The 71,827-nt window shown below is 44.8% G+C and overlaps 3 protein-coding genes and 1 long non-coding RNA gene across 6 annotated transcripts; 3 read left to right on the forward strand and 1 right to left on the reverse strand.

Moving 5' to 3' along the window:
• The first annotated feature begins 4,557 nt into the window (after positions 1 to 4,557).
• On the forward strand, positions 4,558 to 9,147 carry LOC124700124 (protein FLOURY ENDOSPERM 6, chloroplastic-like). Its single transcript, XM_047232304.1, has 9 exons — positions 4,558 to 5,078; positions 5,190 to 5,240; positions 5,330 to 5,448; positions 6,051 to 6,245; positions 6,351 to 6,589; positions 7,201 to 7,346; positions 7,432 to 7,579; positions 8,553 to 8,621; positions 8,693 to 9,147. The coding sequence occupies exons 1-9, from the start codon at positions 4,573 to 4,575 to the stop codon at positions 8,786 to 8,788; spliced, it is 1,569 nt and encodes a 522-aa protein (XP_047088260.1). The 5' UTR covers positions 4,558 to 4,572; the 3' UTR covers positions 8,789 to 9,147.
• A 10,455-nt stretch (positions 9,148 to 19,602) lies between these two features.
• On the forward strand, positions 19,603 to 23,713 carry LOC124703923. Of its 3 annotated transcripts, XR_007003403.1 has the most exons (5): positions 19,603 to 20,127; positions 20,276 to 20,918; positions 21,752 to 21,822; positions 23,020 to 23,104; positions 23,276 to 23,713. It is a non-coding gene; the product is annotated as an uncharacterized LOC124703923 (long non-coding RNA). The 3 variants fall into 3 exon arrangements; XR_007003404.1 differs by having other exon boundaries at positions 19,603 to 20,053; positions 23,020 to 23,713; XR_007003402.1 differs by having other exon boundaries at positions 19,604 to 20,127; positions 23,020 to 23,713.
• A 4,688-nt stretch (positions 23,714 to 28,401) lies between these two features.
• On the forward strand, positions 28,402 to 31,197 carry LOC124697108 (wall-associated receptor kinase 1-like). Its single transcript, XM_047229741.1, has 3 exons — positions 28,402 to 29,383; positions 29,829 to 30,014; positions 30,185 to 31,197. The coding sequence occupies exons 1-3, from the start codon at positions 28,402 to 28,404 to the stop codon at positions 31,195 to 31,197; spliced, it is 2,181 nt and encodes a 726-aa protein (XP_047085697.1).
• A 7,808-nt stretch (positions 31,198 to 39,005) lies between these two features.
• Positions 39,006 to 45,160, reverse strand: LOC124703924 (protein NRT1/ PTR FAMILY 2.11-like). The gene is made up of 3 exons (XM_047236160.1): positions 44,897 to 45,160; positions 44,602 to 44,819; positions 39,006 to 40,631 (listed from the first exon to the last, which is right to left on the reverse strand). The coding sequence occupies exons 1-3, from the start codon at positions 45,075 to 45,077 to the stop codon at positions 39,234 to 39,236; spliced, it is 1,797 nt and encodes a 598-aa protein (XP_047092116.1). The 5' UTR covers positions 45,078 to 45,160; the 3' UTR covers positions 39,006 to 39,233.
• Between the last annotated feature and the right edge of the window lie 26,667 nt (positions 45,161 to 71,827).

A 71,827-nucleotide genomic window follows, 5' to 3' on the forward strand; every position in this document is an offset into this window, starting at 1 on the left:
AGTGCAAACACTTGGCTGTAGCCTCGGGGCTACTCCCATCGGGAGCGCTGGTCGCGCACCGGATAGAAAATAACTTCGACAGACATCTATGACAATCAAGGTTTGCGAGACTCAACTCGATTCTACGACTCGAGTGGAGCCTACTCCCATCGGGAGCACATGGATTTCATCGAGTCCTCCGGAAATATAGTTAAGTTCTTCATCGAGTAGTACAACTTGAGTCTATGCCCAAGTGCAAGCACTTGCCCATAGACTCGGGGCTACTCCCATCGGGAGCGCTGCCGCGCACCCGATAATTTCAAGAATCGTCGACATCATCTACGCTACACATGATCTACGACATGGACCTCGCCTTGTATTTTCTTCGACTCCGGAGATGGTTATGCTTGGAGTTTCTACGCAAGTCTTCGACTTCCCTATAAACTCGGGGGCTACTGACATGGGCATACCCTTCGGGTAACCATTATTAGTATACCCGGCTCGGCCCAATATGGAGAAGACTCAATATGGAGAAAGCCCAACAAGGCAACCCGAAGAAGTAGTCGACTAGGACTCTTGTAAAACCCTAGGCTGGTTGCATATATAAAGCTAGCCAGGGCACCCGATAGGGAGAGGAGAACGAGATAGACGAGAATATAGACAACATAGCTCCGCTACGGCGGCACCCTGTAAACACATCTATGATCATATATTGGATTGCTAGCAGCACGTAGGGATCCTCCACCGAGGGGACCCGAAGCTGGGTACGTCGTGTGCCTAATCTCGTCCCCGGAATCTCCATCGTCGCTCTTCCCGAAAACCCTAGTCTACAATACGTAGGCATTGCCGAGGTATTCCCTCGTCACCAGATGCTTACCCAGTTGGTATAAAAAAATCGCTGGATATTGGGTTGAGCACGGTTGCTGGTATCGATAAGCTTGAGGCGTTTCTTCTCCGCCTCCGCCTTACGGGTAGCCGTGGTGCTAGGCACCTCGCGGGCACGTTTGGGTGCAGGGCTGGAGGGAGCAGCTCTCTTCCTCTTGGAGAGGCGCGGAGCTTCGGGGGCTTCCGCCTCAGATGCGGCTTCCGGGTCAGTGTTGCCCGCTTGGGGGACCCAGAGGAGAGTTCCGAGTTCGCCTTCCTCGAGGGCTTCGAGCTTTGTTACCAAGCCAATACTTAGACAAAAATTCAGAGTATAAAGGAATCGACAGGTGGGTCAAGGTAACATACCGCGGTCCCGGAGCCGTTGGTGTGGATGTCCTTGTTACACACGTGAATATGAAGATCACGCGGAATCTTGATGAGGAGTCGGATCCGTTTGTCGATGGCGTCGGCGGAGAGGTTGTCCTTAGAAGCGCGCATAGGATCGTCGCGCCCCGTGTATTGGAACATCAAGCGGTCCCGATGTTGAAGTGGTTGGATCCGCTTGGTGAACCAGGACATGGTGAGGTCCTTCCCCGACAGACCTTCCTCCGTCAGTTTGCAGATCCGCCTAACTGCACGAGTCAGCTGAGGTGACTCGGAAAGGTGAGGACATTGCGTCTAGGCCGGATTCTTGCTGGCGGGGCTGTTTTTGAAGGGCGGCAGCACCCTCTCGCTCGCCGGGTCAGAAACGTCCTTCAAATAGAAGAAACCCCCCGACCAATATCGTGCGGATTCGTGGCGGTCGGTTGGAGGGTAGACGCGGCCAGGGCGGAGCATAAAGGTTATTGACCCGCAGGTGGCCAACTCGGAAGCTTTAGGAATTTTCTCCTTCTTGACGGAGAAATAGTACTGAAATAGAGGAAGCTTTGGAGGTATCCGGAGATGGCCCTCGCAAAGGGTAACATGATTGCTGATCGCCAAGACACTTGTTTGGGGATATGTTGTGGGGCTGGAGCCCATACTCCTTCAAGATTTCCGAGAAGAAATCACTCGGAGGAAATGAGAAGCCGCGCTCCACGAGTGCCTTCGTCACCACCATCTCTCCGGCTTCGGGAGCTGGAGCCAGAGAACCCGGAACTGTCCGCCAGGATCCGGGCTTTAGGAATCCCTCCGCTTCGAGGTTGTTGAGCTCTGTTTCGGTGGTGGTGCAGGGCCACCATTTCCCCTTGGCTTCGCTGTCTCGCTGGCGAGCCTTGGATTTTTGGCGGTCGCTTCTTCCGCCTTTTGCTCTATTTGGTCTGCTCCGGAGGCTTTATCCGGGTTAGTGGATGTTCCCTCGACGTTCTTGCCGGAATCCTTGGAAGGTTCCAGATGAACTGGGACAAAGGGTGGAGGAGCGGAGGAGAGGGGTGTCGCCATGACTGGCTCGGATGTGGGAGGCGGAGTCGAAGAAGACATCTGAAGAAAGAACAATGGCGGAAAAACTAGCTTAGTCGGATCCAGAGCTGAAACCCTGGACTCATCCCTACCAACTACGGTGCGAAGACGAAGCTCAAGAGCTTACCGGAATGGTTTCCGCGGTGGTCGGAGTCGCCGGCGACGAGGTTTTGGCGCGGTGGCTCGCTGAAGTTAAGAACAGGAAGAACACTGCACGGTGGTGAAGCTGCTCCGGCGAAACTCCGGCGGGATTCCGGTGGACTCCGGTACGGCGGAGGAAGAGCTCGGAGGCGGCGCTGCGCTGAGAGGGGAATGGGGTGCGAATGAGGTAATTAGGGTAGACGGTGGATATTTATAGGCCGAGGGAAGAGATTCGTGCTCCGCATCCTGTGGTCGGAACGCAAGCGTCGCGCCGTTGGATGAGCGACACGTGTCGAAAACCCTAGGCAGTAAAAATGGCTAAGGCTAGTTTACCGCTCAAATCGCGCGAAAATGGCGCCAAGATTGGCGGAACCGTTTGAATCTTTTAAGGTTCCGGGTAGCAGCGTGAAGATAAGCAAACTCTTGTCCGAAGACAGGGGAGTAACCCGGAGACATGTTATATATGCTGTCGATGGATGAAGTCCCGCAAGATGAGGGTATTTTTCCGACTAAAAGTTGGGAAAGAAGAAAATGTGAAGTTGGAGTTCTTCAAGTTTCGCCGCGTTACCAAAATTGCCGGAATTCATGGAGCATTAGCAAGGCGGAAACAGGAGGAGAAACTCGGAGAACTCTGGGGGCTACTGTTGTGGGTATACTTCATGGGTGTACCATCGACAATGCCTAGATCCGGCAAGCCCGGGTGGCCCATAGACGGTGATGTGGCATGTGGCCCATCGGGCGGCTCGATTCTTGTTGATCATGAAGGATGAAGTCCGGCCCGGGATCGATAGGCCGGATCCGAGCCGACCTTCGGAGGAAGCCGGATCCAGGGAGGCCCATGAGGAACCCGGATCCAGTACGACGTAGATGGGAGACGGATCCTTGACGTACACGGCAAGATATTGTACCGTAGTTAGGCAGTTTGTAATCCGGCTAGGACTCTCCATGTAAACCCTAGATCCGTGCGCCTTTATAAGCCGGATCCGGGAGCCCTAGAGGCACAGCCACAACTCATTGTAACAACGCGAAGCGTCCGGATAATTCCGGACAAGCGGCGGTAGGCCCTGTCCTCGTGCAGGTGTTCCGAAGCTGGGTAAATCGCGTACCACCGTCCCGAGTGCACTCCGTCTTATGGCCCCTACTTCTTCTCCCCCTCGTGAGGATCCCTCCTCCGTGGTACCGTCGAATAGGCAACGACACGCCTCAATGCTACACATCCAAACACACAGAAGAGGTTACTATAGCGCCTCAATACTACACATCCAAACACACGAACAATGTGAGAAACATTGAGGTAAGCATGTTTACGCAGCCAATCAAATAGCCGCACCCACTATCTCTCCTAGGCCTTCAAAAGTTCCACCTTACGACCAAACAAAGCCCATAACGTGGCTTTTGGATCATTTCTCCCAAGCAAGGTCCGGGCAACCAATCACGTCCAGAGTATGCCCGAACAGACTTGCACTTACTAAGTTGTTGTTTGTTGATTAGTGACCCGCCTCTGTTGTTTGATAATGAACAGACGTATGTTGCCGAAAATCTGTGTCTCCGATTGGTAGGCTGGAACACGTACGTGTGGAGTGGCGCACCGCGCACGGAGCACACCGGCCTCAAGGAGATCCTTCTCCGGGGCGCACGGTTCCCATTTCTGTGATTCCGTCCGCATAGTCCAAATCGACGCCGGAGCGCCGGCGCAGGTGATTCCTTCTCGCTTTCGTCGTCTTCCGGCACACTGTCGACAGCGCAATCGTGCAATTAAAACCCACTGCATTGATGATTTCCGTTACAGCTTAGCTGGACCGCCGCCCTGTGATCCGTGGCAGCGGAGCACGGCGACCGGCGGCGGCTAGCAGTGCAGTCTCCGACGTACGTTAAGCAGTCGACTGGGCCGACCACACCTGAGGCCGAGCCGAGAGAGAGTAGCGAACAGGAACAATACACACGTACGTATCACGGGGAGGTCGACTCGAGAGAGAAGGAGACGTGACACGTGAGGAGGTGAGGTCGGCACAGCCGCGAGCCGGTGGTGTGGTGGTGGTCGACTCTCCTCTCATCGTCTCGCTTCCCTTTTCTTTCTCAGTTCCGACTTCTCTCCCTCCCGCCCGCCCTCCCTCGCGCTCGCCCGGGGAGCGGCAGAGAAATGCGACCGCGATGCTCCCCTCCTGCTCCCTCCCTGCCCTAACCCTAGCCCTAGCCCACCCGCCTCCCGCTCCCCGCCATCGCCGCCGCGTCTTCGCCGCGCCGCCCGCCGCACCCCCGCGGCAGCCCTCCCGCCGCCGCGTCGTCGCCGCCTACAAGCCCCCGCCGCGGCAGCCCTACCGCCGCCGTCCCGCCCCCGCCCCGCGCCCGTCCAATGTCCCCCCGCCCGGCCCCGGGGGACAGGAGGCCGAGGAGGAGCTGGAGGCGGCGATCTTCGACTTCATGCGCAGCTCCAACAAGCCCGGCGCCTTCCCCACCCGCGCCGAGCTCCTCGCCGCGGGCCGCGCCGACCTCGCCGCCGCCGTCCAGTCCAGCGGCGGCTGGCTCTCCCTCGGATGGTCCTCTGGCGACTCGCGACCTGCGTCAGCCTCGTCGCCCGGACTCGGCGTTCACCCCGACTACCCGCCCCTAGCGCCAGACGCCGAGGCACTGGCCGCCGCGGCGGCGGCTCCCGGGAGGTTGGTAATTCAGTTGCTCTGCTGTTGAACCGTTCATCATCTCATCTGTTTACTGCTCTATCGTGCCCCCTTATCCCTGCAAACTCTTGTGCTGAACTCCGCATGTTTCAGGGACGCGGAAGCATCGTCCTCTGGGACGCAACCGGAGACGGAGGAGACGCCGTGGGTGCCCGCTAATCCTCGTTTGATTTACTTGTTCTCTTCAACTAGATGCTGGTTCCTTACTGAATTTGCTCCGTTATTGTTTGCAGGGAGGCTGGGTCTGGGGCAGGCCTGGAGGGGATGCTCACCAGGCTGCAGAGAGACAGGGAGCGTGCACGCCCGCCACGACAGAGCAAAAACAAAGCAGGAGCGAAAGGTCTAAATGGTGGTATGTGTGGTTTCAATTCTCTGCACATTTCTCACGAATCTACAACAAACTATGGCATTATATTGTTCCTGCCTCTCTTTTTTTGTTTGTCATAGCAGTAGTAATTTGTTCTGTTTGGTAGCTTTGTTATGGGTCTGCCCATATCATCTGCTGTCCTGGTCCATGCCGTACATAAAACATGGAGGATAATTAATTTTCCTCATCTAAGTGCTTCATAACATAATTACCACCTAATTCAATAGGCCATACCCCCTAGTACATATATATAGTTGATTGAATCCAGTAGACCTATGATTTGCAAAAACATTTTTTAATTAGTGGCTCCTTTAAGACCGAATGCATGTTTTTTCTCAGTGCTCTGTTAGTATCAACAGCTAAAGGCTCCCGCATTCTAGACTTTTGAGACTTCTAGACTAAAATTTAAAGACTTCCACCTTTTACAATGTCATTCAAAAATAGCGTTGGTTTGTTATTGTTGGAACAACCTGTGGAATAATCATGTCTCTGGAAATTCTTTTTGGATGTGCCATATACTTTGTTTTCTAGCTCTTAGGTTCTTCGTTTTATATATAACTGTATACTTGTGTGTTGCATATATGCAGCTTTGATGAACCATAATGGAGCTCCTAGTCACACTATGACTGGTGTCAGGCACACTCCAAGGATACCTGAGAACGGAAATATACGTAGCTCTCATTCTCAAAATGGAATACTAGATGACAAGAAATCAGGGAGTTCTGCTAATAATGCATGGCGAAGATGGTCACTTGACAAGAGTGGGTTTAGTGATTTTCAAGGTTATATATATATGATCAACTTAATTTTCTCTTATTGTGCAGCATATTTGTTATACTTGATGATCTTAGTATAATTACTTGCTGACATTTGTAATACAATTGCAGCTGCTGAGATCCATCCTTCTGAGGGCAGAAGTTTACCGAAACGTGCTGACCTCGACACTGCATTGGTAAAAGATGATGTTCCTGGACCATCTAATGGCGTGGCTACAAGTGATTTTCCTAGTGACCATGTAGAGTCTGAAAGAGATGAGATACATGCGCGTCTTCAAAATTTGGAAGTGGATCTTACTGATGCTCTTAAGACGCTAAGATCAAGATTCGATAGTGTTTTGACAGATATGGTGTGTATCTATCTCCTCATATCGTCTTTTTTTACTTGTCAATCTTTTGTTGTGAATTCTTCACTTGTTCTGCAATTGTAAACTATGTACTTTGTAATGGACATGGTTTAACTGTTCCTAACAAAACACACAAGTGGATAAGATTTTGCTTGCTCTATACACCTAAATGTCTGCCTGCATTGTACCCTCTCCCATCACAAAAAATGTGCCATTATGAGAAGCATGCAGTCAAATACTTTAAACTTTGACTAAGAGGATGTTTTGAGTTCATTTGCAAACACAATATGCAGATCTTTTAGTAATAGATTTAGCATCATTTCCAGTTATCCCTTACCTTTTCATGTAATGTTGTAATTTTGCTACAATGATTTGGTTTACACATTATTACATGTCCTGAGGTTTACAGCTTACTGTTGGTAATTAGCAATTTGGCATAGTAAGGATTCAGCTTGAATCAAGGGATATCTTTGTTCGAAGTAAGTGATAATTGGGCCCAGCAGACCTTGCTATGAATTTGAATGATATTTGGTGATCATGATGTATCTCACATTGAGCTTTCTAGAGGCATTATACTTCTTCTAAGCATCCAACTTTGTTGTTTCATTTTCCAGTCAAATGGTGATGGAACAAATGTGCTGAATGGGCTTTCTGATGACTGGGAATTTGAAGAGACAAAGGTAATGCATGCCCAGGAAGAACTACGGTCAATCCGTGCCAAAATAGCAGTACTAGAAGGCAAGATGGCACTTGAAATAATGTATGCCCATCTCATGATTGAATATTGATCTACGCTTTGCATCTCATATCATTCTCTTTTATTAATTATAATCTCATGATATCAGTGAAAAGAACAAAATAATTGAAGAGAAGCAAATGAGGCTTGATGAAGTTGAGAAGGCTTTGAGTGAGCTCCGCACAGTTTGTATTGTGTGGCCCAATCCTGCTTCAGAAGTTCTATTGACCGGTTCTTTTGATGGGTGGACAAGTCAAGTTAGTACCTGTTCTGAGTCTCTTTTATCATTGTTAAATATATTCCAACTGTACGAATTAACTGCAAAGTAGGTGTCAGTTAAAGGTTTCACTGTACGCCACTTTTTGTTACTTGTCCAGTGAATTCCATCGAATTTCACTTTGAGTTGTTAATTAATAAACAGTGAAAGCTGACTATATTGCTTCACTTCTAGGTTTGCAAATGCAACTTACTGCCAACACCTTATCATTTGCTATTAATTTGTTTCTGATACGTTTGCAAAACAAGCATCAGATAAGGTTAGATATAGTAAATGTTTTTTTTTACATGGAAACCCTATATCTTAAAGAACTTGCCAAGGTTGGTGCATTTCACACACAAGTAACTTATGAACTAGCGACATGGTAGATGAGCTTATATTAAGTGGAAAACTGAAGCAGTAGCGATGTTCAATGAGCTTCAGTAGGTAAAGCCTAGTAACAAGTATTTATCTGTATTTAGTGCATTTTGTCGAGATTTCGTCAGTTGTGGGAGGATAATGGTCACATGATTGACATGCCCAAAATGAGGTTCTTCCATTCAAGCACATATAGGAGGATTACTAGATGTCGAGGGCTAAACTGTAGCTGAGTTTTTGTTTGCTACTTGATATTTGCATTTCCTGGAAGTATGTAAAAAAGCAATCAGTAGAATAATCTTAATAAATATGACGTTTAGCTTTGGAGTAGGAAATATGAATTTGTATGCCATTTGACCTCTCTTTACACCCCTTTAATATAACTTTAAAAATACTGAATATCCAATATTTTAAAGTACATCTGTGAGATATTGTTTTATTTGCGCTGTGTAGTAAAGGTAGTCTCCTTGTCAGTACCTATAGTTATGTGCTTTGCATTCTTAATGAAGGAGTCCATGTTTAGACTGGAAACTGGAAATATGACTGCCATCTTGTCCCTGATGATAATCTAACAGTGAGCTGCTTCCTTGCTGCAGAGAAGAATGGAAAGATCAGAGAGAGGCATTTTTTCCTTAAACCTGAGGTTGTATCCTGGTAGATATGAGGTAATGGTGCGATATTATGCTTCCATCATCACTAATTTTACATCATCTAATAGTATACGTTTGTGGTTCAGATTAAATTTATTGTTGATGGTGTGTGGAAGAATGACCCGCTGCGCCCTACTCTGAACAACCATGGGCATGAAAACAACCTTCTGATGGTCACTTGACTTGAAGCTGCATCCTTGTAGCGATTTTGTAGTTTATAGATTGTTGTCAACATGATTGGTGCCAACTGGTTAGATCGCTTCCTCTTTGTGTAGCTAATCAGCTTTGTCGTCCTGTTGTTTCTTATTATTTTTTAGAGAGAGAGAGAGAGAGCAATGTAGGGTCAGGGTGCTATCTTCACCCCGTTGAGATGGGAGAAGAATATAGCTGTGTATTCTTTTTTTTTACCCTCTTTTCTCCCTGGAGAAGCATACCGGTGCAGTGGATGCCCTTGTGGTGGTGATGGTGGGTAGTCCACCTTTATTGTGTGTATCAATGTACATATGTTGTGATAACAAAGTTGTCCTGGTTAGTTTGTCAAGCTGGTGTGAGTATGCATGTAGTTTCTGATTAGATTATATGCTGAGAATTTACCTGACCAAACAGAGGCTGACATTGTTGTCAGTCAATTGTTTTGCTTTGGTACAACACCATGGAATTTGCCCATTCTTGGCATTACTGCCTAGTGCAATAGGTTAGCTGCTGACCGAATGTCGACCAGTCATGATATCCTAGCTGAGCGCCGACAGAGTGGACAAAGCAAAATGAATGTAGATGTGAAGATACGAGTCTCCATTTGGTCGCTCATATGACAGCAGAGTTGAAGGCATAGAATGCCTGAGGAAACCATAAGTACAGAGAAAGGCATTTCATTTATCTTTCATTTTGACAACTTACAAGAAATTAACCACCCAATTAGGACTTGTTTGGTACTAGAGTTTTAGTGGGGATTAGCGGGGATAATTCGCTCTAAACTTCAAATCCTCACTTATTCCCAATACATGTTTGGTGCTAGAGTATGAGCGAGTTTAATCCCCACTTTTTCCCAAATTTTAGTTTAATTTTTTAAATTCCCAATACTTTACCCCTACCTAGTGGATTGGGGATGAGATTTTGTAGGAATTGGGTGACAGCAGTGATTCACCCAATACTCTAGAGTATTATTCCCACTAATCTTCACTAAAACACACTAGTACCAAACAAGGCCTTGATGTTATCTTTCTTTTCTTTCACCATCACCCACTTAATGAATTAAATTATAGGTTGAATTCGTAATGCAGGATTGAATCCGGTTAGGCGCAAGTTCTCTCCTTGTTGTTGCAAGAGTGCGCTTGAAGTAGCAGAGATAGGCCTGGTTGGTTGTGAGCGCCTAGGGAGACTTTTCAGACGATGTTCTCTAGGTTCTAGTCAGATTTTTCTTTTGATAAAGGATGCTTTATTACTTTAAAAAGCAATTACATCCAGCCTCTGTATAACCAGGATGCACACAACCGTTTACGTGTCTCAAGTCAAAAGATGGAAAAAAACTAGGTGAAATACATATCGAAACGATGAATCATATGACGCCTAAGGTGAGGGTGGGGCTTCAATCCGTAGACTATGCTGCCACCCATGTAGGGAAAAAATATCCCTCGCCGTAGCCTCCAACCATGTACAAACCTTCGTAAATAGGTCTCGGTTCTCCACTCGCTGAAGAGGTAACCACAAACGGAGAATACTTGTACATCTGTAGATGACCTGCAACAAAGAGCAATTTTTATCGTTAAAAATCTTGTCATTTCTACTTAGCCAACGCGCCCAGATAACTGCTAGCGCCCCCACCCTAAGAAGCAACTTGAACCTTGAATCGATACCGTGAAGCCAATTGCCAAAGACATTGGCCACACTAGTAGGAGGATACATGGTAGACGCTACTTGGATAACTGACCAAATAGATCTCGCAAATTGGCACTGGAAAAATAGGTGTTTAATGGTTTCATCATGATGACAGAAAACACACCGTGTACTTCCGTGCCAATTCCGCTTAACAAGATTGTCTTTGGTGAGAATGACTCCTCGACGAAGATACCATCCAATTTTTTTAATTTTTAATGGTATCTTCATCTTCCAAATTTTCTTATTATTATCAACTGGTACATCAGAATGAAGGATCACATTGTATAATGATTTGACTGAGAAAGTGCCATCTACATGAAGATTCCATCTAAATTCGTCTGGTTCAGGCGATAGGTGAATATCTCCCAGCCGTTGAATTAGGTTATTCCATGCCAGTAGCCTTTGTCCATGCAAAACCCGTGTGAACGTCATATTCGGGGGTGAGGCAGCCATTACTGTGGCAATGGTATCACCTTTGCGACGAACAATACTATACAAAGCAGCTGTTCACTTAAGGTTCTAGTCAGATGTGAGTGGTTTTGCCGGTTTTCCTTAATTAATCATGCGTTGTATGGTTTTTGGGTCCGGTTCTTCTTATTAACTGGACCAATTTTACCTCTTCTTATAATGCAATGCGGGAGCTCCCCACCCTTTGACGGGGTTCCGTAAAAAAATATACAATGTGCGCTCAACTCAAAGAAAGTTTTGAATTAACATATATGTATGATGTCTACGGGAGCTTCTATTCTTGTAGACAGTGTTGGGCCTCCAAGAGCAGAGGTTTGTAGAACAGCAGCAAGTTTCCCTTAAGTGGATCACCCAAGGTTTATCGATCTCAGGGAGGAAGAGGTCAAAGATATCCCTCTCATGCAACCCTGCAACCACAAAGCAAGAAGTCTCTTGTGTCCCCAACACACCTAATAGGTGCACTAGTTCGGCGAAGAGATAGTGAAATACGAGTGGTATGAATAAGTAGTAGCAACGGCACCGGAAAAGTGCTTTGCCCAGGACAAGAAACAAGCAAGTAGTAACGCAGCAGTAGTAACGCGATGAAACAAGTAAACAAGCGACGATAGCGATATTTAGGAACAAGGCCTAGGGATTAGACTTTCACTAGTGGAAACTCTCAACATTGATCACATAACAGAATAGATAAATGCATACTCTACACTCTTGTTGGATGATGAACACATTGCGTAGGATTACACGAACCCTCAATGCCGGAGTTAACAAGCTCCACAATTCAATGTTCATATTTAAATAACCTTAGAGTGCAAGATCAACACGACTAAACCAAGTACTAACACAGCATGCACACTGTCACCTTCACACTATGTAGGAGGAATAGATCACATCAATACTATCATAGCAATAGTTAACTTCACAATCTACAAGAGATCATGATCATAGCATACGCCAAGTACTAACACGGATGCACACACCGTCACCATTACACCGTGCAGGAGGGATAAAACTACTTTAATAACATTGCTAGAGTAGCACATAGATAAATTGTGATACAAAACACATTGCAATCATAAAGAGATATAAATAAGCACTTCACTACGCCATTCATAACAGTGAGTAAGTATTCTGCGAAATATAGCCTAAGAGACCCACACGGTGCACACACTGTCACCTTTACACACGTGGGACAAGGAGTCTCCGGAGATCACATAAGTAAAACTCACTTGACTAGCATAGTGACATCTAGATTACAAGCATCATCATATGAATCTCAATCATGTAAGGCAGCTCATGAGATTATTGTATTGAAGTACATAGGAGAGAGATGAACCACATAGCTACCGGTACAGCCCCGAGCCTCGATGGAGAACTACTCCCTCCTCATGGGAGCAAGCAGCGGTGATGAAGATGGCGGTGGAGATGGCAGCGGTGTCGATGGAGAAGCCTTCCGGGGCACTTCCCCGCTCCGGCAGGGTGCCGGAACGAGACTCCCGTCCCCGCATCTTGGCTTCGCGATGGCGGCGGCTCCTGGAAGGTTTTCCGTATCGTGGTTCTTCGCATCAGGGTTTTCGCGACGGAGGCTTTAAATAGGCGGAAGGGCAGCCTCGGAGGGGGCCTGGGGGGCCCACACCATAGGGCGGCGCGGCCCCCCCTCTGGCCGCGCCAGGGTGTGGTGTGGGGCCCCCAGGGCTTCCCCTGGCGGCTCTCGGGTGTTCTGGAAGGCTCCGGGAAAAATAGGGACCTGGGTCTTGATTTCGTCCAATTCCGAGAATATTTCTTTACTAGGATTTCTGGAACCAAAAACAGCAGAAAACAGCAACTGGCACTTCGGCATCTTGTTAATAGGTTAGTTCCAGAAAATGCACGAATATGACATAAAGTGTGCATAAAACATGTAGGTATCATCAATAATATGACATGGAACATAAGAAATTATCGATACGTCGGAGACGTATCAAGCATCCCCAAGCTTAGTTCTGCTCGTCCCGAGCAGGTAAAACGATAACAAAGATAATTTCTGAAGTGACATGCCATCATAACCTTGATCATACTATTTGTAAACATATGTAATGAATGCAGCGATCAAAACAATGGTAATGACATGAGTAAACAAGTGAATCATAAAGCAAAGACTTTTCATGAATAGTACTTCAAGACAAGTATTAATAAGTCTTGCATAAGAGTTAACTCATAAAGCAATAAATCAAAGTAAAGGTATTGAAGCAACACAAAGGAAGATTAAGTTTCAGCGGTTGCTTTCAACTTGTAACATGTATATCTCATGGATAATTGTCAACATAGAGTAATATAACAAGTGCAATATGCAAATATGTAGGAATCAATGCACAGCTTCACACAAGTGTTTGCTTCTTGAGGTGGAGAGAGATAGGTGAACTGACTCAACATAAAAGTAAAAAGAATGGTCCTTCAAAGAGGAAAGCATCGATTGCTATATTTGTGCTAGAGCTTTTATTTAGAAAACATGAAACAATTTTGTCAACGGTAGTAATAAAGCATATGAGTTATGTAAATTATATCTTACAAGTTGCAAGCCTCATGCATAGTATACTAATAGTGCCCGCACCTTGTCCTAATTAGCTTGGACTACCGGATCTTTGCAATGCACATGTTTTAACCAAGTGTCACAATGGGGTACCTCCATGCCGCCTGTACAAAGGTCTAAGGAGAAAGCTCGCATTTTGGATTTCTCGCTTTTGATTATTCTCAACTTAGACATCCATACCGGGACAACATGGACAACAGATAATGGACTCCTCTTTAATGCATAAGCATGTGGCAACAATTATTATTCTCATATGAGATTGAGGATATGTGTCCAAAACTGAAACTTCCACCATGAATCATGGCTTAAGTTAGCGGCCCAATGTTCTTCTCTAACAATATGCATGCTCCAACCATGAAGGTGGTAGATCTCTCTTACTTCAGACAAGACGGACATGCATAGCAACTCACATGATATTCAACAAAGAATAGTTGATGGCGTCCCCAAAACATGGTTATCGCACAACAAGCAACTCAATAAGAGATAAAGTGCATAAGTACATATTCAATACCACAATAGTTTTTAAGCTATTTGTCCCATGAGCTATATATTGCAAAGGTGAATGATGGAATTTTAAAGGTAGCACTCAAGCAATTTACTTTGGAATGGCGGATAAATACCATGTAGTAGGTAGGTATGGTGGACACAAATGGCATAGTGGTTGGCTCAAGTATTTTGGATGCATGAGAAGTATTCCCTCTCGATACAAGGTTTAGGCTAGCAAGGTTATTTGAAACAAACACAAGGATGAACGGTGCAGCAAGACTCACATAAAAGACATATTGTAAACATTATAAGACTCTACACCGTCTTCCTTGTTGTTCAAAACTCAATACTAGATGTTATCTAGACTCTAGAGAAACCAAATATGCAAACCAAATTAGCAAGCTCTAAGTGTTTCTTCATTAATGGGTGCAAAGTATATGATGCAAGAGCTTAAACATGAGCACAACAATTGCCAAGTATCAAATTATCCAAGACATTTTAGAGTTACTACATGTAGTATTTTCCAATTCCAACCATATAACAATTTAACGAAGAAGAAACTTCGCCATGAATACTATGAGTAGAGCCTAAGGACATACTTGTCCATGTGCTACAGCGGAGCGTGTCTCTCTCCCACAAAGTGAATGCTAGGATCCATTTTATTCAAACAAAACAAAAAACAAAAACAAACCGACGCTCCAAGCAAAGTGCATAAGATGTGACGGAATAAAAATATAGTTTCAGGGGAGGAACCTGATAATGTTGTCGATGAAGAAGGGGATGCCTTGGGCATCCCCAAGCTTAGACGCTTGAGTCTTCTTATAATATGCAGGGGTGAACCACCGGGGCATCCCCAAGCTTAGAGCTTTCACTCTCCTTGATCATATTGCATCATACCCCTCTCTTGATCCTTGAAAACTTCCTCCACACCAAACTCGAAACAACTCATTAGAGGGTTAGTGCATAATAAAAATTCACATGTTCAGAGGTGACACAATCATTCTTAATACTTCTGGACATTGCATAAAGCTACTGGACATTAATGGATCAAAGAAATTCATCCAACATAGCGAAAGAGGCAATGCGAAATAAAAAGGCAGAATCTGTCAAAACAGAACAGTCCGTAAAGATGGATTTGATTAGGCCACCAGACTTGCTCAAATGAAAATGCTCAAATTGAATGAAAGTTGCGTACATATCTGAGGATCATGCACGTAAATTGGCTTAATTTTCTGAGCTACCTACAGGGAGGTAGACCCATATTCGTGACAACAAAGAAATCTGGAACTGCGCAGTAATCCAAATCTAGTACTTACTTTACTATCAAAGACTTTACTTGGCACAACAAAACACAAAACTAAGATAAGGAGAGGTTGCTACAGTAGTAAACAACTTCCAAGACACAAATATAAAACAAAGTACTGTAGCAAACACATGGGTTATCTCCCAAGAAGTTCTTTCTTTATAGCCATTAAGATGGGCTCAGCAGTTTTAATGATGCACTCGCAAGAAATAGTATTTGAAGCAAAAGAGAGCATCAAGAGGCAAATTCAAAACACATTTAAGCCTAACATGCTTCCTATGCATAGGAATCTTGTAAATAAACAAGTTCATGAAGAGCAAAGTAACAAGCATAGGAAGATAGAACAAGTGTAGCTTCAAAAATTTCAGCACATAGAGAGGCATTTTAGTAACATGAAAATTTCTACAACCATATTTTCCTCTCTCATAATAACTTTCAGTAGCAACATGAGCAAACTCAACAATATAACTATCACATAAAGCATTCTTATCATGAGTCTCATGCATAAAATAATTACTCTCCACATAAGCATAATCAATTTTATTAGTTGTAGTGGGAGCAAATTCAACAAAGTAGCTATCATTATTATTCTCATCAAGTGTAGGAGGCATAGTATAATCACAACAAAATTTACTCTCCATAGTAGGTGGCACCAAAAGACCACTATCATTATAATCATCATAAATAGGAGGAAAAGTATCATCAAAGTAAATTTTCTCCTCAATGCTTGGGGGACTAAAAAGATCATGAAAACAAGCTTCCCCAAGCTTAGAACTTTCTATATCATTATCAACAATGGTGTTCAAAGCATTCATACTAATATTACTACCAGCATGCAAATAAGATTTCATAGGTTTTTTAATTTTCGCATCAAACCATCCATGTTTTAAATCAGGAAATAGAATAAGAAGCTCATTGTTGTCCATTATGCCAAACTAGTGTAAACAAGAAACAAAAAGATGCAATTGCAGGATCTAAAGAAAATAGTTTCGAGCACACACACAACGGCGCCAGAAAAATACTTTACCTGAGACCGGAGTATGAGAGCCTTTTACCTTTCCTCCCCGGCAACGGCGCCAGAAAAGTGCTTGATGTCTACGGGAGCTTCTATTCTTGTAGACAGTGTTGGGCCTCCAAGAGCAGAGGTTTGTAGAACAGCAGCAAGTTTTCCTTAAGTGGATCACCCAAGGTTTATCGATCTCAGGGAGGAAGAGGTCAAAGATACCCCTCTCATGCAACCCTGCAACCACAAAGCAAGAAGTCTCTTGTGTCCCCAACACACCTAATAGGTGCACTAGTTCGGCGAAGAGATAGTGAAATACAGGTGGTATGAATAAGTAGTAGCAACGGCACCAGAAAAGTGCTTTGCCCAGGACAGTAAACAAGCAGTAGTAACGCAGCAGTAGTAACGCAGAAAAACAGTAAACAAGCAGCGATAGCAGTATTTAGGAACAAGGCCTAGGGATTAGACTTTCACTAGTGGACACTCTCAACATTGATCACATAACAGAATAGATAAATGCATACTCTACACTCTTGTTGGATGATGAACACATTGCGTAGGATTACACGAACCCTCAATGCCGGAGTTAACAAGCTCCACAATTCAATGTTCATATTTAAATAACCTTAGAGTGCAAGAAAGATCAACACGACTAAACCAAGTACTAACACAAGCATGCACACTCGTCACCTTCACACTATGTAGGAGGAATAGATCACATCAATACTATCATAGCAATAGTTAACTTCACAATCTACAAGAGATCATGATCATAGCATACGCCAAGTACTAACACGGATGCACACACCGTCACCATTACACCGTGCGGTGAGGGATAAAACTACTTTAATAACATTGCTAGAGTAGCACATAGATAAATTGTGATACAAAACACATTGCAATCATAAAGAGATATAAATAAGCACTTCACTACGCCATTCATAACAGCTGAGTAAGTATTCCGTGAAATATAGCCTAAGAGACCCACACGGTGCACACACTGTCACCTTTACACACGTGGGACAAGGAGTCTCCGGAGATCACATAAGTAAAACTCACTTGACTAGCATAGTGACATCTAGATTACAAGCATCATCATATGAATCTCAATCATGTAAGGCAGCTCATGAGATTATTGTACTGAAGTACATAGGAGAGAGATGAACCACATAGCTACCGGTACAGCCCCGAGCCTCGATGGAGAACTACTCCTCCTCATGGGAGCAGACAGCGGTGATGAAGATGGCGGTGGAGATGGCAGCGGTGTCGATGGAGAAGCCTTCCGGGGCACTTCCCCGCTCCGGCAGGGTGCCGGAACGAGACTCCCGTCCCCCGGATCTTGGCTTCGCGATGGCGGCGGCTCCGGAAAGTTTTCCGTATCGTGGTTCTTCGCATCGTGGTTTTCGCGACGGAGGCTTTAAATAGGCGGAAGGGCAGCCTCGGAGGGGGCTCGGGGGCCCACACCATAGGGCGGCGCGGCCCCCTCCGGCCGCGCCAGGGTGTGGTGTGGGGCCCCCGGGGCTTCCTCGGCGGCTCTCGGGTGTTCCGAAGGCTCCGGGAAAAATAGGGACCTGGGTCTTGATTTCGTCCAATTCCGAGAATATTTCTTTACTAGGATTTCTGGAACCAAAAACAGCAGAAAACAGCAACTGGCACTTCGGCATCTTGTTAATAGGTTAGTTCTTGAAAATGCACGAATATGACATAAAGTGTGCATAAAACATGTAGGTATCATCAATAATATGGCATGGAATATAAGAAATTATCGATACGTCGGAGACGTATCAATGTACGCATGTGAAAATATTGATTTTACAAATCGTTAATTATGCATGTTATCACAACATTAGTTGGAATACATTCCAAGTCGATTATTCTCTGACAATTTTTGGCTTGGTGATCTAGAGAATCAGATCTGTGTTTGTAACATCGCCCCTCCTCGCCGCCCACTGTTTCGATCTACGTCTGGTGAACGCGCCCACGGTTTATTGGTGAATCGAGTTTGTAGTATATCAGAGCATCTTTACAATTGGGCATTGTGAATCATTCCGGCCTTAAGTTGACTCACATAGTCTGCAATATTCATAAGTGCGTGCATATATTTAAAAAAAGCCACTTGGTGCTTTTATGTCATGGTGTGAGGCTAGCTAGCTAATATTTTTCATTCATTTAACCTTTGAGATGTATAATACCACGTCCAACTCGCGGTTCCTTCGTTTTTTCCCATTAAATTAACATGTGATTCAAACACCAAATTGCTAGTTGAAAGTTGAAACCACCATAGTCCCTTGATTATGAAAGTTAACAATGATCAGCTTGGCAATGGAAGCAACATCAGCATTAACTCAAAGGATTAAAAAGGTTACAACTAGCTGGCAAGACCAATTGGTAGGGAACTATAAAAACAACGAGCAGAAGATTGCTCATTTCCACACAAACACATTATGGTGGCAAACCTTGCGATCTGCTCATCCCGTCAAAATCAGGTATGTATGCACCAACATGTGGACGTTGTACGTTCGATTTTCTTACTTTCAATTAACTTCCTGCTATTTTCGTTCATTTGTTATTTTCATTTACCAACTAGCATAATGGCCCTAGCAAATGCGAGAGCTTCATCTTCATTCTCTAGTATCTTTTGTGTCTAGTAAATTAATGGATAGAACAGGGACATGTTGTTTTGGCTCATAGGTATAAATGCACTTATTAAAAAAATGCATTATAAGTTTATTTTAAAATGTTAAAAAATTCTAAAGAAAAATCCTGGATGTACATTTAGACATTCTATGTTCACACACAAAAGTTTATAGAAAAAATACATTTTTTGTGGCCTACCAAAAAAAGATAAAAACATATCACGTTAAATGCTATTTTGAATCAACAAAAAATTGTGTTTTTTACACAGCCCATAAAAAATGTTATTTCTTTGCGAAACTTAGTGTGTGAATATAGAATATCAAGATGTACACCCAGATTTTTTTTGGAATTTTTGAACATTTTGAAATATAGTTTTTAGACAACGGATAGATCTTCACCTATGAGTCAAAGAGGATTTCCCATAGAATAGACATCATGTGACAATCTGATTAGTAATAATACCTTCTTATGGGCTGAATATATTATACAAATAAAACAACACATACGTACGGGATATAATTTCTGAGGAGTGCAGTTTCTACACTACTTAAAAAGGAGGAAGGTGTTCCTTATTCTGCCAACCAGCAATACGTCAAACGTTTGGTCGTCGCTTCGTCGAGCGTCGTTGGCGCACAAATGGGCCGAGCCCAACAAATCTCGCGCTACCTCTGTCATCCTTCATCCACCCGCATCGTCAACGCCTCTCTATCCTCTCCCAGTCTCCCTCCCTCTACACACCACAGATCCGTTCCTCGCTGCCACCGCTTGAATTCCGGACACATGCCCCGCGCATGGAGGCGGCCATGTCGAGACCCTTCACCTGGCTGCGACGTCCTCCACGAGATTCGTGAACACCGCAGCGTCTCCTCGCACCGATTACTCCTACGTGGGTTTCGTGGCCGCCGCCTCCATGCGCCTCAAGCTCTGCGACGAGACCGGATCCAGGGTCGTGAGCGACCACGATGCTGCGTTCGTCGCCGACCACGATGTTGCGGACCCGGTGGCTATGCTGGAGTACAGGGAGCACCTGCTGTGGGAGGCGTGGATCCAGAGGCGTGGATCCAGATCGAGATGGCCACCGTGTTGAGGGCATCGCTCGCGGCGCATCCCAGGTTCGTCGACCAGTACCTCGAGTCAACTAGCAGCGTCAGCTGGGGCAAGGACCACCTCCCGCCCGACCTGCGTGGTACAACTCCCATCCGAATCCTCCAGTTAAAAATAGTAGAATTCTTGTGAAACGGATTGAATTTCTCTTCAGCTTCCAAATACGGACCATGTTGCAATCCAGAATCACGTTTTACCCCAATCAACCAATCATCTTTTTGTCGATGCAGCGGAGCAGGAGATTAGCCAATTGTAGTTTGAATCGGACCAGGTTGCCGTCATCGGTGTGGCTGCAGAGTGGAGGATCTAAACCATGATGGACTGGTGCCACAGCGGTTGACCTCCTTGACAGCTGTTCGAGTTCTTGGGCGTCACTACTTGCCATAATACGCGGGAAAGTAACCCATTTCCTATAATTTTCTGCTGTATTCTCAAGTCCTTTGTACACATGTTTCTACATGATACCTATGGCCAACCGAATCAGTTTTTTGTTTCTGACGTAGATGCTTTTGATCTAATATCTTGTTTCTTCTAATTTGTTACACACCATAGGTATGAGGACTAAATTCTAAATTCCATGCACCAATTTTTCTAATTTTGTCAAAATCATGTATGATAGAGTTTATAATCTTTTCTTGGTTAGATCTGGTAGTTCCGTATTATTCACACTTCTCAATTTCCAGCAAATATCTGAGGCTAACTTTTTTTCCCCTCTTACTGCAGGTTAGTTCGAACAATGGGTTACACTGTTGTTTTTTCTGATAGTGCTCCTACATGGATACTTCAAGATTGCTGCAATTCTCAGAAACACTGGAGAAGGGCCTAGAGAAAATGATGGACTTAAAAAATAGATTTGGTGGCATGATAACTCAGGTATTCTTTGATCTTATAAAATTTCATCTTATTAGCAAACTACGATTGTTGTTGATTTGAACATGCATGACCATTCCTCACCCATTGCTTTATTGCTGATGTTAAGCAACCTTTTGGGAATTCAGGGGCCATCTGATACTTAAATTTCTTATGTTGTGTCCCTTTCAATATTTTTCCTATAAAATTTTGACGGACAGGTGAACTTTGGATCCTTCTTTCTTGTGCTGTGAAACACGAAATGGATATAGCAGGAGCTGAAATTGCATTAGACTCTGCGCTAGCATTACAACACCTGGACTTCTTTATTGCAGGAGATACTTGAGATAAAGAAATTATTCTACTTCCATTATAATGATTGTATTTAGCCTGCATGCAAGAGATAAATTTGCATTGTTGTATCTTGTCAACCATCATCAGTAATTGGACCTCGGTGGCACACTTCCTACATAGAAACTACAGAGCAAATGAATGATCAGTAAGAAATCATAAACCAGTAGGGTAAAGAAGAGACAAAATTAGTTCTTATATACCTTGGAAGGCTCTCCTCAATTACTATTGGTTTAATAGCTTATAAAATTCATCCTAGGTGCATCACCCAAGAAATTCTCAGTGAATTTCAACCTTGCTTGTAGAAAAGTTGTCAAGGGAATATTATTGCAGCCTGCTTATCTATACACAATAGGATATGAATATATAGATAAGTCAATTGTAAACAGAATAAAACACATACTTAGAACACACCACAATAACCTTAGTCTTTCAAGTTTTACACATCATCCGCTTCCACCATCTGCACCGTACCTACTCTTATTGTATTTTTGTCTTTTTCACAGAACATAAGGAGTTGATGGGCATGGTGTGATCAGCGACACAAAGAGGAATATGCATGCCAATGCTTCCCTTGGTTAGCATACATTGAATTTCCAGTTCTTTTCACTTTCATATTTATCTGTTGTTTTGGTGGTACACTGCAATATGTATCTAACTTCTTTGAATTTTCGGCTTTGAGCTGCCTCATGTTATTTCACTGTATTTCCGCACACTTAGATGTAATATAGTTTTACTGGATCTAAATAAGAAAGTAATTGTTCTAATGAGGGAGAAACATTTTTTTATAGCAGCTGAACGTGCATGAGCACATCAGCCAATCACCTGACATCATCAACTTACTCCACAAATACATTCAAAATTTGAAGCTGAGATTGTGTCCCGTGTGGCAGAGAAATGGAGAAAAATAATAGGGGTACAATGTGACACGGGATTTACTTAAATGTGGTAAAATGTAACATAACTTCTTAAATGTTGTAAAGTAGGGTCACAAGTAACTTCGTATGCGGTAAAGTATATCATGTAAATTTGATCATCATGCAATATGTTGCCGTACTCAGAAATAAGATGTGATTGTTTAAAGGATTTATTTTGGATTTCTATTGCTTTACAAACGTATTGTAACAATATGATAGATTTAGTGATGGTGTTTGTCTTTAAAAAAAAGCACCAACCTGGAAACATATAATTGTGTCTGTTTTGTTATGCTTTATCCATGATTGAGTTAATATACTTGTAAAAAGACACGGGTGCATTCTTTATTGCCATTTTCTAGCAAATAAACTATCCTGAATATTTTGTCAAAAATATGCACATGTGATTAAGGTATATGCCTGCAAATTATGTGGGTACTTTACATGTAAAGTGCAATGTGTATGTAAGAGGTATTTGCTGGAAACAAAAATTGTGTGTATATCGAGATATTTTATGCACAAAAAGTTTAAGAAAAAGAGTAAATGTTTTGTGGCTTGTGCAAATAAGATGTTTTTATGCTCTAATATGGCTATTCACAAGATTTTTGTTTTACCTTTTTACACACGCTACAAAAATCTTCTTTTGTGGGAAACTTTATGTGCAATGTTTAGATTTTGAAATGTGTTTTTTTATGTTTTTTTATACTTGGATGCTTCTACAACTAGGAGTAAGAGACCTCCAGTGATAAAATTTGTATTCACAAGAGGTGATATGTACTCTCTTATTTAGTGTAAATAACTTAAATATTTATGCTCCGGTTGCGATGTATAGTGTACATATTTATTGCTACTTTTACTAGGTGGATCAAGATAATGCAAGTGGTTGAGTATCGCCGCGGCGCCGAAGATGGAGGTAGACTTGAGAGATAGAAGAATGTGTTAAAGGTGGTATAAACATTTTCAAAGTTTCCCTTGAGATCAAAAAATGTACATGGCGAAGCGATCGGGGTCAAAAGCCATGGCCTCTCCCTGGTTGCTGCCGTCACATCTGTCTGTCTTCAAACCCAATACATCCATGCAAGTATTAGTTAACAACATATGTTCGCACGGGTGCAGCGAGAGCGGAGGTCGAGCCATGGACGCGGTGGTGGAGATCTTGGCGAGATTGCACCTCTCGCCCTGGCCGCCTTCGTCGACTTGCCGTGGTCCAGCGCCGCCACAAGGTGCTCCTCCCTTACGGGGTTGTCATGATCCATTATATGCAACTGTGGAGTGGCCCAGGTGGAGTGGATTTGGATTCTACATTAGTGGTACTAGGGATCTGAGGATTGAAGAAGATGAATCTTCTTGAGATTGAAGTATATCACCTTTTCTAGATATATCTATATTAGCATCAAGTAATATGAATTAGAGGGAATATCAATTTAGTGCAAATTCATGCTTAATGGAGAATTTTATTTCAGTGAAGTTATTCATGCTTAATCAGTTTCATACTTGAGAGGAGATGCTCTCAAGTATATATATATATTTATATATATTTATTGGAGACTCAAATCATATTTATATATATTTATTGGAGACTCAAATCATATGTATATATTTTTTTTAAAGCTGGCAACCTAGCCCTTTAGTAGACGAGTTTGTGCTTTGGATTATTTGATAGTGATTTAGCACTACAAGATTTGAACCCTGTTAAATTTGTGAACCTGACTGACATGACCAAGGCTAAATATAAGCCTAACAAAGGTGGGCGAGTTAAAAAATATGGTGGGCGATATTTTGACTTATAACAGAGGTACTGACAAAGACTAAAAGCTGAAATCGACGAGAAGAGAGAAACGACGATATGCAGTTTCTTGTGATGTTATAAAAAAATGTTGATTTTGCATGGGACATGCCAAAAATCTTTGCCCCGAGAATAATGTCTCATTTAATCACCTTTCCACAAATCACCTTCCCACAAATCTCGCTCCAGAAATTGACGATAGCCCAACACCTGGATTTTTAGTAAAGCATCTCATTTAATGAACTCCTAAATTTCGTTCATCAAAGCATCTCGGTACATATAGTTTCATTCATCAAACCCCTAAATTTCGTTCATCAGTTCAATGAGTAAATATTCAGTCAACAAATATCATTAAATCAACTCGCCCCAATAATATCTCGGTAGGCCGAAATTAACTCAACCCAGACATCAAGCTATGGTAATTAAAACGTTTTCCATAATCGCCCCGGGCATCACGCTATGGTAATGGTAATTAAAACATTGCCTATAATTATGAGAGGCAAGGAGTCATATTAACGGTACCCTTAACCATGGTTGGGGCAAGAGATCTCGTGTATCTGGAGTTGAACCTGCCCAATTTTTTTAAAAAATATCAAGGGACGTCACAAGGTAGATCATTAGAGAAGTTCAGGGTATGTAATCGCACCTCTAATACAAGCTGATGCACCATCACCCTCCCTCAGTCATGCTTTTTCTGGAATACTTTTGAAGAATTAGAGAATGTAACTACGAGTAGCAGAGATACATAGATTTTGCAATGGTAAATACATCAGTAGAGCAATATGGTCTTGGCAAAAATATTCGTATAGAATAAAATTACGTATACTGGTGTCATGAGAGAAAGATCTTCCATTATGTACAACTGCAGCTATCACACTTTGATGTATAGTATATGTGCATAGTACTGGAGATGATAGAAAAAAAAAAACGCAACCAACCCAGGCACTAGCACCCGTTGGCATTTTTATAGAAGAAAACTCCTGAGCACCCGTCGAACCCAAGGTTCGAACCCGGGTGGGCAGTGTGCGCTCCCGCACGCCTAGAACAAATTGTGTTTTCATTAAATTTAAGTTGGCCAACTAAACATCTGTTATTATATGTACTGTAGATTTGAATTTTCTATCTTTTGAATTTGCTATCATTTTTTTGAATTTTCATATGTGTGTTGTGAATTATATATATACATTGAGAAATAAAATTTGAGAACCCGTGGCAACGCACGGGTATTTGTACTAGTAAGAAAATAAGGCTCTACTGATTGTATGTGTCATCGGTATATATCTAATTAAATCTAGTGTCCGAAAACTCTAATATGGATCACTTTTCACACCAAGCTTATAAAGCTATGGAGATTAATGCATGTCTACTCTTCATATCGCCTTCAGTAGGATTGCACAAAACCTTCTGCTTGCATGCTATCCAAATTAACTAGATCGCCATGGATAAATGGTCGGACCGACTCCGGATAAATGAGTTGAACTACATTTGCCCATCTTATAGAAAAAAAAAAGCAACACAATTTTATGAAAAAATTATTAGTGTTGAGCTTCAAGTTTTCGATTTCAGCAACAATCGTTTCTCATGTAATCCGTTGTTGACGCTCAGGTGGTTGTCCAAACTATCACAATCTTAATGTAAGATTAACACAAAGGCACAAAATGCGTTAGATGAGGATGTTTCTGTACACCGAGTGCGTTAGATGAGGATTTGTGTGTCAATTGTTAGGCACAAAATGCTTAATCCGGCATGTTATGTATAAATGTTCTAGTCTAACTTATAGTTGCTATTTATATATTGTTACAATTCACCATGAGTTTGTGATATGTTCAAATCCACTCAAGAAATATATGAGTTGTGTTCCGGTTTGGTTAAGTCATGAATAGCTATCAAGTGTGATACCGTTAGCTGAAAATTTTGAAGATTTGTCAATTTTTCTGTGTCTACATACAATTATGATGGTCCTATATTGTGATTTTTCTCAACTACAATATCTAAGACCCCAACTGAATTTAGTTACCAATGTGATGATCTATTGGGCGTGGTTATTTTCGGCACGATCCTTAGAATCAATCATTTTCCTGTATACTAAGCTAGAGAGTCCACAAAAAGGGCCGTCAAATGTCTTATCTTTTTATGAGAATTTCAAACACATCATCCCTTTTTCTCTAGCATTTTACATTCAATACATGTGAACAATTACAATTATAATCACCTATTGGATGTGCTACCTATCAGTATTGGGCCTTCTGAAAAAAAGTGGTCAATCAGATCGACAAATGTATCCTTTATTTTCAATCTTATTGTGTCTTTAAGTGTACAATATTGTAGTAAAAGATCAAGATGTTGTTGCATAATATTTGGTTGAGTATGTGACCACTGGGATGATCCGAGCAAGATGGATAGTAGGATGCTTATAATTATTTTTCTTTGATTACCATCGAAAATGAAAAAATTAAATTGTTCTTTTTTGAGTATATGTTCACATGGAGAAGACACTTGCCCAAGCAAGACAAACAATAAGATGTTCTTAATTATTTTCTTTTTGTCAACGTGGACCCTTACAGTTTTTGCTCCATTAAGTATAAAGCTTGCAGGCTTGACCAAAAGGTGTTAGTTTGATTTTTATTAGAACTTGTGTACTTCGTATTTTGTATATAATCAACAATATTGTCTTATTTATTTTACAGTAGTACATATATATTCATGTACGTTTATAGGCCGGCAGCCTGGCATCCACGTCCGTTCCCCCGGCCGCGCGTGTCCTAGTGTATTTGTCCCTAACATCCTTTTTTCCCCCTTTGTATCTGTGATTTGAACTTTTCCTATAACATATGAGTAGATATAACGTGGCTAGTTGGCCTACGCCCGACGCCCAGACCATACCCTATAAATCAAACAAAGCTCTACCAATTAGTTACGTGAGTTTCTTCCGATACGTGTCCGACAGATTCTCCACGTAATCGCTCACCAAATTCTAACCCTAAATTGCAGATCTAAAAGTTAAAATAATTTATGATTTGGATTAATGTGATGTCTCTATATTATACTCCGGTAATTTTCCATTAGTACATAATACAATAGAAAGATTATATTTCAAAGTTTCCAAAAATTTAAACTACAGGTATATACACACCGACATGTGGCTCGTGTAGTTTGAATTAAAAATAATACACTCCATCCAACCAAAAGTGTCTCAACTTTATCTAATTTGAATGTATCTAGACACTATCTAATAGGTAGATACATCCAAATTTTGACAAAGTTGAGACACTTTTGATGGGACGGGGGAGTATGAATAAATTTCACATGTAGTTTAAATTTCAAGTTCCACTTTTTTGTTTGTTCTCGCCTGTCCTACAGCTGTTCAGTTTTATATTTGGAAATTAATAGAAGTTGAATATTCCAATATATGTTCAAAAATTCGTACTAATTCAGGTTTCCATCAGAAGAAATAGGTGCCCCTGATAACTGAAGCTAAACGAAGGTCGTCTAGAATCGCATCAAATTTCTTACAGTTTACCCAACAGTACAGGTATCATATTTTTCTCTCACCCACAATTTTCTTGTATACTGTCGTTCATCAACTCTGTAACCATGCATGCATGAACAGTTGATCCCTCATTTGTTGTAGCTGACACAAAATTCAGTTAACAGCCTCCCCACGGAAATTCTGTTAAACAGCTGACCCCTCTTCTAGTCCAAAGAGCTGCTCTTATAATCCATGAAAGTTCCAAAAAAAAAAAATCAGTATGCCTTTGCTATATTTTCTCGAATGTAGTTTTCAGAAACTTCCAAATTGAACACTTAGATCATTGAAATTGTATGGTAGTCTGGGACAACATACTCATTTTCCTTCCTTTTAGCAAAGAGTAATAATCATTATAAAACAAAAATATCACGATTATATAGTAATTTGGGCTGTCATGCATTTATGGTTCCTAATCAATTAGTTCAGTAGCATATAAATCTAAGATTCAAGATATCCCATATATATGAGACATTTTACATTTATATCATCCACCGCGCATACTGCATTTGAGAAATGATTTGGGGAGTTAATATTCGTGACAAATCCAGTGGTTTTATTTGCATCTAAGTAAGCGAGACATATTTCGTATAGAATAGCTTTGCAAATTGTACTCCCCCGTTCATAAATCTCAACTTTTCCTAGGTACGGTTGTATCTAGTCGCGTTTGTCTGTATGCAACCGTAAAAGTTGTTCTACAACAGATTTTATTTGAACAAAAGCAACGGTTAATTAATAATTATTGAGCCAAATTCATTCTAGGTGCGGCAACGGGTATTATCTTTGAGGATTATTATGACAGCAATTTCCTACCCACTGTACAAATTTATTTTCTCGAGTATAAGATTCTGCACGCAATGCAGGTACACCTAGTTTCCTGCCGGAGGAATCCAAGGTAGCACGTCATCCAAGATGTCTCGGTTGTGGGCGATGGTGCTGCTACTTGCAACAAGCTTGCTGGCAGCCGTTACCGAGCAAGCACCCTCGCCGCCGCCCATTACCATTGATCCACGCTGCCTTGCCGAGTGCGGGAACAAAAGTATTCCGTACCCCTTTGGCACGGGCACTGGCTGTTTCCTCCCGGGCTTCGAGGTCACCTGCGACCAAACAGTCTTTCCACCTCGCCTATTTCTGGTGGACCCCAGTGAAGTGTTCCAGTCTAATTTGTCTGGAAACTACTCCACCCAAGGGGTCAGCCATACAAGCGTCTGGGACAACAAGCCGGACCGTGGCAAACCAATGGAGATTATGGATATCTCAGTTTCTCTGTCTGAAGTGCGGATATCTTCTGCGGTCAGCACCGACTGTAGAAAATACGATTCCTACCATTCCTTCATTCAACAAACAACAACTGTCTCCTATAAGGGCAGTTTTTTCATTGCTACTGGCCGAAATGTCCTCATCGGCGTCGGCACGAACGTCGATGCTGAGTTGTACCAGAGTTACCGTGGTTCCGGGGATACTGTAACCCGCTGCATATCCGAGGTCACTGATTATTCGGTAATCTCCACAGGTGGGCCGTGCAACAGTCATGGCTGCTGCGAGGCCTCCATTACCAGAGAGGCCTTTAGCATGACGGCCATAGCTGATAAGAAGAGAGACGACTGGCCATACACCGATAGCAACTGCTCCGTGGCGATGATGGTGGAGAAGGGATGGTACAAATACACCCCAGATGATGTCTACGGGGACGAGGCCTACATGTCCAAAAAATTCCAGGGAGGCGTCCCACAAATCCTGCACTTCGCCGTCGACAGAAGTCCTTGCCCGTTGGAAGGACATCTTCCACCCCCGGGCTATGGGTGTCGCAGCGAATACAGCTCGTGCGTCCAACCAATCCAAAGGCCCGGCCATTTCTGCAAGTGTTCAGAGAACTACGATGGCAACCCATACATCCCTGGTGGATGCCGAGGTTAGTCGAACATGACAGTAGAATGAGTAATGTTATAACTATAATTATATATGTAGGTATATAATACATACTACGGAGTACCTCCGTTCCGAGAAATCGGACGTATATTTTTAGTCAAATGTCAACATCTTGTAAATTTGATCTATCTTGTAGATAATGATATAAAATATTTGTAATGGTTATAAAATACACCTATAAAAGTATATTGCATGGTGAATCTAATGATTTTGATTTGGTATTCTGGATGTTCATATTTTTATCTATAGAATTAGTCAAACATACATGATGTTGATTTTTATCTAAAGATATACGCCTCATTTTTTGAAACAGAGGTACTAACATAATACACCCTTCGTCCAACAAATGATGTTAGATACATTCAAATTTGGATAAAGTTGAGACATCCTTAACTAATTTTTTTCTTATGCAACCGACATAATTGTAGACATCGATGAGTGTGCACTCAGAGAGCAGTATCCGGACTTGCGAGTTAAGTATCCATGCTCGAGTGGCGGGGTGTGCAAAAACAGGGTAGGAGGCTATGACTGCCCATGCAAGCCTGGAATGAAAGGTGACGGCAAAACGGGAACCTGCATTGAGAAATTTCCCCGGCCAGCTAAGGTGGCTCTAGGTAAGTTCAAAACATTTAGTTCATTAATAAATGTACAGAGTATATTAGTTCATTCGTGAAACTGGAAATTTGGGACAAAACAATGGGCAACTTTATCATAAACAAAAACTATATGATAACTTCGAATGAAATGGTAAGAACATAATGGATAACAATCTTCACACATGCAGGTGTTATAGGTGGTGTTTCAATCATTGTTGTTCTAGTGCTTTTTGTGCTTTTCCTTAGTGAGAGGAAAAGGATGAGGGAATTTTTCATAAGAAATGGGGGCCCTTTGCTGGAGAAAATAAACAACATAAAGATCTTCAAGGAGGACGAGCTGAAGCGATGTACAAAAAACTATAGCACTACTCTTGGAAGTGGTGCCTTTGGTGTGGTATACAAGGGGATTCTTGAGGATGGAAAACAACATATTGCTGTGAAGAAGTCCAAATATGCTAGTAAAGCACAAATAGACCAGTTCACCAATGAAGTCATTATCCAGTCAAGAGTCATCCACAAGAACATTGTAAGGCTCATAGGTTGTTGCCTTGAGGTTGATGTTCCGGTTTTGGTCTATGAGTTTGTCTCGAATGGTAACCTTGAAGACATCCTTCATGGTAAGAGCAAGGTTTTGCTCACAATGGATCAACGTATAGTCATTGCTGCAGAATCAGCGGAAGGTCTTGCTTATATGCACTCCAAGACAACCACCAACATCCAACATGGCGATGTGAAGCCTGCAAATATACTTTTGGATGATAATTACATTCCAAAAATATCAGACTTCGGAATATCAAGGCTAATTGCAAGAGGTGATGACAAGCATAGTGAAGAGGTCATTGGTGACAACAATTACATGGACCCAGTCTATCGAGAAACTGGCCTGCTGACCAACAAAAGTGATGTTTATAGTTTTGGGCTTGTGCTCTATGAGCTCATTACTGGAATCAAAGCAAACTGCTGTGAAGATGGCAAACTTGTAAAGAATCACCTGGAGAGTTACACAAAAAACAACACAACATATGTAAGGCCTTGCATACAACTCAAACAGGACAAAGACACCGAGCTTCTGCAAAGTCTTGCTGAGATTGCCAGTGAGTGCTTATACCGTGATGTGGATCAAAGGCCAGAGATGACAGATGTTGCGGAGCGTATCCAAAGTATAAGGAAGTGGTATACCCAGAAGTCGCCATCTTCGTAGTGTTGACATTTGCAGTCAGTAATCCTGTCTAGTGTTTCAGTTTACAGTTTCAGCAAAATAACCGACGAGCGTGTCAGTCTGTTTGCACCTCGTCGTAGCTAGTCTTTGCAATCGTTTTCATAGGAATTTCTTTCATGTAAGAATCTTGTCTATGTAAACCACCAAGTCACCTTTTGGTATTTCATTGGATACAAAACCAAGTGCAACTGTATGTGCTGTTCTCTGACTTTTAGTATGCTTCAGGCAAACAATAGATACTGGGAGTTCTGTGTGTAAGCAGATCAGATCAGAACTTCATTAGCATGCAGATTGATAGCTTCTTACATGTTCTAAAGCAAACAGTACGTACATCACCTTGCATCAGTAAGTATTGGATAGGTATGAGATTAGTCCACACATCACTAGCTAGGAGGAGACCACAGCCCTGAAGACTTCCAGGCGATATGACCGTTAGGCGGTCTGGCGATAGCCCAGGCGACGTAGGCGGAGATCTGCCGCCGGCTACCGCCGGCGTTTCATCGCCGCCAGTCTCGACGTCAAGGCCTCATCTAGGTCGTTTCTGGGCGTTGTCCTGCGACGATCCTGGCTCTAGTTCAGATGAAGGAGAGGATGAGGGATGCCCAGCCAAGGCGTTGGCGTATCTCTGCAGATCACCTTCTCCAGACGAGGGCAGAGATCTTAGTGAGACCTCCTCAGGAATTTCCCGGCGGGCGGAGCGTCGTCTTGAACGTCAGCGACAACAACGGCTGGCCGCCCGGCAACTCTGCTCTCCAATCAAGGTACGTTCGCCATCGCTTCTGCCTCCGGCTTTGGCAGATAATCTCTCTTCTTCTCGTCTTTCTGTTCTCGAACCTTCTACGTTCACGATTGATGCTGATGATGTTGTGGGATGGACATTGGTCCAGCGACGGCGTCGTGCATCAGGTTCGTCGCTCGTCGCAGGTTCTGATCCGGATTTTCCGCGCGATTCAAATCAGGTGCTACTGGGCTCTAGTTCGAAATCGAAACATACTAAGAGCATGTCTAACAGGCCCCGTATTTTTTCGCCCCGTATAACACGAGTAAAGGGCCCTGTATCCGGATTTCGCCGGCCAAAAACTCGGGCGAGCTAGCAGAGCCCGTATCCCACCCCGTAAAACAGAATATTCTGTTTTACGGGGTGGGGATACGGGCTCGCTAGCTCGCCCGAGTTTTTGGCCCTCAAAACAGGGTTTTAGACAGAAATTTGCACAACAATTTGACATCAAACATAGCACATCCAAAATATGTGATGCATAATTCATAGTTTTAACATCACAACACGATCATAGGCAATGTTCAAGCCACGGAATTCCCAAATGTGATCAACCATCAACGGATCCATCACCACCGGCGCCACCGCTCGCCGGAGACTCACCTTGATCACGAGCTTGACGCGCAGCCTTCTTCCTCGCAATGATGTCCGCCTTGGTCTCCTTCCACCACGCCAGCTGATCCTCGTCCATGCCGTCGGTGCGCATCATCATGATTTCCCTCTCCTCGGCCAAGAGCTCCTTCATGGCCTTGGCTTCTTTGGCTGCGATCATCTTCATGTCAAGCTCCTTCCTTGCTTGCACCTTGGCAAGCTTCACCACACTCTTCTTGTCGGTGATGATGAGCTTGGTCTCCAACGTCTTCATCGTCAATGCCTCCTTGGACTTCATGAGTTGATCCAACTTCTCCCGGAAGCTAGCTGCTTCAAGTTCTACCTTGACCCTCTCCTTGGCCTTCTTGTTGCCCTCGGGCTTGCCGGTGTTTCTCCCCCTCATGTCGTCCGCTTCATCATCCATGGTGATAAGTGCCTCCTTCTTGCACTTTGGCTCGTTGTCCCGCAACTTCCATTTAGGAAGATGTTGAAGGATGGAAAAGCAATGTTCAAATTGAAATTCCTTGTTCTTTGAGCCGGCCATGTCCTTGTACCTACCTTGAGCATACTTGGGCTGCACAACAATACTATGAGGAGATGTTTCCACATCATGAACACATCATCAACACAAGGAAAACTTACGTAGTCCTCCGGCACGCATCCACTAGGAGGGTTGTCGGCCACTTGATCCATGGCAGCACTCCAACGAGAACAAGCCGGCTTGATGATGTTCCATCGGCCTTCAAGGGAGCGGTAGGATCTGTCCGCCATGCTCTTCGTGCGAGGCTTCAGCTGGTGGTATGGATCCTCAATGCGCTGCCAATAGCGCTTGCCGCCTTGGTCCACTCCGGTGCACGCATCCATCCCCACCTTGCTCCAAGCACGGACCAAGATGACGTCCTCGATCTCGCTGTAGTTCGCCGTGCGTGGCTTCGGCGTCGACGAAGAACCGGCGGCAGCCGGATCAACCTCAACCACCTCCTCCTCGTCACCCTCATCCTCCTCCTCCTCATCAATCTCTTCAACATTGCACTCCCCATCGAATGCACCGATACCGGCGTCCAAATTCACCGCGGAATCGTTGAGCATGTCCATGTACGATGTTGTGGACTCAACATCGAACACCTTGTCTACGTCGATGGTGGTTGGCGGCGGCGCGGGCGGCGCGGGCACCGCAACGGCCGGAACGGACGGAGGAGGGGTCGTGACCTTGGAGGCCGGCGGAGGCGCGAGGCCGATGCGGCTGATTGCCTTGGTCCGCACCTTGGCCGGCGCCACACCCCTCGGCCCGGCGGCTTTGGTCTTCACCCGGCCCGTCTTCTTGGCAGCCGGCGGCGCTTCGCCCGCTGAATCGGCGGCCGCCGGCGCCGATTCGAAGAATTGCTCCGGGATCCTCTTCCTCTTCGACGGGATGGTGGAGGCGATCATGGCCGACACGACGCCGGCGGCCGGCGGACCTCCGACGGGGACATCAACCACCGCGCCCGAAGGAGGTGTACCGCCGGCGGTAGGCGGCTCTTGCGGACGGTCCATGGCGGCCGGATCCGGCCGGGAATGGCGCGGGGAGGAGATCGGGCGGCGGCGGCGGCGGTTGGCTTCGGCGAAATGCTTCCCGCGCGGTGGAGTGGGCGATAGTGGTTTCGCCCACTATCCCCGCTCCCACCCCGCACAAGTAGGGGCGAGGACCCGCCCCGTACTCGAAAACAGCAAAAAACGATTCGGGGGCCGTTTTTACGGGGCGTGCTAGACGGCCGGGTAGACGCGAAACCCTCAAACCGGCGGTTATTATACGGGTTTGCCCCTTTTACGGGGTCTGTTAGACCTGCTCTAAGACATGCGTGTCGGGCCGGCCTCTTTCTCTCAATGCTGCACGTCGTGAGGCGCGGCGATCCAAGGCCCAGGGTGTTCCACCGATTCCCACGAAAAACCCTGTCGACGGTCACAACGCTGCTGGGCGTGTGTGGCGACGGAAACTAGGGTATTCGCGTGCGAACACAAACACTCGTGGCGGCGGAGTCTCTGTCGGCGGCGGATCATCTGCGGTCGATATGAACAATGGCGGTGGAGGTTTCGGGCCGGGACGTGGCGCTGGTCCAGGCAGGGGGCGCGGTGACCGTGGTGACCGTGGTGATCGCGGCGGATACGGAGGCCTGGCCGTGGCGCGAATTTCAACAACAACGGCAATGGTTTCGGCGGTCCATCAGGGTTTAGCAACCACGGCAATGGTCGTGGCGCTTTCTCTGGCCGTCCCAGGAACTTTGTCACAGGCGAGTCTAGCGGCACGGCGGGAGAGGATAATGGACAACGTTTCAATGGGGAGTTTGCTGCAGAGGCTGGACAATTCAACTGAGGTTCCAATTTCAATAACTACAACCGTAGTGGAGGTAACCAGCATTACCGCCCTCGTTCTTATGGGAACAACAATTACTATGCCAACAATCGGTATGGGTTCAATGGAGGCCGATCTAATTTTAATCAGAACCGTAATTATGGAGGTGGTTCTATTGATACCGGGATCTTAAATAATGTTAGTCTTGCTAGAGTTAACCCTGATCTGTTTAAAGAGGCAATACAGGGGGTGGTAGCGGCTCTGACTGCAGCGGCACAGAGAGGAGGGACTGAGGTTCCAAACTCGGTTTCGGGTGATGCCGTACCAACGGCAACACAAGCAGTTGTTCCTGTAATGCAGCAGCCTCAGGTCACTGACTCGCAGCAAGCTCAGCCGATGCAGTGGAAACAGATACAATGTCACGACAGGAGGTTACCAATCCGGCTAAGAAGGCGAAAAAGACAGAGAAAAATCCTTGTTTTAGATGTAAGCAACCTGGGCATCAAATTGATACATGTACTGCGCCCGTATGTGATATTTGTGAGTCAACGAACCATATTTCCAGTGCTTGTCCTCTTCTACTTGCTCCTAAACCATCGGTGACTATGTATGGATATGCAATAGAACAACTTATGTTCTTTCAGGTGCCCACACAGGGGGTTCATACAAGCCAAAGGTGAACAATTTGAAGTTAGTGAAGGTGACTGTTGAGGGTGATCCTATGTCCATTCCTGATATTGCAGACTGTTCGAGGAGAATTGTAACTGTGGAGAATTTCCAATGGGAAATTTATAATTTCCAAAACAATGTGTTTAGGGTCAAATTTCCAAACAAGTCTGAAGCCCAGAGGATGAAGACCTTCTGCGCTTATCCAATTCCAGACAGAGGTTCTCGGATCTTGACTTCCATGACAGTCTCCCCTCTCACTTCACCATAGAACTTAAAAGACATGTCACATGTTGGCAACATATAGCAGAGCTTAGCACCGCTCCCTCCTAAATCCCATCCGATCCAGCAATCTCCAGACATGTGGCGCCCAAGGAGTTTCGCCGAAGGAGCCTTCTGAAACTCGATACTCTGGACAAATCGAAGAGGACAAACATCAAACATATATTTGTCTTGGGACAAGAGGAATCCTAGGACCGCCGCCTTTATTCCAATGGAGCCAACAACCCCCACGCCACCTGTTGGCGTAGAGGAGAAGATGAACATGACAACGACCGAACAAGATGGATCAGGCGACAGACCCAGATGTCCACGCCTCCACCATCTAGCAGCCCATCTAGCCATGCACATAGTTGCCTCCGACCTGCTAGCCCGAATCGGATCAAGGACGGGTCCGTTACCGCTTACGTCCCGCCATGGCAGTAGCACATCAGATGGCATCGCTGAGGTCTCCCTCACTCGGTCCACGTACCACCACCACCTCCACCACTGCGCCTTCTCCTCCACCACCGTTTGTACACGTCCGCTGCTATGCCTCTCCACTCCGACGCATCGCCGCCGTGCGCCTCCTCTGCCCTCGCGAGACAGGCACCGGCACCGCCGTCGGCGTCGGCTACGGCAACGTCCAGATGATTGGCTGAAGGGGAGGTTGGCTAGGGTTTGGTGGGGAGGGAGGGAGGAGCGGACGATACTCTTTAGAAATGGGTTAAATGAAATGAAAATCCTCAACTTTTATCTAGATACAAAGGTATGTACGTTGTTGGATGCTTTGGTTATTTCCTGTTTTTTTTTTCTCCGAATGTTTATGTTGTTCATCAGTTGATCCATCTTTCCACCTTTTAGTTTCTCTTTAAACAAACCCCATCATCTGTGAACTAGAATGTTTGAACATGTCCTTAAGGTAGCTTGATCCCTGAGGAGAACCACGACATGAAGCCCTACTAAATTGCTGCGATCATTTATATACCCATGACTATCCATACTCCAATGACAATAAGGTCAGCTAAATATGTTCTTAGCTAAGAAGGTCCACCACATAAGCGTGGCTTAAGTTAACGGTCCAAAAACCATGTCAAACTCAACTAAAGAAATGACATATGCAAGCTATCTCATAAAGCATTTTACTGACATTTTTTTATTTTTGTAATGATAATACCACCCTTGGTTGGAGGGTTTCAACCCTCATATTTTGCAACTCATTTTATTTTTACAAAGGTGGTTGTGCCTATCAAGTTAGGGGTCAACCCACAACTATTTCTCCATCCCAAGCGTAGACAAAAGCATTAAATATTTTGGAATCTGAAAAAAATGGCCCATGAGAAATATACTTGGAATGACATAAAGCCATATGTAGGTAGATATGGTGGACTCGGTGGAATAACTTGACACGGGGTATTTGGATGAAAAACACTAAATCATGTTATTTCGTGAAAGGCTAACAATAGGGAGAAGAATGACCACTAGGAAAATGCATGCAAAAATGTCCATATTACTACTTATTTTCTAACATGAAATATAAAATTAAACATGAAAGAGATAAATGAGTACTAATACTACACGTGACACTTGCAAGATATCATAAACTCAAGAATAAAACATCACACAGATTGCAAAATTAGTGATGGGGTCCTCTTATATAACCATTCATACCTTCACCTTTCATCAATTGCATCCAAACTTGAACTTAGCTTTATACCAATAGCTAAATGGTAAATATTAAGCACCTTTGCGGGTAGTGGCATTCTATTCATAATCAAGATTGCTAACCAAAACTAAAAGCTAAAACTAGATAAAGATGCTCTAAGATTTTGCAAAAAAATCGTAGGTTGCTAAAAAAAAAAACTTTAGAGGTGTGCAAACCGAGAGTGTAGGCCTAGTGGGGTGCCTTTGGCATCCCCAAGCTTATGGTTTTCACCTTTCTTTGATAGCTCCTTGTTTGATTTTCCTCGGTTCTCTGTCAACAAACCTCAACACAGAACTGTCTCTCATTTCTTTTCTGTGGGACACTAGTGGCACAAAGATAATACTCCCTTTGTTCCATTCTATAGTGCCTATAGTTTTTTTGCACGGAAATTAGCGCAAGAGTATTTTTTACACAAGACCCCCTAGCTGAACGATTTGAGATCAACGTAAAATTTTGGAAATCCATATCTTCCTAACTTACCATAACAAATCCCATAAATCTCTCTTGTTGAATCTCCATATATGTGCAGCCAAGTTCAATTAAGGAAAGTAAATCATTGCTGCCTAATTTTAAGGAATCGTTGGGCCATGCATTAAGAATCTCAATTAATTGTTTCCAATTTTGTATGGATTTTTTCTCACGCATGTTGTGTGGGAGCTGAACGGGGGAGGGGGTAATTGAAAAAAAGCCAAGCTATAACCTTATATTCTGAAACAAATGCCAAAAATCTATAGGCACCATAGAAAGGAACGGAGGGAGTATCAAATATGTTATCCAAACTTCAAATAAATTGGAACATCAAATTTCTAGAGTTTCTTACATGGCCAACATTCAAAATACTTTAAGAGACTCACAAAGAATCAAAAAGAAACTCAAAAGACCACTTTTGCATCAAAAGACCGAATCTATCGAGAAAAATAGCCATTGGCAAAAGTAATTATTTAGAACACTTAGATGTGCCATGATTTGTTTCCAAATTGTTTTTGCATACATAGGATGAAAAAATTTACGACAGTAGAAATTTCAGCCCAATCACATTTACTAGTAAAAAAATAAAAAATATTTTCAAAAATAGTAACATGCAGAAATCTGCAACTCCGCATATGTATTATCAACTACATTATCAAAAATAGGTAAAACTTGATACTTTATTAAAAAATTCAGTAAAAAGATAAAAAAGAATGACTTTCATTGTTGTCAATCTATTGCTTTGCTTTGGTTACATGCTGGGTACTTTATTTGCATGCTGGGAACTTGCCTGACCAAATAGAGTCTGACATTGTTGTCAATCTATTGCGTTGCTTTGGTTAGCTGCTGCCCTGATGTTGGCCAGTCATGATTATCCTAACTGAGCTCCGACAGAGTAGACAAAGCAAAATGCAATGGAAATGTGAAGGTACGAGTCTCCATTTGGTCGCTCACATGACAGCAGAGTTGAATGCATAGAATGCCTGAGGAAACATAAGTACAGAGAAAGACATTCATTTATCTTTCATTTGAACAACTTACAAGAAATTAACCACCCCATTGTTGTTATCTTTCTTCTCTTTCACCACCACTCACTTAATGCCTTAACCTATATGTTGAATTCGTAACAGCAGAGCAAAAGAAAAGGGGAAAGAAGGAAATAGCTACTGACTGTGGTATAAGACATACGAATTTTAACATCTTTGTCACAAAGCTCATGCACCTCCTTAGTTGCTGGCTCCCTTGAACCTGTACCACCTTGCACAGATGATGAAGTAGACGAAGTTGAATACGCCGATGCCGGCGATGGTCCAGTAGAAGAGGTCGAGCCTCCCCTGGTTGAGATCCTGCGCCAGCCAGTTCTGCCCACCGGCCGTGGTCTTGTTCACGATGGTCGTGAGGAAGCCGCTGAGGTAGTTCCCGAGCGCGAGGTTGCAGAAGGCGAGCGCGCCGGCGACGCTCCGCATGTGCTCGGGGATCTCCTTGTAGTAGAACTCGATCTGGCTGATGAGGTTGAAGGCCTCGGAGAGGCCGAGGATCATGAGCTGCGGCACCATCCAGAAGCTGGACATCGCCGAGATGCCGCCGCCGGTCTGCGTCTTGCCGATGTTGGGCTGGTTGAGCGCGATGCCCCTGCGCCGGTCCTCCACGACGGCGGAGATGACCATGGCGACGGTGGAGAGCGCGATCCCGATGCCCTGGCGCTGGAGCAGCGAGAACCCCTCGTCCTTGCCGGTCACCTTCCGGAGGCGCGGCACGAGGATGCGGTCGTAGAGCGGGATCCAGAGCGTCTGGGCGAGCATGGCGAACACGGTGAACGACGCGGCCGGCACGTGGAAGCTGCTCCCGAGGCGGCGGTCGGACTGCAGCGCGGAGAAGACCACGTAGGTGGACTGCTGCACGACGGCCACGTAGTAGATGATGCCCGTCGACCACACCGGCACGATGCGGATGAGGCACTTCACCTCCTCCACCTGCTGCACGGTGCAGAGCCGCCACGGGTTCGCAGCCACCTCGCCGCCGGGCCGCACCTCCTCGGGGGACGCCACCATGGCCGCCTTGTCGAGGCACCGGAACTGGTCCGTGTGCGCGAGCTTGGTGACGATGGCGCTGGTGTGCGGCGGGTCGAACAGGTCCTGCTTCGGGTCCTTGGGCTGCTTCAGGGACCTCTTTGCGATCGCCGCCGAGAACACCTGCACGACGGTCGTGAAGGGGCTCCCCTCCGGCACGACCCGCACGTAGAGGCGCGTGCCCGCGAAGAAGAGCACGGAGGCGAGGAACATGAGCGCCGTGGGAATGCCGAGCCCGAGCGCCCAGTTCACGTTGCTCTGCACGTAGATGATGACCGTGGCGGAGACAAGCATGGCCGAGGTGAAGGTGAAGTAGTACCAGTTGAAGAAGCTGTTGATCCCGCGCTTGCCGGACTCCGTGTGCGGGTCGAACTGGTCGGCACCGAACGGCATGCTGCAGGGCCGGATCCCCGCCGACCCGATCACCATGAAGACGAAGGCGATGAAGAGCACCGCGAACTGGTACGAGGTCGCCTTCTGGCAGACCTCGCCCACGCCGCAGTCCGGCGGGTGCAGGCTGTCCGCGCCGGCGGTGAGTGTCAGGAAGAACATGCCCTGCGGAGGAGGAAGAAACGGAGGCGTCAATGTTAGTGTTGAAGGGAGATCAACATAAGATTTGAATTACTTTTATCAATTGCGCATCATCAAGTACTAGTACTGATTCAGTCAAACTGCCATCTCTGATGTCTGAAGGTGCTCATGCAAATGTGATCAGATGAAGCAGCTCAACTATCACAGTGCAAGCAACACGATTCATCTTACTATGTACGACTCACGATGTTTCTGTTTTTTTTAGAGAAAATCCGTAGCCGCTCATTTAACGGGACAATCTTTTGCTTAGGGGAGATCTGTTGTTATCTGAAGATCATTTGTTATCTGAACATTCAAAAGAACAGAAGATGGATGACGATGCATTTGGTAGCACATTATTTTAGAAGTCCTGCAGAAATACCGTGGTTTCTGAATAATACTCTCTCCCATCCATAATAAGTGTCGATGATTTATTACAAATTTTGTACTAAATCCTCCGCACTTATTATGGACTGTAGGGGTACTTATACCGTTTAAATCAATTTGATGAGTTCCGATCTATTATAAAAAAAAATTGCAGTTTTGAAAATCATGATATTGCAAAAAAAAATTGGGATTCTTGTTAGTAATGAAATATAAATGTTTGACCCTCTTTTTTGTAAAACTATGTAATGGGAAGAATTGCTCCACTGAAATAATTTGGCATATGACTCACGATTCAACATACGGTTGTAGCGCCGACCAAGAACCAACTGCACTACTGGTCAACCTAGAACTGGCAAAGGAGATTTTACATAGAGTAGCTTCACTCTCTTTGAAATACTCATAGGCAATCCATCCTATTTATCGCTTCAGTGCGGGAGTGAATAGGCCTCGCACGCGGGCGAGAGCTAGCTAGGCCACGGCGTACCTGCCCTTGGTTTTTTCAGTCTTAGGAAGCTACTAGAACTTTCCACGTATAGTTTTCTTGTTTTTTTTTTCAGGTATTCGCTGGTTCTTTTGGCTTTATATCGGTTTTTCGTTCTCTTTTATTTCATTTTTTCATTGAAAATTCTAAAAAAATTAAATATGAATATTTTATAATTTGAACATATTTTATCATTTTAACATTTTAAAATTTGAATTTTTTAAATTTCAGCTATTTTAAAACTTATACAAATTTCATTTTTGGATCTGAATGTAATACTATATGATTTGGTTTCAAATCTGGATTTATTTTACAAAGAAAAATCAATAGAAAAAGGGAAAGACTGTTGGAGGGGGCGCGGACTCAGGCGGGCGCTAGGGGCTCCTGTCCACCCAGGATGTGCAACGAGCCAAGAGTACACCTATCTGGGCCCTGCATGTCCAGTTCAGCCATTGAGCAGGGAACGCCCACCGGGCCCGCCCAATACATACCAACTACCAGGACGAACAGTATACCCTCGAGCAAGGCCCACCAGGTGGTAGCACTTGACGCGGCGGTCACTGGCAGCGAGAGCACACGTGCACGTCCAGCCCGGCCCGTCTTCCCCACCGCACCGCACTTTGAAGCGGTGACCGACAGTGCGATCCTGTCCTTGACTCCATCTTTCCCATGCCGTGCACGCGCCACCCACCGAATCCCAGCTCCGATCCGAGCATCCAGCCACACCCACGCCGGGGAAGACGACACGGCGCGCGCTGCCGCTCCCCTTCCCTACCACTCTCCATCGATCGAGTGGCCGTCGTTGTTACTTCTTGTCAGTCAGGCAGGCGAGGAACCTTCCACCACCAACTTACCAGCTCGGCGCGATCATCCAGCTCCAGCCGTTGGTGGGTAGCCAGCGACGAAGGTGGCCGGCTCACATTGATGCGGCACTTAACGTGGCCTGCGTGGTTTACGGATCGCTCTCGTGCCAACAAGGTTGAGGGCGAAGCAAAGACAGAGAGATGTAGTCGTCCTGGAGCGTCCACCATTTTCTACGAAACCGGTGAGCCGGTCAATGTTGATGGCGGCTGCCACTCCCGCAAGTCCACTACCGGGTCGTGCAGCTAGCTACTTGGCACTCGCTGCCAACGCTGACAGATACGTGTGTCTAACTGGATAAGGTGCGACGAGCCGACGACCATGGATGGATCGGTCTATGCCAAACTGTGCCTCAGGGTTCTATCTTCGGCGACGCACGATGCAGATGGCCGCCGCGGAAACGGCGGTCCACCTAATTTTTCCCACTCCTTATCGAGAGAGATTCTGAGATCCGTATAGTGCGGAACAGGCTTGTATTACTATGCGCAGCAGCACAAGTTGGTGGAATCATGCAAGACAACCGCACAGCCGCCATTATACAGTTATACTAGTACTCCACTCTACGTCCCGGCATGATTGTCCGCTTCAAAAAATCGATCGGTAGGCACATGACTGGCTTGGGCTACGTTGTCAACTGTATCTTACGTTCCTACTTGCTCGAGTTCTTCTTACTATCCGGATGTGGTCGCCATGTTATCATTGCTGTGTAGTGGGGAGCAACTCGAAAGGAAGTAGCTTGGATGTGCTGTGCATGACTCACTTGAGAAAGACAATACAATTAGCGACTTGGTCATCCGTAATCGAGCGCATAGGTCAGTATAATAATACGGGTTAGTGGAGTTTCAATCATGGGGTACACTTCTCAAGCGGCGCCGCTGCAGAGCGTGCTTTGTCACGTCTCTCTTTCGCAAAGCGTAATCATGCATGGCGTGGATTATTCAGGCCACGTCATGCCTAGGCATCTCACCCAGCGAGAGATCGTTTTGGTGCGTCCTCGGCCAACACGTACGTACGTAAAGCGGAATCTTTTACCCGGATAAGTAAGCTGGATTTTGCAGCAAACATGTAGTGCAGAACAGTGCTCCTACACAACGAACATTAACATCGACAGCTTCTTTTTGGGTGGAGAGCGAAACATCAACAACTCAACAGCTTATTGGACCGAATAGATAAACCAAACTCATTCCTTAATTGTGCTAGCCCCTACTAGCTGAGTATTTTTCCGGAATCGCTAATTCTCAGCTAACGTAGTGATCAGTCAAGACTAAAACCGCACCGCCAAGTTTATATCGAAATTAGTGTACGTGTCTAAGGAGTTGGTAGTGGAGTTGCGAGCAAGCAGAGGTTTTTCTGTAGCCTCTAACATACTGAGTTTTCTAGCAAAACTTGGCATGAATGTACAGACCATGTATACATATTCCCGAAACAAAATTTGATTTTTTTTAGTCAGAGGTACACATTTAAATTATTTCGAAAGAAGGCCACACGGGTGCTGCAAATTCGTGTCTTGTTTCCTTTCGCTTCAGTAGTTCAGTGTCTTGTTGAAGCCTAGTTTGAGTTACTCCTAAGAAACCGCCTTTTGAATTCGAGCCGTCCGATCCGGTACCAGCTCAACGGATCGGGCGGGTCCGGCGGCGACTCCGGCCTAACAAGTCAACTACTCATAGACGAGCTGAAACTTGAGCTAATTAAGCTCTGAACGGCAGTAAGCACCGCCGTTCCAGTTGCTACGACCGGAGAAAAGAAAAAGGAAAATCGTGCAAGAAGAATCGCACGCCTTTGCTTTGATCCTCCCATGTGCGCTGCCGCCCACAATCTCCCACGACGCAGAAAGATAATGGGAAACTACTGAGGCTCGCGCGCGCGGGGAGTAGGCGAGCTCGATCGGACGAAATTCCTACTCGCGGTCAGTCGCTGGACAGGCCACCAACCCCGATCCACCGACCCACCACTACAGTACCAATGCACGGGCAAGCTGAATCTGGCGGAGCCCGAGAGAGGAAACCGCGGTACAGAGCACCAGTCCCAAATTCCGGCAGGCGGCACCCAGCACCAGCAGCCGCCTCAAATTTCGACCCCAACCCCAAATTCGGTTGGTTGGATGCTGGCAATTCACATGGCATGGCAGCAAAAGCAAGAAAGAAGCGAAGGAGGAACGAATTCTAGCTCTCTGGAATTCAAGATGACAAGTGCTGGATCTGCTAGGAGGAGGCAGGAGGGACTCACGATGAGGGAGGCGATGGTGGCGATGGCGAGCGCGAGGTAGCGGCCGAGGTAGGCGTCGGAGAGGAAGGCGCCGACGATGGGGGCGAGGCTGGAGGTGCCGTTCAGCCCGTTGAGGAGCGTCGCAGCGTCCACGCTCTGCATGTGGAACACCTGCGTCAGGTACACCAGCAGGTTCGCCGACGTGCCCAGCGTACCAAGCTTCTCGAACGTCTCGTTCCCTGCAAACCACCAATCGCTCACCACTTCAGCCATGGAAACTCAGCTCAGATCCGATCACAGAGGAGCAACCGCGTACCTATGATGAAGGGCATGGCCCTCCAGCCGTGGTACTTGACGGCCGGCCGCGGCGGGTGCGGGCTGTCCTCGTCGCTGCTGCTGCTCCCGTTCCCGCCCTTCTCCAGCTTGTTCACGTCCATGCTCTTCAGCTTGTGCGCCGCCTCCTCGTCCTCACGCTCGCCGCCGCCGCCGCTGCGCATTCTCCCCGGTTGCAGCTGCAGAAGCAGCTGGTCTGTCTCGCTCTCCTTTCTCCCGGGTCGGGGTGTGTGTTTCCTTCGGGCACCAGCAAAATGGCACTGAGGGGAGTGTCCTGCCTACCGGCTCTCTTTATACAAAGGGGGGAAGAGGAACACTCGAACAGTACTGCTGGTCGTCACGAGGTCAGGGTATTTTCCACTCCAACTCACTCTCGCCCTGTCTTCTATCAGAAGTAGGTCCATGATGACAGGGGTGTTGGCAGGGGTGTAATAGTAAGCAAGACCCTGTCTTTTAACAGTACTGTACAAAAATAATAAACGTTCGTTCGGGAAGCAAATTTGGTGCACATGAACACCAGTGCTCTCAGTTTTTAAAATATTTAAAAACTGTATTTCTGCGTTCCAAAAAATCATCACATTTATTCCATGAATACATACACATGTTCCGAATATTCATGCAAAGTTTCGGTAGAAATTACATTGTATTTTGAGCTACAGGAAAAAAACAAATTTGTGGCTACGTATAGAGGTATATATTTGTCAGAAATTTGTCTTTTTTGTATAGTTTAAAATATAATATATTTTTCTCCAATTTTTTTACCGTACCTTCAGAATGTTTGTATGTGGGTGGGTATTTAATTTCATATTTTTTGAAATCCAAAAAATATGATTTTTAGAAATCAGGAGCACTGGTGCTCATGTGCCAAATACACTTTTCGGTTCGCAAGACACTATCTTTTAACGGTAGCGTACAAAAATGATAAACCTGTGGATCTTAGGAATTCTTAAAAGTCTATAAGTTTTGTTAGGTTATATCATCATTTTTAAAAGATACATCATTGACTACATCCGGGATTTTCTACGGAATGTTGAAACTTGTAAATATGATTTTTTGTTAAAGGGCTCCAAGAGTTCGGCCTCCATTTGTCCGCTCTCCATATGACATATGATACTTAGTGGACGGTGTGAACCGAAGATTTCAACATAATTTGTATGGAATGTTTAAGAGAAACTAATTCTAGTCAACTCACATCTCTTGTTAGACTCCTTCCTAGGCCACTCCACCGGCCCATGCGGTCATGCCAATATATATGTACCTCGACATATTTATCCATTCATTTAAATTTAATTTGGTGATTTTATTTTCAGTTTCTTTTAATACATGTGTTATATATGGAGTATATGTTTTCTGGTGACACATTTATCAATTTGATTGTACATCATGAAAATAGTTTTTTTGCTTTTTAAATTGCCAACATAGTTCTTTTCGAAAGTACTAGGTGGAACCAACTGCGCAAAGCCAGTGAAAAACAAGTGAAAAACGTGGTTTTGAAGGTTTAAATTTCTTTAAAAATACAATATGTTGGGGAAGTGATGATGTACAGCATGTTCAAATTTGAATTAGTTTACCTACCAAATTGGGTATGATTCTACACTTCAAATTTCATACTCTCTCCATTTTAATGAATAAGGCGACTCATTTTTCATGTTTTTTCTTTGACCAAGAATTGCTCTAAATATATAAAGATTATTGATATAAAATTAACATCATTAGAAAGTGTTTTTAATATGAATCCAATGACACTAATTATGTATAATATAATAAAGATTTTGTTGCTCAATTTTTTTTTGTCAAAGTTCATCTTGAAATACGCGTGTGACTGATTCATTGAAAGGCAGTATGATTATTGAACATCACCGTTTGACATAGTTTCGTTGGAATTTTTTTAGAGCTTTCGAACATGATTTCTTTTGAACGTTTCATTGGATTGTTACATCTGATTATCTGCCTCTGTCATTGGACGAGATTTTGCGGGTCGGCTCGGGCCTGGTATCGTGTGGCAGCATTGCTAAGAAGAAGAAGAAGAAGAAGAAGCAGCAAGGATGCCTTTCAATGATCAATCCACTGCAAGTGGATTTCCGGTGAGAGGAAGTACCGGCGTCGCTGTCGTTGCGTGGACACATGTTTTGAACCATCAAAACAGTGGTAGTTGCTATAGCGTTCAATAACCAAGTTGTCGGTGTGATATTCTGCATTTCACGAGATCACATTCCCATGCATCCATGTTCCCCGCTAGCGCTCGGAAGCTTGTTGTCGCCCTGCTACATTTCATGAAAGGCGAAGCTTGATCTGGATAAAGCCAGGTCCTTGATAATTTCCATGGACCATACGGCCGCGCCCTTTTTGCTGGTTGAGACGTGAGAAGGAATTTGCTGTTGAGCAAAAGGGGAGGGGTGTTGCCCTTTCCAGCCGAACTGATCGCTGGGAGCGGAGGACCAGCAGAAGCTAACAACGAGGTTAGGTGCCCGGAGACCGTGGCGTTTGGTGGTTGTTGGAGACGGATTGTTTTAGTTTGGGCGAGTTGTTGGCATGGCTGCGTCGTCCGGCGACGTTTCAGTGTTTCGAGCTTCATTATTGGCACATGGATACACGCAAAGCGATGGAGTTTCTCTTGGCATGCACACCATCTTCTTCTCTCCGATGAAAAAGTGCTAGCAAACAGGCATAATATGGCCTTGCATGCATTATGGATGGAAGAATCCGTCTTGCCTAACTAGGGCCACACCCACACCTATCAAAGGTTCTTGAGTAAGTAGCTCCTTTTTCCTTTTACCACAAAAGGGAAACCCTGTAGAAACAGATTTGCCTGTCAGTAAATCACTCAACAATAAGAGCTCAATCAAATCAGAACTTGCTGATCAATCACTCGAGGCAGGCACACAGTGCGCTTGACCTTTCGTCCGAATGCCGTTAAGAAGTGCACACCAAACACATTATGGAAGTTGTTGCACGTAAAAACTTGTGCTTTCTCTTGATCACTCATATTATTCATTGAAAGAGATGCGTGCGCCATGCGTTGTTTAACCAATCAATCGCCTGAAAAAGCTCCCGGGATTCGTCAAACACAAACTCTCTGGGATAAATTCATACACAAGTTGCACGGACAGATCGACCATGCTCATGGTTAGTTCGCGAACTATGGCAATTGCTATGCTATGGTATGATCTTCACATGAAGGTTGGTTGCAGGGCTTAGTTTTTAGGTCGGATGCGTTGTTTTTTATTGGTGATTATTGTTTAGTCTGGTCACGGGTCGACCTAACGATCGAATATTGTTTAAAATTGAGAAATATTAACAAAATGGTGGTCATGTACGTCTCCTGGATCTAAGATGTGAAGGGGGAGAAGCAACGTTGACTGGTTAGTTAGGAATATCAATCATGCAATTAAGTAGTTGTGGACAACAGTGCAGTAGCAGAATTGACATTTGAGAGGCCGGTTCATGGCACAGGCCAGGCTTAACTGGATCGGAGCCAACTAAATAAGGGAAGAAGTGGATAGGACCTGATCATGCTTTGGGTGGGTAAAATAATCATCGTATCATGTGTCATTGAGACATGTGAGAGTAAGTGTATCCGTAGCCAATTACTAGCTAGTGACATGCACTAGCAGGAATGCGTAAGAGCATGGCTAAGAGCAAGTATAATAAGGCTGACTCAGCAGGCTATAAGAATTAAAATATTGTTGTTTTGCTTAGGTGGATGAGAGAGAAGTGGAGAGAGAAGAGAGATGGGCTCTCATGCAAGAGCCAGCTCTTGTACGTGCTCCTAGGCACTTTGTGAGTATGTGTGGTGGGCCTTTTATACATAAAGTTATCAATCCTTAAAGCCAACTATTATACAAGTTAGCTATAAGCTGACTATAGCTGGCCTTATAGCCAGCACCCGGCTGTACTATTAGAATTGCTCTAATAGAAGAGCCGGCTGTCGGCTCTATGCAATTGCCATGTCACCAATAGTCTTCACAAAAGTAGACTCATACAATAGATTGGCTGTAAAATGGCTACAGAGATGGCTATAGCATTAAGTGCTTGCATGTGGAGGAGGCTAATTATTGGTAGGTGTTGAAATATTGGGCCCACTTTTAGTGGCCCAAATTAGATTTCAGTTTTTTCCTATAAATCTCAAAGCCCACATAGTGGCAGCCTTGTGAGTTTGAGCCCAAGTTGGTGGCAGCTCACTAGGGAGTGGCAAGGGGTGGGAAGTTTAGTCCCACATGGAAAGTTGGGAGGAAGTTAGACCACCTTATAAGGTGGGTTGTTCCACCACTAGTAAGTGAGTGAGAATAGGAGTGCTACACGCGCGCTCCTCCTCCTCCTCGCTCGCTCGACTCGACTCGTCACGACGCGCGCCGCGCTCGTGGTGAGTGGATTGAGCCTCGAGCCGAGACTTTCCTTACGGTTCGGGTCGCTCCCGGATCGTGGGCTATCTGTAACCGACTCGAAACGTTCGTGCGACGTGGGCGTGGCCCACGTTGCCTAGGGTTTCCCGAGCCTATATAATCTCCTGCCCGGCTACCGCAGAAACACATCCAATACACGAGTTTGCGCCGCCATCGTAGCCTACTCCATCCCGCGAGCCGACGTGCATCGGCGAACGGGAGAGCAGGTCTCCGGAACCGCTCGTCCTTGCGATTCTGTACGGGAGAGGGCGAATTAGGTTTTTGGGAAGCGCTCTGCGCGACTGCTCAAGCTCTTCATCACGGGTCGCCTTCCGTCCAAGTCGGGCGGTCTTGCCTACCGTCGTCTTCAACGCCATCTACTTCGACCCGTCGTCAACAACGTTGTCATCAACAACGTTATCGCCGCGACATCATCTCGCTACACCTCCACCGCCACCTCCACCGGATCGGTACGTGCGACATATCTCGATCCGTTTAGCGATGGATTTTGTACCGTTTGCTATGCTACTTGTTCATGTTGATCACTACATCTAGTATGTTCGAGTTTCACATGTTAGTAGTTACCGTCGTCATGCTTAATATTCTGGAATTAATCATGGAAATTGTGCCTAATTATCCAACAATCCAAAAACCTAAGTGTAGGCAATTTCCTGAGTTAACAATGGCTGGTTTTTCCGATGCACCGAGGCCGGATAAGTTTACCGGTGTGCACTTTAAGAGGTGGCAGTATAAGGCCATGCTCCGGCTTACTCATCCGAAAGTGTTCGAAGTTACCGATGGTTTACTCGAAGGAACTATATCCGACCAAGATCGAGAACAAGTTCAAGGAAAACAATACTCTCTTCGTCGGATGCGTTCTAAGTATTCTTGCCGATCGTCCGTGTGATGTGTACATGCACTTAACGGATGGTAAAGAGCTACGGGATGCAACTGAATGCTAAGTTCGGTGCAACCGATGCGAGCGATGAATCGTACATCATGGAGAGCTTCCATGACATCGGGATGGTTAACAACCGTTACGTAGTCGAACAAGCTCATGAGATACGAGTGCATTGCGAAAGAGCTTGAACTCCTTAAGTGTGCCTTACCCGACAAGTTTGTGGCTGGATGCATCATCGCTAAGTTGCCCCCTTCATGGAGGAACTTTGCCACAACTCTCAAACACAAGAGACAGGAGATATCGGTTGAAAATCCGATAGCGTCTCTTGATGTTGAGGAGAAAGCTCGGGCTAAGGATAATGCCGAGAAAGGAGAGGGTCATTCTAGCGCCAACATGGTGCGAAGAAACCCTACGAGCAAGAACAAAGGGAATAACAAGCCCTCCTTCAATAAGCCTATGAAGACTACAACCTTCAAGAAGAAGAAGATGATAAACAAAGCGGATCCGAGCTGCTTTACTCGTGGAGAGGCTGGCCACTTTTCTAAGGACTCGTCCAGAGAGGGCAGACCGCAAGAAAAAGGGGAGGCAAGTCAACACGGTGACCGCTAGCAATGCTTGATGGGTACGGTAATCTCTTTCTTGTTCTTTCGGTATTTCAATCTCCATGTTGGTGGATTGATACGGGTGCTAATGTTCATGTGTGTGCTCGACATATCCATGTTCACTTCTTACCGGGTCGCCCGGGATTCTTCCGTCTTGATGGGGAATGGGTCACATGCTTCGTTCGTGGTGTTGGCACGGTAGATCCGAAGTTCACTTCGGGGAAGATCGTGCGAGCCGAGGAACGTGCGACATGTCCCTACTATGAACAAGAATCTCGTTAGCGGCTCCCTTCTATGCGAGAGATGGGTTCAAGGTTGTTTTAGAGTCGAATAAAGTAGTTGTTTCCAAGTTTGGACAATTTATTGGTAAAGGCTATGAGTGCGGAGGCTTGTTCCGCTTTTCGCTTCGATTTCAGTAATAAGTCTGCGAACCATATTTGTGGCAATGTTAGTGATGATACCGGTGTTTGGCATTCTCGTTTATGTCACATTAATTTTGGTTTAATGTCTCGGCTATCCAGTTTAAGTTTAATTCCGAATTTTACCATTGCCAAAGGTTCTAAGTGCCATAGTTGTGTGCAATCAAAGCAACCTCGGAAGCCTCACAAGGCGGCCGAGGAGAGAAACTTAGCACCTCTAGAACTCATACATTCGATCTATGCGAGATGAATGGTGTGTTGACAAAAGGTGGAAAGAGATATTTCATGACATTGATTGATGATGCGACTAGATTTTGCTATGTTTATTTGTTGCGAACTAAAGATGAAGCTTTAGACTACTTTAAAATTTATAAGGCCGAAGTTGAAAATCAACTAGAGAGAAAGATCAAGCGTCTTAGGTCGGATCGTGGTGGTGAATATTTTCCTAAAATCTTTGATGAATTCTGTGAGGAACATGGCATTATTCATGAGAGGACTCCTCCCTATTCGCCCCAATCAAACGGGGTTGCCGAGAGGAAAAACCGCACGCTGACTGACTTGGTGAATTCCATGTTAGCCACTGCCTGGTTTATCAAAGGCATGGTGGGGGGAGGCTTTATTGACTTCATGTCATGTCCTGAATAGAGTTCCTAACAAGAATAAAGATAAAACCCCTTACGAGGAGTGGTGCTGGGAGAAAACCATCACTTTCGTATTTGCGCACATGGGGATGTTTGGCGAAAGTCAATATTCCAATTACTAAGAAGCGCAAACTCGGACCAAAGACGAGTGGATTGTATCTTTCTAGGTTATGCTCCGCGGAGTGTAGGCTATAGATTTTTAGTAGTTCAATCTGAAGTACCTGATATGCATGTTGATACTATTATGGAATCTCGTGATGCAACATTCTTTGAGAATATGTTTCCTATGAAAGATATGCATAGCATTGCTAGAATTTCTACCGAGATAGTTCCTGAATCTAGTACATCTAATGAGTATTTTGAACAATCACATGAGATTGTCATTGAGAAGGATGACAATGAAGCTCCTAAACGGAGCAAGAGACGGAGGATTGAAAAATCCTTTGGTGATGATTTCATTGTGTACCTTGTGGATGATACTCCCACGTCCATTGCAGAGGCATATGCATCTCCGGATGCGAGATGACTGGAAAGAAGCTGTCCATAATGAGATGGACTCGATTCTTTCTAATGGAACTTGGGAGTTGTCAGAACGACCCCACGGATGCAAGCCTGTAGGCTGCAAATGGGTGTTCAAGAAGAAGCTAAGACCTGATGGTACAAGGCGCGGCTTGTAGCGAAAGGCTACACACAGAGAGAAGGCGAAGATTACTTCGACACCTATTCACCTGTCGCTAGACTTACCACCATTCAAGTACTACTATCCATGGCTGCCTCCTATGGTCTTATCGTTCATCAAATGGACGTAAAGACAGCTTTCCTTAATGGAGAGTTGGAAGAGGAAATCTATATGGATCACCTCGATGGGTTTGTAGTAAAAGGTGCGAGAGAAAGGTGTGCAAGTTGCTGAAATCTTTATATGGCCCGAAACAAGCACCTAAGCAATGGCATGAGAAGTTTGACGAACTTTGACTTACGTAGGCTTTGTTGTCAATGAGGCCGACAAGTGTGTTTACTATCGCCATGGTGGGGGCGAAGGTGTTATCTTGTGTTTGTATGTGGATGATATTCGATATTTGGTACAAGCATGAAAGTAATACACGAGGTCAAGTCTTTCTTGTCAAAGTGCTTTGATATGAAAGATGCGGGAGAAGCTGATGTAATTCTGAACATCAAGCTTATTAAGAATGAGAGTGGGATTACTCTAACGCAATCCCATTATGTTGAAAAGATCTTGAGCCGGTTCGGCTATATTGATAGCAAGCCTTCTTCAACACCTTATGATCCCAGTGTGACACTACGCAAGAACCGGAGGATTGCCATAGATCAATTGAGATATTCTCGGATCGTTGGCTCACTCATGTACTTAGCGAGCGCGACTAGACCCGACATCTCTTTTGTCGTCGGCAAGTTGAGTAGATTCATGTCAAACCCGGTACTTGATCATTGGCATGCACTTGATAGGGTCATGCGCTACCTATGTGGTACAATGAGTTATGGGATTCACTATTCGGGGCACCCAGCCTGTGCTTGAAGGATATAGTGATTCGAATTGGATCTCGGATGTAGGCGATCCGTACGCCACAAGTGGGTATGTATTTACCTTTGGAGGTGGCGCGGTGTCATGGAGATCTTGTAAGCAAACCATATTGACGAGGTCAACTATGGAAGCGGAACTTATCGCTTTAGACACAACCACCTGTTGAATCGGAATGGTTGCGTGAGCTCTTGATGGACTTGCCTCGTGGTTGAAAAACTCTGTTCCGGCAATCCTTTTGAATTGTGACAATCAAACCGTAATTGTCAAAGTGAACAATTCTAAGGATAACGCGAAGTCATCAAGACACGTCAAGAGACGTTTGAAGTACTGTCGGGAAATTGCGAAACTCCGGAGTAATAATCGTTACATATATTCAAACGGACAAAAACCTGGCAGATCCCTTTACAAAGGGACTATCACGTAATGTGATAGAAAGTGCATCGAGGAGATGGGTTTGAGACCCGTTGATGTTACGCCATAGTGGTAACCCAACCTTTGTGATCGGAGATCCCGTGAATTAGGATCCGGGAAGAACAAACTAGTGGTTTAATTGAGGAGAGTATTATGTAACCCTCTCTATGTGAAGATGCACAACTCTCAATTGTCTGTAAGGCAGGTTGGCAACAAGCCTTAATGTGTTTATGTTGGCTACTTTAGCAAAGATGCTTGTCCTACGAGCATTCTTGAAATAACACACCTATATGAGTCCGATTGTTAAAACGTCGCAATCTATGAGATTTGGGTGATCTCTAGTAAACTCATGAAGAGACCACGAAGTATGACGCATATGCTTCACCCGCGGGGTAGGCTACCGGCAGCCATGTACTCGGTCATGACTTTGAGTGAAACCCGTTCACGCAAAACTTGCAATTCAAGGCTTAGTCCATTGTTCAAGTGTGAATGGATGTAGCTTAAGGTTCTAGGCGGAAGTTCAACTTAATGAGTCTCCGCTGAAACACTCGGTATATAAACAAGCGATGAGTATTGGTAAATCTCTAAATGGGGATTTGAGATCCGGTGGGGGATTGTTGAAATATTGGGCCCACTTTTAGTGGCCCAAATTAGATTTCAGTTTTTTCCTATAAATCTCAAAGCCCACATAGTGGCAGCCTTGTGAGTTTGAGCCCAAGTTGGTGGCAGCTCACTAGGGAGTGGCAAGGGGTGGGAAGTTTAGTCCCACATGGAAAGTTGGGAGGAAGTTAGACCACCTTATAAGGTGGGTTGTTCCACCACTAGTAAGTGAGTGAGAATAGGAGTGCTACACGCGCGCTCCTCCTCCTCCTCGCTCGCTCGTCTCGTCTCGACTCGACTCGACACGTCACGTCACGACGCGCGCCGCGCTCGTGGTGAGTGGATTGAGCCTCGAGCCGAGACTTTCCTTACTTTTTGCAGCTCGGGAAAACGAACGGAGTCCTAGACGGACGCGTCGCGGTTAGTCGGTTCGGGTCGCTCCCGGATCGTGGGCTATCCGTAACCGACTCGAAACGTTCGTGCGACGTGGGCGTGGCCCACGTTGCCTAGGGTTTCCCGAGCCTATATAATCTCTGCCCGGCTACCGCGAAACACATCCAATACACGAGTTTGCGCCGCCATCGTAGCCTACTCCATCCCGCGAGCCGACGTGCATCGGCGAACGGGAGAGCAGAGTCTCCGGAACCGCTCGTCCTTGCGATTCCGTACGGGAGAGGGCGAATTAGGTTTTGGGAAGCGCTGCGCGCGACCGCTCAAGCTCTTCATCACGGGTCGCCTTCCGTCCAAGTCGGGCGGTGCTGCCTACCGTCGTCTTCAACGCCATCTACTTCGACCCGTCGTCAACAACGTTGTCATCAACAACGTTACCGCCGCGACATCATCTCGCTACACCTCCACCGCCACCTCCACCGGATCGGTACGTGCGACATATCTCGATCCGTTTAGCGATGGATTTTGTACTGTTTGCTATGCTACTGTTCATGTTGATCACTACATCTAGTATGTTCGAGTTTCACATGTTAGTAGTTACTGTCGTCATGCTTAATATTCTGGAATTAATCATGGAAATTGTGCCTAATTATCCAACAGTAGGAAAAAGTAAACGTCAGCTAAAGTCCTTTGCATGCGTTGCATGCTGCCTCTTGTGGCTCGGGTAATGTGCTATAGCCGGGCTGCAAGTATAGAGCCCGCTCTATTCTCTCTCTTGTCTTATCTCTCCTCCACATAAGATTTTGCTGACATGGAAGATGCTATAGCCAGCTGACTAGGATCTATTATACTTGCTCTAATTGTAGTGTAGGATTATTCTTATCCATCTTGACGGCGGACCAATGAAATATCATATGGATGTACTTTAGGAGTAGCAGTTTATCGAATGGGGCATCCAATGCAGAAGAGCACTAGGAGCATCTCCACTGGCGCGACCCAAATAGGCGTCGGCTGGGGTGTCGGCACCTCCGTTTGGGGACATCGGCACAACATCCTCTATTTGGGGGAGCTGCTCCCACACCGGCGCCCCCAAACAGGCGGCCCCGATAGATAATTTGAATTTAAAATATCAAACACAACCATAGAAATTCGAATAAGTCTACGAATATGAAGTTGGGCCAAACACGGCCACCAAATACGAATAGGTTTTGGAATAAGAAGTTTGGGCCAATAGACGGCCACTAGATCGCCGTTTCCGGCGCAAAAAAAGGGCTTTGAAGCCAGATGATCGCATGATCACACGAAGGAGGTCACGGGTGGCGCAACCTCGACGACTTCATCATCGGCGGCCGGCGGCAGCTCCGTCGCTGCAACAGGATCCACGGTCGCCGGGGGAGGCATGAACGTCGACGGTGCCGGGGGAGACATGAACGCGGATGGTGCCGAGGTAGACATGAACGCGGACGGTGCCTGTGGAGACATGAACGCGAACGGTGCCGGGATAGACATGGACGGTGCCGGGGGAGACGCCGACGCAGCTCGCGCCGCCATCACCTATTGGCCGATGCGCTCGCGGTACATCTCGTGCCACGCCCGCGCCAAGGGGTCCATCTTCTTCATGTCGGCTATCAAGATTTTCGATTCTTGAGACATTTTGGCCAGCGATAGCTGCATCGCTTCGTTGTTGGCCTTCATGGCAGCGGCGTGAGCTTCCATCTTCGCCGCCTCCACCCTATCCCTCTCCAACTCGATCTTGGCGTCTTGCTTGTCGAGGATGGCCGTCCATCTGCGACAGCCGCATCTGCGAGATCGACGGCGCGTCCGCGCTGTACCCCGCGTAGTAACCTGGCGACGACGGGGAGCTCGAGATGCTATTCAGCCCGCCGCCCAAGGTCAGGCACGCTTCCGCAGAGGCCACCGCTTTCGCTGCGTCGAGGGCGGCGATGCGGCGCCTCCTGCGGTCGGCCGTGACGAAGGCGCGGCGTTCCATCTCCGTCTCCCAGTCCTCCTACGACATGGTCGCCGGCTTCTCCTTCGGCGCGATGGTGCGCGTCGAAGGCGGCGCCTTCGTCGGCGGCTTCGCTGCCTTCGCCGGAGCCCTTCTCTTCGGCGGCTGGGGAGAAATGAGCTGCGGAGGGGACGGGGTTTTGGGGGAGAAGATGTATATTTTGTTGTTGTGTGGCTGACAGGCGGCTCCCACGCCCAAAAATTTTAGCCTCGCGAGGCGTCGACGTGCCCGATTCGTGCCCTTGGCGAAGGGGCTGGCACGGGTTGCCGGCGCTTCTATTGGATTCCAAAAATCGCCAGCGCCGTTTGGGGCGCGCCGGTCCAAGCCCATTTTCGCCCCCAGACCCTAAAAAGCTACCGGGACCGTTATCGGAAGTGCCGGTGGAGATGCTCTAACTAGATTAGCGTAGTCAGCAAGTAAGACGAGCGATATTCATATGCCGGCTTTCACATGCATGAGACAAGCAAGAGTCGGGGCCAGCTAGCTCGTTGGGACCTTCTTCACACGACGCCCCACTTCCAGTTCACGGCATGGCAATTGGCAGTAGAAACAACAACGTTGGACGCTTGGACCCGAGTCTCGCCGGTGGGTCCCCGGTTAGGCCGTTCGGTGGTACGAGTAGGACCCGTCCCCGTCTTGGTAGCTTCCATGCCCTGCAAGCAATAGTTCTGGCCGGACTGGATTGCGTTGCAGCTTGCATGCACCAATCTTGTCCTCCTACGCTACAACAACTTTTGCATATTTTTCTCTTGCAGTACGGCGCACATTGCAGTGCAGCGGCTACTGCTCGAGTAGTGAGTACAGATGAGGACAAAAGATCAGACCCGTCGTGAGCTGGTGGTGGTCTGGTGACGGCACCACGGAATGATGATCGGGAACGCGCGCCCAGCTTTGTCGCGTCCAAAGTGACGGTTTACATCTGTACGGATAAAAAATACGTATGGCCCAGCTCAACAGCGCGATGCATAGGACGGCGTTTGGTTACCTGGGTTCGATTTGGGTACTGCTGCCCTAGTAAGAAAAAGGGATTTCTATTTTCGTGCCCCTGCTTCGTTAGTTGTACTCAGTTTTTTCCAGCCCCTTAGTTTTTCCTCAGCTTTTCCCTCCCTCTAGTTTGAAACCCCTCGAAGACGCGGGTTGCCGTCAGATCAGAGGCCTTACCGTTACCGTCAGGTCAGTTCCTCTCTACGAGTCTCGTCTTGACGGGTAGCCATCCATCTACTGACTGACGCGTGGGCCGTTTTATTTCTCGATTGTATACGCGGTCTTGCTAATGATAAATGGGGCCGCTCTATGGACTTGCCGCGACCAATGACCAGTGGGTCGTCTATTTATTTATAGAAAATTATATATTGCCGCTCGTGGGGCCTCACGTGACCAATGACCGCTGTGGCGGTGACTATTTTCGCGACTTAATCTAAAGTGACTCTTATGCTAAACATTGTGCATCCCGACGTTGACCTAGTAGTGGCGGCGAGCATAGCCGTTCTGACCATGCCGATATTGGCATCGGCATCGGCATCGTTTGGAGGATGTGGGGCTCGAATAATAGTGGAAAGGCGATATTATTTTTTACATGCATAATATATAGAAAATAGCTAGATCTCTAAATCGATGCATATGAAGCTACATATATATTCTTGGTCATAATCCCCTTATCTAAAGGGGATGGATGCATGGCTTCACGTCGTCGTCGCTTTCATCGTCAGTATCTTTGTCGTCTAAGTAGTAGTACCTCCTGCACATTGTTCCGTCGAACACCTTCACTGTGAGCACATCATCGCCTTCATATTTGAAGTGTACGTAGCAGCCGAATCCACACCGTGCGCGATGGAGAATTTCTTCCAGCCCTTGTCGAGGTACATCCGGCCTTGTCCGTCAAATAGGACCTCCACGGTCCAGAGACGAGGACCGCGATCAGTCGCTCGCGGATACACCTTAGGCTGGCTCTGGCCGTCAAGATAGTCCGCAAACTTTTTTGGGAGTTCCTGCAAAGAGATCGAGCGCCGATCGTTTGAAATTAAAGGTTTTTAGAACATGCCCATAATTAATCACATGTATCATATATGTGGGAACGCGTACGTACCTTCTTGACCAAAGGGTCTTCATAGACGACGATGAAGAACTCCTCTATGATCAATGGCAGGGTTGACGGTGGTGGTGGCAATGATGATGATCCACTTCCCCTTCCCCTTCCCTTCCCCTTCGGGTCCGCGTCCGAGACGTGGAAGCCATGGCAATGGATGATCAAGTGTATGTGAACGAAGAAGAGAGAGGCGGAACCTATTGACACAAGGGATGGCCGTGTGGGTGTTTATAAGGGAGAGATGACCGTTGTAGGGCTTTACACAATAAAATAAGGAGGAGGTGAACGTTGGTGGGGGTTTACACAATAAATTAAGGAGGAGATGACCGTTGTGGGGGTTTACACAATAAATTAAGGAGGAGACGACCGTTGTGGGGGTATATATCTCAACAAAAAAGTAATGCGGACTATCTTGACGGAAATGGAACTTCGTGATATAGTTTATCATTTTACCGTGAAAAGTAATGCCTAAAAGAAATGGTAATTCGTGATAGTTTATCATTTACCTTAATGGCTACAACAAATCGTTGATGGTTTATCATTTTTTGCGTGAAAAGTAATGGCTACAAGAAATGGGTGATGGTGTATCATTTTTTGTGTGCAAAGTAATGGCTACAACAAAATCGGTGATGGTTTATCGTTTTTTGCGTGAAAAGTAATGGCTACAAGAAATGGGTGATGGTGTATCATTTTTTGCGTGAAAAGTAATGGCTACAACAAAATCGGTGATGATTTATCGTTTTTTGCGTGAAAAGTAATGGGTACAAGAAATGGGTGATGATGTATCATTTTTGTGCGTGAAAAGTAATGGCTACAACAAATCGGTGATGGTTTATCGTTTTTTGCGTGAAAAGTTATGGCTACAAGAAATGGGTGATGGTGTATCATTTTTTGCGTGAAAAGTAATGGCTACAACAAAATCGGTTATGATTTATCGTTTTTTGCGTGAAAAGTAATGGGTACAATCCCTACAAGAAATGGGTGATGGTGTATCATTTTTTTGCGTGAAAAGTAATGGCTACAACAAATCGGTGATGGTTTATCATTTTTTGCGTGAAAAGTAATGCCTAAAAAGAGTTTATAATTTAGCTCGTGAAAAATAATGCGAGAAAACCAAACTTTGCATGAAGCTAACCGACGACAGAGAGAGAGAGGGTGGTGGCCCCGACCAGAGAGAGAGATAGGGGTTATCCTGCCCGTTAGATCATACGATCAACGGTCGGCGGGCACGATTCACGTGACATGGGCTAGACCAATCAGGGCAATGTTGGGCGTCTGTGAGAGTTTGTGAAGGGAGAGGGCAAAACTGACTAGTATCAAGAAACCAAGGGCAAGTGAGTAGTAAACAGACTAAGGGATTCAAATATGAGATTTAAAAAATGGAAAATGCGTGTTTTGTACAATGAAACCCATCTTGGCCTACCTCAAACTATTTGCAATACAAATCTACATGAGTGTGAAAATTATGGCCTCATTCGGACAAAGTATGTTTTGGGGAAAGCTGTTTTGGGTAGGGCTTATTATGGAAAACCATGCACCTTCATAGCTACTAGGTGATTTGAGAAGTGGCAATTTGTGGTGAAACTTGATTTATCTATGATTTATCTACGATTTGAGAAGTGACAATTTGTGGTAAAGACTCCATGAGTAAGTGCCACTCTTTTTCGGAATTTTTTGCACATTAAATAACTCATTTAACTAGTTAATCCCATTTGTTGACTCTCTGTTGACCAGCCACTTGAGGGTAAAACTGAGTATATTACACTAGCCAGTATTAGCACTCAAGGAGAAAACTGAGCACACAAAAAATGCTAGTATATGACTCGGGGGTATGCCCGAGTATATCTAAATTTCCGGTGGTTAGACCCGAGGACGCGTGTTGCGGTGCGAGAAGTGGAAGACGTGCCATTGTTGACGCGTGTCGCGGTGCAGACGTGCAAATAGTGGACGCGTAGGACGCGGGTCGCATTTAGGACGCGTAAGCCCCTCCCTCCCTCTGCACACAGTCGTCTCATTCTCGCTCACGCACAAAACCACCCCTCTCACGTCCCATCAACTTCTCCAAATCGAAAAAACCCCAACCGCCGTACGCACGCTACCCTGCCGGCGATGGAGAAGAAGAATGCGCCGGCTGCCGTCGCCTCCGAGCCCGTCGCCTCTGAGCTCGTCGCCTCCGAGCGCGTCGCCGCCGAGCCCGTCGCCGCCGAGCGCGTCGCCGCCGAGCGCGCCGCCTCCGAGGGTGGCGCATCCAAGCGCGGCGCCTCCGTGAACTGGACCTCTCTCTCGGCTGATGGACCACTTCACAAGATCGGCCAATGCTTACTGGCGAACGAGGAGTACGCCGACACCTACTCTGCTATGAGGCAAGTCCGTAGAAATTGGCGCTCAGGTTTGCCCGAGCCCGACGTGCACCCGGACGAATGGATCATGCTACACCACGCCCTTCCACGCGTCGCTGAGTTCACCTTCCTCCAACTCGGCACATCACGCTACGTCACCATAGATCTATCGGAAGTTCATACAAGGTTCAAATTCCTCCATATCTACCTTTTTATTTTCAATCCTAAACACATCTTAGTGTTGAATGTTATCTTCATCAATATATTTTAGATACTACTTCGTCGGCTTTTGCCGTGGTGTCATCGTGCTTGCCCAGAAGAACCCGCCGCACAAGATACGGCTGCTGAACCCATGATACGTCTCCGACGTATCGATAATTTCTTATGTTCCATTCCACATTATTGATGATATCTACATGTTTTATGCATACTTTATGTCATATTTATGCATTTTCCGGCACTAACCTATTAACGAGATGCCGAAGAGCCAGTCTTTGTTTTCAGTTGTTTTTGGTTTCGAAATCCTAGTAAGGAAATATTCTCGGAATTGGACGAAATCAACGCCCAGGGGCCTATTTTGCCACGAAGCTTCCAGAAGACCGAAGAGATGACGAAGTGGGGCCACGGGGCGCCGCCACACTAGGGCGGCGCGGCCCAGGGGGGGCCCGTGCGGCCCTGCTGTGTGGGGCCCCCGTGACTCTCCCGACTCCGCCCTTCCGCCTACATATAGTCTTCGTCGCGAAACCCCCAGTACCGAGAGCCACGATACGGAAAACCTTACTGAGATGCCGCCGCCGCCAATCCCATCTCGGGGGATTCAGGAGATCGCCTCCGGCACCCTGCCGGAGAGGGGAATCATCTCCCGGAGGACTCTTCACCGCCATGGTCGCCTCCGGAGTGATGAGTGAGTAGTTCACCCCTGGACTATGGGTCCATAGCAGTAGCTAGATGGTCGTCTTCTCCTTATGTGCTTCATTGTCGGATCTTGTGAGCTGCCTAACATGATCAAGATCATCTATCTGTAATGCTATATGTTGTGTTTGTCGGGATCCGATGGATAGAGAATACTATGTTATGTTGATTATCAATCTATTACCTATGTGCTGTTTATGATCTTGCATGCTCTCCGTTATTAGTAGAGGCTCTGCCAAGTTTTTACTCTTAACTCCAAGAGGGAGTATTTATGCTCGATAGTGGGTTCATGCCTCCATTAAATTTGGGACGGTGATGAAAAGTTCTAAGGTTGTGGATGTGCTGTTGCCACTAGGGATAAAACATTGATGCTATGTCCGAGGATGTAGTTATTGATTACATTACGCACCATACTTAATGCAATTGTCTGTTGTTTGCAACTTAATACTGGAAGGGGTTCGGATGATAACCTGAAAGTGGACTTTTTAGGCATAGATGCATGCTGGATAGAGGTCTATGTACTTTGTTGTAATGCCCAATTAAATCTCACAATACTTATCATATCATGTATGTGCATTGTCATGCCCTCTCTATTTGTCAATTGCCCGACTGTAATTTGTTCACCCAACATGCTATTTATCTTATGGGAGAGACACCTCTAGTGAACTGTGGACCCCGGTCCATTCTTTTACATTGAATACAATCTACTGCAATCCTTATTCTACTGTTTTCTGCAAACAATCATCATCCACACTATACATCTAATCCTTTGTTACAACAAGCCGGTGAGATTGACAACCTCACTGTTTCGTTGGGGCAAATTACTTTGGTTGTGTTGTGCAGGTTCCACGTTGGTGCTGGAATCCCTGGTGTTGCGCCGCACTACATCCCGCCGCCATCAATCTTCGACGTGCTTCTTGACTCCTACTGGTTCGATAAACCTTGGTTTCTTACTGAGGGAAACTTGTTGCTGTACGCATCACACCTTCCACTTGGGGTTCCCAACGGGCGTGTGCTTTACGCGTCATCAAGCTAAATTTCTGGCGCCGTTGCTGGGGAACTGAAGAAAGGTTACACCACAAAGATTTCTAAACTCCCACGTCAACTACACGCCAGCAAGTAAATTTCTGGCGCCGTTGTCGGGGAGATCAAGACACGCTGCAAGGGGAGTCTCCACAATCCAATCTCTTTACTTTGTTTTTGTCTTGCTTTATTTTATTTACTACTTTGTTTGCTGCATTATATCAAAACACACAAAAAATTAGGTTCTAGCTTTAATTTATTTACTGTCTTGCACTCTATATCAAAAACAAAAAAAAATTAGTTACTTGCATTTATTTTATCTAGTTTGCTTTATTTACTACTGCTAAAATGGGTACTCCTGAAAATACTAAGTTGTGTGACTTCACAACCACAAATAATAATGATTTCTTATGCACACCTATTGCTCCACCTGCTACTACACCAGAATTCTTTGAAATTAAACCTGCTTTACTGAATCTTGTTATGAGAGAGCAATTTTCTGGTGTTAGTTCTGATGATGCTGCTGCCCATCTCAATAATTTTTTTGAATTGTGTGAAATGCAAAAGTATAAAGATGTAGATGGTGACATTATAAAATTAAAATTGTTTCCTTTCTCATTAAGAGGAAGAGCTAAAGATTGGTTGCTATCTCTGCCTAGAAATAGTATTGATTCATGGACTAAATGCAAGGATGCTTTTATTGGTAGATATTATCCCCCTGCTAAAATTATATCTTTAAGGAGTAGCATAATGAATTTTAAACAATTGGATAATGAGCATGTTGCACAAGCTTGGGAAAGAATGAAATCTTTGGTTAAAAATTGCCCAACCCATGGATCGACTACTTGGATGATCATCCAAACCTTTTATGCAGGATCGAATTTCTCTTCACGGAACCTATTGGATTCAGCTGTTGGAGGTACCTTTATGTCCATCACTCTTGGTGAAGCAACAAAGCTTCTTGGTAATATGATGATTAATTACTCTGAATGGCACACGGAAAGAGCTCCACAAGGTAAGAAGGTAAATTACTGTCGAAGAAACCTCTTCCTTGAGTGATAAGATTGATGCTATTATATCTATGCTTGTGAATGATAGGACTAATGTTGATCCTAATAATGTTCCGTTAGCTTCATTGGTTGCCCAAGAAGAACATGTTGATGTAAACTTCATTAAAAATAATAATTTCAACAACAATACTTATCGGAACAATTCTAGTAACAACTATAGGCCTTATCCTTATAATAATGGTAACGGTTATGGTAATTCCTATGGGAATTCTTACAACAATAATAGGAACACACCCCCTGGACTTGAAGCTATGCTTAAAGAATTTATTAGTACACAAACTGCTTTTAACAAATCTGTTGAGGAAAAACTCAATAAAATTGATATTCTTGCTTCTAAGGTTGATAGTCTTGCCTCTGATGTTGATCTTTTGAAATTGAAAGTTATGCCTAATAAGGATATTGAAAATAAAATTGTTACTACAGCAAATGCCATCCAAGTTAGAATTAATGAGAATATAAGATTTATGGCCGAATTGCATGCTAGGTGGGAAAGAGAAGAAAATGAAAAACTAGCTAAAGATAATAATGTAGCTAAAGTTTGGACTATTACCACCACTAGCAATGCTAATGCTCCACATGTTGCTGCACCTCCTACTAATAATGGTAAAATAATTGGTGTTGGCAATGTTTCCACTTCTAATGCAAAGCACTGCAAAGCTGCCGGAAGCTGCTGAAACTGCACTCGTGATAAAGCTGCTGAAATTTTTTCCAACATTGGGGATGATGATCCCATTGCTTTAGATTATAATGGTTTGGATTTTGATGATTGCCACATCTCTGAATTTATAAAGTTCTTACAAAAACTTGCTAAAAGTCCCAACGCTAGTGCTATAAATTTGGCCTTTACAAAACATATTACAAATGCTCTCATAAAAGCTAGAGAGGAGAAACTAAAACTTGAAACTTCTATTCCTAGAAAGTTAGAGGATGGTTGGGAGCCCATCATTAAGATGAAGGTCAATGATTTTGATTGTAATGCTTTATGTGATCTTGGTGCAAGTATTTCCGTTATGCCTAAGAAAATTTATGATATGCTTGACTTGCCACCATTGAAGAATTGTTATTTGGATGTTAATCTTCTTGATAATTCTATAAGGAAATCTTTGGGGAGAGTTGATAATGTTCGCATTACCGTTAACAATAACCTTGTCCCCGTTGATTTTGTTGTCTTGGATATTGAATGCAATGCATCTTGTCCCATTATATTGGGAAGACCTTTTCTTGAACTGTTGGAGCTATCATTGATATGAAGGAAGGAAATATTAAATATCAATTTACTCTCAAGAAAGGTATGGAACACTTCCCTAGAAAGAGAATGAAGTTACCTTTTGATTCTATTATTAGAACAAATTATGATGTTGATGCTTCATCTCTTGATAACACTTGATATACACTTTCTGCGCCTAGCTGAAAGGCGTTCAAGAAAAGCGCTTATGGGAGACAACCCATGTTTTTACTACAGTACTTTTATTTTATATTTGAGTCTTGGAAGTTATTTACTACTGTAGCAACCTCTCCTTATCTTAGTTCTGTGCATTGTTGTGCCAAGTAAAGTCGTTGATAGTAAGGTTCATACTAGATTTGGATTACTGCGCAGAAACAGATTTCTTTGCTGTCACGAATTTCGACCTGCCTCTCTGTAGGTAGCTCATAAAAATATGCCAATTTACGTGCGTGATCCTCAGATATGTACGCAACTTTTATTCAATTTGGGAATTTTCATTTGAGCAAGTCTGGTGCCTCAATAAAATCCGTCCTTACGGACTGTTCTATTTTGACAGATTCTGCCTTTTATTTCGCATTGCCTCTTTTGCTATGTTGGATGAATTTCTTTGTTCCATTAATGTCCAGTAGCTTTGTGCAATGCCCAGAAGTGTTAAGAATGATTATGTCACCCCTGAACATGTAAATTTTGATGGTGCACTAACCCTCTAATGAGTTGTTTTGAGTTTGGTGTGGAGGAAGTTTTCAAGGATCAAGAGAGGGAGATGATACGATATGATCAAGGAGAGTGAAAGCTCTAAGCTTGGGGATGCCCGGTGGTTCACCCCTGCATATTTTAAGAAGACTCAAGCGTCTAAGCTTGGGGATGCCCAAGGCATCCCCTTCTTCATCGACAATATTATCAGGTTCCTCCCCTGAAACTATATTTTTATTCCATCACATCTTATGTGCTTTGCTTGGAGTGTCGGTTTGTTTTTGTTTTTGTTTTTGTTTGAATAAAATGGATCCTAGCATTCATTGTGTGGGAGAGAGACACGCTCCGCTGTTGCATATGGACAAATATGTCCTTAGGCTTTACTCATAGTATTCATGGCAAAGGTTGAATCTTCTTCGTTAAATTGTTATATGGTTGGAATCGGGAAATGCTACATGTAGTAATTCTAAAATGTCTTGAATAATTTGATACTTGGCAATTGTTGTGATCATGTTTAAGCTCTTGCATCATATACTTTGCACCTATTAATGAAGAAATACATAGAGCTTGCTAAAATTTGGTTTGCATATTTGGTCTCTCTAAAGTCTAGATAATTTCTAGTATTGAGTTTTGAACAACAAGGAAGACGGTGTAGAGCCTTATAATGTTTACAATATGTCTTTTATGTGAGTTTTGCTGCACCGGTTCATCCTTGTGTTTGTTTCAAATAACCTTGCTATCCTAAACCTTGTATCGAGAGGGAATACTTCTCATGCATCCAAAATCCTTGAGCCAACCACTATGCCATTTGTGTCCACCATACCTACCTACTACATGGTATTTCTCCGCCATTCCAAAGTAAATTGCTTGAGTGCTACCTTTAAAATTTCTATCCTTTACCTTTGCAATATATAGCTCATGGGACAAATAGCTTAAAAACTATTGTGGTATTGAATATGTACTTATGCACTTTATCTCTTATTAAGTTGCTTGTTGTGCGATAACCATGTTCCCGGGGACGCCATCAACTACTCTTTGTTGAATATCATGTGAGTTGCTATGCATGTCCGTCTTGTCCGAAATAAGGGAGATTTACCACTCATTTAATGGTTAGAGCATGCATAATGTTAGAGAAGAACATTGGGCCGCTAACTAAAGCCATGAATCATGGTGGAAGTTTCAGTTTTGGACATATATCCTCAATCTCATATGAGAACATTAATTGTTGCTACATGCATATGCATTAAAGATGAGTCCATTATCTGTTGTCTATGTTGTCCCGGTATGGATGTCTAAGTTGAGAATAATCAAAAGCGAGAAATCCAATGCGAACTTTCTCCTTAGACCTTTGTACAGGCGGCATAGAGGTACCCTTTGTGACACTTGGTTAAAACATGTGTATTGCGATGATAATCCCGGTAATCCGAGCTAATTAGGACAAGGTGCGGGCACTATTAGTATACTATGCATGAGGCTTGCAACTTGTAAGATATAATTTACATGACACATATGCTTTATTACTACCGGTGACAAAATTATTTCATGTTTTCAAAACCAAAGCTCTAGCACAAATATAGCAATCGATGCTTTCCTCTTTGAAGGACCTTTCTTTTACTTTTATGTTGAGTCAGTTCACCTATCTCTCTCCACCTCAAGAAGCAAACACTTGTGTGAACTGTGCATTGATTCCTACATACTTGCATATTGCACTTGTTATATTACTTTAGATTGACAATATCCATGAGATATACATGTTATAAGTTGAAAGCAACCGCTGAAACTTAATCTTCCTTTGTGTTGCTTCAATACCTTTACTATGAATTTATTGCTTTATGAGTTAACTCTTATGCAAGACTTATTGATGCTTGTCTTGAAAGTACTATTCATGAAAAGTCTTTGCTTTATGATTCGAGTTGTTTACTCATGTCATTACCATTGTTTTGATCGCTGCATTCATTACATATGTTTACAATAGTATGATCAAGGTTATGATGGCATGTCACTCCAGAAATTATCTTTGTTATCGTTTACCTGCTCGGACGAGCAGGAACTAAGCTTGGGGATGCTGATACGTCTCCGACGTATCGATAATTTCTTATGTTCCATGCCACATTATTGATGATATCTACATGTTTTATGCATACTTGATGTCATATTTATGCATTTTCCGGCACTAACCTATTAACGAGATGCCGAAGAGCCAGTTGATGTTTTCTCGCTGTTTTTGGTTTAGAAATCCTAGTAAGGAAATATTCTCGGAATTGGACGAAATCAACGCCCAGGGGCCTATTTTGCCACGAAGCTTCCAGAAGACCGAAGAGATGACGAAGTGGGGCCACGGGGCGCCGCCACACTAGGGCGGCGCGGCCCAGGGGGGGCCCGCGCGGCCCTGCTGTGTGGGGCCCCCGTGACTCTCCCGACTCCGCCCTTCTGCCTACATATAGTCTTCGTCGCGAAACCCCCAGTACCGAGAGCCACGATACGTAAAACCTTACTGAGACGCCGCCGCCGCCAATCCCATATCGGGGGATTCAGGAGATCGCCTCCGGCACCCTGCCGGAGAGGGGAATCATCTCCCGGAGGACTCTTCACCGCCATGGTCGCCTCCGGAGTGATGAGTGAGTAGTTCACCCCTGGACTATGGGTTCATAGCAGTAGCTAGATGGTCGTCTTCTCCTTATGTGCTTCATTGTCGGATCTTGTGAGCTGCCTAACATGATCAAGATCATCTATCTGTAATGCTATATGTTGTGTTTGTCGGGATCCGATGGATAGAGAATACTATGTTATGTTGATTATCAATCTATTACCTATGTGTTGTTTATGATCTTGCATGCTCTCCGTTATTAGTAGAGGCTCGGCCAAGTTTTTACTCTTAACTCCAAGAGGGAGTATTTATGCTCGATAGTGGGTTCATGCCTCCATTAAATCCGGGACAGATGACGAAAGTTCTAAGGTTGTGGATGTGTCTGTTGCCACTAGGGATAAAACATTGATGCTATGTCCGAGGATGTAGTTATTGATTACATTACGCACCATACTTAATGCAATTGTCTCGTTGTTTGCAACTTAATACTGGAAGGGGTTCGGATGATAACCTGAAAGTGGACTTTTTAGGCATAGATGCATGCTGGATAGCGGTCTATGTACTTTGTCGTAATGCCCAATTAAATCTCACTATACTTATCATATCATGTATGTGCATTGCCATGCCCTCTCTATTTGTCAATTGCCCGACTGTAATTTGTTCACCCAACATGATATTTATCTTATGGGAGAGACACCTCTAGTGAACTGTGGACGCCGGTCCATTCTTTTACATTGAATACAATCTCATCGCAATACTTATTCTACTCGTTTTCACGCAAACAATCATCATCCACACTATACATCTAATCCTTTGTTACGAGCAAGCTCGGTGAGATTGACAATCTCACTGTTTCGTTGGGGCAAAGTACTTTGGTTGTGTTGTGCAGGTTCCACGTTGGCGCCGGAATCCCTGGTGTTGCGCCGCACTACATCCCGCCGCCATCAACCTTCGACGTGCTTCTTGACTCCTACTGGTTCAATAAACCTTGGTTTCTTACTGAGGGAAACTTGTTGCTGTACGCATCACACCTTCCACTTGGGGTTCCTAACGGGCGTGTGCTTTACGCGTCATCAAGCTAAATTTCTGGCGCCGTTGCCGGGGAACTGAAGAAAGGTTACACCACAAATATTTCTAAACTCCCACGTCAACTACACGCCAGCAACCCACTCACAGAGAAATCGAACACTATGTTTGAGGCGCAGATGCCATCTGTTTTTCTGAAATCCGTCGTTGTTATCAAATCCCCGACTATGGTCTTCGTTGCCGCACATTACCCGTCGGAAATTGGTTGGGTCGATGAGAGCACTCCAACTAAGGATATAAATGAAGATTGGGGAGAAGGAAGATTTTCGATCAAGAACCATTGTCTGCGTTGCATTACCCCGTTCAATAGTGAACTGTATGCAGTAGTTGCGGACAATTTTGAGATCAGAAGAATAGTGTGCACCAATGTACAGTTGCAGCAGCGCGCGAGCACTATCAAGATGGAGACACTAATTTCATTTCCAGAACTTGGACGTCAGAAGTTCTACCTTCGAAGTCGGATGGTGATCTCGCTGCTTGTGTTGTTGGTCGGCGAGGCTTTGGCGGGCAAACCATTGGTGTACCGTGTGGACACTCGAGCCGCTCTCTCCATCCGGTCGATAACATTGGCGGTAATGCCTTCTTCGTGAATTATATCCGGTGTATCTCCGTCGACACCGGAGTGTACCCGACACTTCGACTCGGCAGCATCTACTACGCGGATTTGGGTTATATCGAGAGTACTCTCATGATACAAAGGCTCGGGATGAGTGGCCAGTACGTGTGGATAGAATAGGAAGCTACGGTATGAGAAATGAATACAAGCCATACCGTTTGGAGGATGTATTGGCCGCACACTGCAGACGGAAGGAGTTCAATGAATATTTCCTTGGGGAAATGCACGAATGGAGCGACGAAGAAATATATGAGGAGGAATGAAGAACAAATTCATTCATCCTAATCTTCTTGTTGTCCATACATTGCGTGCGTCTTGTATATTTTTCAGCTTAGTTTGTCGTGAACATTAACAACGTTATTGCTCGCTTTTGGTCTGTCGTATGCGCTTTATGTATTATACTTAGTTTTGTGATTATGCTATTGTGAATTTATCATATACTAGCTTCTAGATTTGCTACTAGATTTGCTGCCATATTGGGCAAAAAACGAGGGCCAAAAGGCATAAATAACCTCGTAGATTTGCTACTAGATTTGCTGCCATATTGAAGAAAGACGAGAAATAGAAGCTTCTCCGGATTTGATACTAATTTGGTGAAAAAGACAGAGAGAGAAAGAGGGGAAAAGGTGCTCTTAAAAATGCCAATTTGGGCCGAGAGAGACAAAACCCAGCTCCCGCTCACGTGCAACCAAACGCTTCTCGTCCCGTCCCACGCGGTCCCTTTCTACCAGCCCCACGCGACGCGGCCCCACACGACGCGGCCCCACGTACGACGCGGCGCAACACGTCGCCACGTAACGTCCAAATAAACGGATTCCTTCCGTCTGAGCTCCTTCTGCGGGTTTCAGACATAGGCTTGGGGAAAACTGAGGAAAAACTAAGGGGCTGGGGAAAACTGAGTACAACTAACGACCTGGGAGAAACGTAGTCTGGATTGCATCAGTTGGTACCCAGGTGCCACTTTGTTTTGTTGGTCGCATGTTTTTTCTGGCCTCATCTATATGGCAAGATCTTACCTCACGTCCTGACCCATCACAAGCATCGGCACGTTCTTAATGATGAATTATAGTGGCAGGGTTACAGTGGTGAATTCTCTACTTACCTCAATAGCAAACTTCACCATGTGTTCCATTCAAATTAACCCCAAAATTTTAGAGCATGTGGAAAAAATAAGAAGGCACTGTCTTTGGAACAAGAAAACAGAGGATGGAGAGAAAAGAAATTCCCTAGCTGCCTGGGATATGGTCTGCAAGCCAAATGACAAAGGAGGATTAGGTGTTCTAAATCTCAAAATACAGAATGAAGGACTACTCCTCAAGTATCTACACACGTTTTATAACAAAGCAGACATTCCTTGGGTTCACTTACTATGGAATACCTATT

This window comes from Lolium rigidum, chromosome 3, assembly GCF_022539505.1.
Source record: "Lolium rigidum isolate FL_2022 chromosome 3, APGP_CSIRO_Lrig_0.1, whole genome shotgun sequence".
NCBI lineage: Eukaryota > Viridiplantae > Streptophyta > Magnoliopsida > Poales > Poaceae > Lolium > Lolium rigidum.

What these genes read in the sequence shown, in the direction of transcription:
- LOC124700124 (XM_047232304.1), top strand. Translation starts at nt 4,573, where the DNA reads ATGCTCCCCTCCTGCTCCCTCCCTGCCCTAACCCTAGCCCTAGCCCAC. An exon ending in GCGGCGGCGGCTCCCGGGAG is followed by an intron (nt 5,079 to 5,189) that starts GTTGGTAATTCA and finishes CGCATGTTTCAG; the next exon opens with GGACGCGGAAGCATCGTCCT. An exon ending in TGGGTTTAGTGATTTTCAAG is followed by an intron (nt 6,246 to 6,350) that starts GTTATATATATA and finishes ATACAATTGCAG; the next exon opens with CTGCTGAGATCCATCCTTCT.
- LOC124697108 (XM_047229741.1), top strand. Translation starts at nt 28,402, where the DNA reads ATGGTGCTGCTACTTGCAACAAGCTTGCTGGCAGCCGTTACCGAGCAA. An exon ending in CATCCCTGGTGGATGCCGAG is followed by an intron (nt 29,384 to 29,828) that starts GTTAGTCGAACA and finishes ACATAATTGTAG; the next exon opens with ACATCGATGAGTGTGCACTC. An exon ending in GCCAGCTAAGGTGGCTCTAG is followed by an intron (nt 30,015 to 30,184) that starts GTAAGTTCAAAA and finishes TCACACATGCAG; the next exon opens with GTGTTATAGGTGGTGTTTCA.
- LOC124703924 (XM_047236160.1), bottom strand. Translation starts at nt 45,077, where the DNA reads ATGCGCAGCGGCGGCGGCGGCGAGCGTGAGGACGAGGAGGCGGCGCAC. An exon ending in GGCCATGCCCTTCATCATAG is followed by an intron (nt 44,820 to 44,896) that starts GTACGCGGTTGC and finishes GGTGGTTTGCAG; the next exon opens with GGAACGAGACGTTCGAGAAG. An exon ending in CCACCATCGCCTCCCTCATC is followed by an intron (nt 40,632 to 44,601) that starts GTGAGTCCCTCC and finishes CCTCCTCCGCAG; the next exon opens with GGCATGTTCTTCCTGACACT.